At 46.1% G+C, this 64,192-nt stretch overlaps 1 protein-coding gene and 1 long non-coding RNA gene across 3 annotated transcripts; one reads left to right on the top strand and one right to left on the bottom strand.

The window, feature by feature from the left end:
• Window positions 1–16,307: 16,307 nt before the first annotated feature.
• On the top strand, window positions 16,308–53,171 carry EXOC3L4 (exocyst complex component 3 like 4). Of its 2 annotated transcripts, none has more exons than XM_083517428.1 (12): window positions 16,308–17,191; window positions 17,310–17,552; window positions 22,564–23,227; window positions 24,418–24,535; window positions 25,820–25,936; window positions 27,516–27,616; window positions 29,561–29,650; window positions 40,631–40,745; window positions 46,142–46,276; window positions 47,385–47,537; window positions 48,811–48,932; window positions 52,777–53,171. In XM_083517428.1, exons 1-12 carry the CDS (start codon window positions 16,342–16,344, stop codon window positions 52,931–52,933), a joined length of 2,865 nt encoding a protein of 954 aa, XP_083373554.1. In that variant the 5' UTR covers window positions 16,308–16,341; the 3' UTR covers window positions 52,934–53,171. The 2 variants fall into 2 exon arrangements, with proteins under 2 accessions (XP_083373554.1, XP_083373553.1); XM_083517427.1 differs by having other exon boundaries at window positions 25,817–25,936.
• LOC310685896 lies at window positions 40,754–44,865 on the bottom strand. Its single transcript, XR_014515591.1, has 3 exons — window positions 44,218–44,865; window positions 43,421–44,021; window positions 40,754–43,176 (listed from the first exon to the last, which is right to left on the bottom strand). It is a non-coding gene; the product is annotated as an uncharacterized lncRNA (long non-coding RNA).
• Window positions 53,172–64,192: the final 11,021 nt, after the last annotated feature.

The following is a 64,192-nucleotide window of genomic DNA, read 5'->3' as shown; positions in this document are numbered from 1 at the left end:
TTCTAGCGAACCAGAGTAGCGCAAGGAAACAACGTTTACCTTCCCGCTGGAGTGGTACCTATTTATCTACTTGCACTTTGATGTGCTTTCGAACTGCTAGGTTGGCAGGAGCAGGGACCGAGCAATGGGAGCTCACCCAGTCGCAGGGATTCGAACTGCTGACCTTCTGATCGGCAAGCCCTAGACTCTGTGGTTTAGACCACAGCGCCACCCGCGTCCCTAAGAACATAAACAAAGCCTATTCTGATAAGGGATCCCTCTCAGTTTACCATTTAGCGCTTCCAAAGGAAATACATTAAGTCTGGCTTTGGTAAATAAACGCTGATAGGTTGGTACAGACAGGTTCCTAAGATATGAGGATATCTGAAAGTCGTACCCATATTGGATTCCTGCTGCTACCGGGCCACAGATTACATGGGATCAAGATCGCAGGTCGCTATGTGAGATGTCCCAAAGCCTTTGCCTCAGGGATTCAAGGGCTGTATCAAAGCCCAGATGATACAAGAGGGATGGTGGCAGTCCAATCGAGGTGGCTTTTCTGACCATAGTTTTCAGCCATGTGCTAATAAACTCCTTGTTGGTTAAATGTAGGAATAATCCCTTCCCCAGGCCAAATACTGAGATCTTGAGCCACTATCTCAGGGCAGCCCATCATGTTTTGGTGGAGAGTGGGCATTCACCTATTTCCAAAAATAGAATTGAATTTGGGACACAGTTTGGGACCTGTAATGTTGTTGTTTAGTCGTTTAGTCATGTCCGACTCTTTGTGACCCCATGGACCAGAGCATGCCAGGCACTCCTGTCTTCCACTGCCTCTCGCAGTTTGGCCAAACTCATGTTGGTAGCTTTGAGAACACTATCCAACCATCTCGTCCTCTGTCGTCCCCTTCTCCTTGTGCCCTCAATCTTTCCCAACATCAGGGTCTTTTCCAGGGAGTCTTCTCTTCTCATGAGGTGGCCAAAGTATTGGAGCCTCAGCTTTAGGATTTGTCCTTCCAGTGACCACCCAGGGCTGATTTCCTTAAGAATGGGTGTGTTTGATCTTCTTGCAGTCCATGGGACTCTCAAGAGTCTCCTCCAGCACCATAATTCAAAAGCATCCATTCTTCAGCGATCAGCCTTCTTTATGGTCCAGCTCTCACTTCCATACATCACTACTGGGAAAACCATGGCTTTAACTATACGGACCTTTGTTGGCAAGGTGATGTCTCTGCTTTTTAAGATGCTGTCTAGGGACCTGTAATAGGGACCAAAAAAACTTTGCCTAGAACCCATCTAACTTAGGAAATGAACCGTTGTGCCAGATGGTTGAAGTGTAGAGAAGTTGGGAAACCCATTTTGCATTAAAGACCCTTATGGCTGATGGAACATACTCACCTCCCCTTGTAAAAAAGAACAGGGCTGTAGTAAAGGATGTCTGAGATATAGCAGATAAAGTTCCCTGAAAACGCAGTACTATTAAAGAAAGGAAATTGAAAAATAAGAGGGGGGGTGGAATTCTGAATAAATATTCTTTTTTCCAAAAAGAATGCCAGGGGTCTTGTTGAGGGACAATGGACCATAGGAGGGGATCTGCTAACCAGCCTGGCAAACCCAATGCAAAGAAGGATGAGGGGATGTCCTGTTGAGTCGTGATCAGTGCTTGTGAGACTTCCTGCTGCTCAAACCACTGTTAAGTCTGCTTTGATGTGCTGAAGCCAGGTTGCTACAGCCAAAGTGAGGGAATTCATTCCATTGTTAGAGCCTTCCATCATTTTAATTGGTTGGTGCTCAGGCTCAAACTGCTTTAATTCCATGCGCCTCCCGGAATGCCTTTTTGCATAAAGACAAGTGTCTGAAAGCTCATGCTCAACTCTGTCAAGTAAACGGCCTTGGCCCAGTATACCTGAAGGAGCATCTCCACCCCCATCGTTCTGCCCGGACACTGAGGTCCAGCGCCGGGGGCCTTCTGGCAGTTCCCTCATTGCGAGAAGCAAAGCTACAGGGAACCAGGCAGAGGGCCTTCTCGGTAGTGGCGCCCGCCCTGTGGAACGCCCTCCCATCAGATGTCAAAGAGATAAACATCTACCTGACATTCAGAAGACATCTTAAGGCAGCCCTGTACAGGGAAGTTTTTAATGTGTGACATCTTAGTGTACAGTGGTGCCCCGCAAGACGAATGCCTCGCAAGACGGAAAACTCGCTAGACGAAAGAGTTTTCCGTTTTGGAGGTGCTTCGCAAAACGAATTTCCTATGGGCTTGCTTCGCAAGACGACAATGTCTTGCGAGTTCCTGCTGGTTTTTTTTCCTTTCCCCTGTTCTTTTTCTAAGCCGCTAAGCCGCTTATCAGCTGATCCGATCAGCAGATAAGCCGCTAAAAGCCACTAATAGCGCTAATTGCGCTAATCCGCTAATCCTTCAATGGGCTTGCTTCGCAAGACGAAAAAACCGCTAGACGAAGAGAATCACAGAACGGTTTCTTTTCGTCTTGCGAGGCACCACTGTATTTTTGGTCTTTGTGGAAGCTGCCCAGAGTGGCAGAGTACAAATAAATTATTATTATTATTATTATTATTATTATTATTATTATTATTATTTAATGTTGGTCCAGCAAAAATATACAGCTTTGTCGTCTTCTTTCTTACTTCATGGATGGGGATGCTGATGGCGTTTCTGCCCAGGTGGGATGCTGCAAACGCACTCACTTTTCACGCACAGGCCTCAAGGATCCATTCAAAGTAAGACAAGAAGCACACCCTGTATTTTGACTGGGTGGAAGGTAGGTCTGTACCTAGAAATTTGCTAAGAAAATGAGCCAAGTGCACACTGGATTGCAGGGTAGAGCCCTGGGTGGGCGGAAATGGTGTTTTTCTATTTGTTAAGAATAGTCATACCTCGGGTTGAAGTAGCTTCGGGATGAGTATTTTCCGGTTGCGCTCTGCGGCGACTCGGAAGTAACGGAGCGTGTTACTTCCGGGTTTCGCGGCTCGCACATGCGCAGACGCTCAAAATGGCATCACGCACATGTGCGGAAGTGGCAAGTCGCGACCTGCGCACACGCAGACACGGGTTGTGTTCCGCTCAGGATGCGAACGGGGCTCCAGAACAGATCCCGTTCGCATCCAGAGGTACCATTGTACACAATCCTGTGCACCTTTGCTTTGAAGTAAAGTTCTGTTATGTCCAATGGGGCTGCTTCCTTCGTAAGAGTGGTTAGGATGGCAGGCTTACGGTCTTAAACACGTTTTATGAAATACGAATTGACCGAATAAATGTGTGTTTTAAAAATGAAACACATTTATTAAATAAATGGTTTCATCTATACACACACACACACAGCTTTATTGCAGTCCATAGACCCAAAATACACAGTACAACAATAATATATATCAACAGTTATTGAGGTGTAAGATCAGCCTTGCTAGCCAACAGAGGAGCTTTAGCCTGTACATACTGATTTCTGATTTTTACTGCCTCCGAGAGGAATTTTGCTGCAGTCAGTGTAACAGTATCAAACCTATCCTCACGTTGCCCTTCCTGAGCCACTCTGTGAGGGTGGGATCCCAGCCCTTCTTAAATTCAGTTCTCCATATTTCTGCAGCATATTTGTCAATGTAACAAAATCCCCACAAAAGAAGAATTTTTTTGGTGTGAATTTCTCCTAACAAGCACATTTTTTGCACAGAATTTTAACTCCTGGGCACATTTTTGCCAAAGCAACTTCATAATTCCCATAGAAATCAAATTGCAATATTTCTATAGGACTCAAATTGAAGTATTTCCATAGAATCGCAGAATTGTAACACACACACAAACACAACAGCAACAACACTGCTCATTTCATTTACCTTTGCTAAAGAGTGTTTTTAAAAGTCGCGAGAGACCATTGTAGGAAGCACACCAGCGCCCTCTAACATCTTGCAGGGGATTGTTTTAAAAGGGGTTTTGAAATGTGCCATCTCTCAGCTGAGCTTTCAAATTCCAGATGAGAAACCACCAGTGAGCACACTCACTTAGACCATGTCAGACAGCTGCACGTCCCCATTCTGACAGCTCCTTCTGGCCAATTTGTAAAAGCCCATTTGGGCAGCCATTGAGCTGTGGTATGAAATTGTAGCGGGGAGGATGGATAGGTGTGAAGTTGCAGACTCTCCGCTCTAACAAGTTTTGGAGATCTTTCTGGTCATTACCACCTGCCTCTTCTGCTTGTCGTATTCATGCCGCCACAGCCAGTGACTTTGAAACACAAACCTGAGAGAACAAGAAGCCTCTGATTGTGTCCAGGCCGCATAACAGAGATGCTGAGCAGTAGTGAAAACATAGAACTTTGCCGAATGCCTCCATAAGCTAACTCTGAAGATCAAACCATACACAAAAGGTAGAATGCATTTTTCAAGACTTGTTGAGAGTGGAATTTTTTGGCAGATGGGAGGATTTATCTTGTCGGGCTACAAGGCAAAAGAAAAATATCAATATTTTCCTCTGTCACTGTGGCTACGTGTTCAAAAAGCCCAGGGAAATCGCAGATCACGCTAGCAGGTTTCACCAAGCGGATGATGGCGACTTAGCAAGGTTGATTTATTGGGACCATTCAGCATATTGACTCCTATAAATGGGTGTGATACAGTCCAGTTGGCTGCCTGTTAATTGCTTGTCAACACCTTTGGACAATGAAAGAGAAGACCCTAACACACAAAAGAAAAGGTGTGAGATATTGGCCTCCTCAAAGAAAAAAAAAGAAAACGAGGGCCTTTGGGTGAAAGTCACATAGAGGACTGCATGTGATGATAACTGGCGCTTGATAGCTATGGTTTGCTTTGGTCTGGGGTCAATATGGTACAACAAAGGCGGGAAGGGAGAACAGATGGGTTAGAAATGAATTTGCTAGGTGGATCAGAGCCTGGAAAAAAACTTTGCTTGTGACAAAAAGGGAATGATGTGCCTAATTTGCCGTGAACACAAATAGCAATCTGATATTGCAGTGCCCATTGTGACGGACTGGGTATCCAAAACCATAGTGCAAAGAGGAGGCAGAGGCATATCTAGCGGATGGTGAAACCAGTCCCCAGAGGGGTGGAAAAATCACCCCATAAATCCGTCTCTAGTTATCTGTGTAAGGTCTTGAGTTCAGACAAGAGCTCGGATCTGAGCTGTAGGAGAAATGGCAAGGCGGTATGAAGGGGGAGACTATAGAGTGCGTGGCATATATGTTTGTGTGTCGTGCCACTGCTGTCATGGCGAGATCAAACACGGAAGAAGCTTCCTGTCTTTCTCACACTGCGGCACAAAGTGTGTTTTTTCTGGTGCGGGTGGGGGGTGCCAATACAGTTCCTAGCCAAGGCTGGATTGGACCCCAGGTTTGCCTCTGAAAAGAGAAGGCTAGATTCTGGCACTGAAAGCTACTGTTGATGATGGTAGGCCATGGGTCTTTCTGCAGCCAAACAGGAGTGCTCCTTTATCACTGCATCTCTGTGACGCAAGCCTTATGTTATCAGCATCAGCAGTACATTTAGGTAATTTTAGATTCTGCCTCAACAGGAACAGGGAACTGAATCCAAGCAGGCAGACCAGATCCTTATCTCCCCTTCCTTATTTCATAGAAATGGAACCCTGGGCAATCACCCGGAAGCCCTGGAATCCTGCACTGCTTGAAGATTGGGGTGGCATGCAACAATATTTACAAGCTGCCAATTCCTCCTCTCATCCACAGTAAACAAGTGACCTGGCATTGCTTATTTTTGTCTCAAATTTGTTTGTTTCTAGTACAGTGGTAGCAATGACAAACCTAGACAGCATCTTAAAAAGCAGAGACATCACCTTGCCAACAAAGGTCCGTATAGTTAAAGCTGTGGTTTTCCCAGTAGTGATGTGTATGGAAGTGAGAGCTGGACCATAAAGAAGGCTGATCGCTGAAGAATTGATGCTTTTGAATTATGGTGCTGGAGGAGACTCTTGAGAGTCCCATGGACTGCAAGAAGATCAAACCTCTCCATTCTGAAGGAAATCAGCCCTGAGTGCTCACTGGAAGGACAGATCGTGAAGCTGAGGCTCCAATACTTTGGCCACCTCATGAGAAGAGAAGACTCCCTGGAAAAGACCCAGATGTTGGGAAAGATGGAGGGCACAAGGAGAAGGGGACGACAGAGGACGAGATGGTTGGACAGTGTTCTCAAAGCTACCAGCATGAGTTTGACTAAACTGCGGGAGGCAGTGGAAGACAGGAGTGCCTGGCGTGCTCTGGTCCATGGGGTCATGAAGAGTTGGACACGACTAAATGACTAAACAACAACAACAACGACTAAACGACTAAACAACAACAACAAAGTACAGTGGTACCTTGGTTCTTGAACTCAATCCATTCTGGAAGTCCGTTTTGACTTCCAAAACATTCACAAGCCAAGGCGCGGCTTCTGATTGGCTGATTGGCCCCGGAACCAATGGCGACAGTCAAAACTGACATTTGGCTTCCAAAAAATGTTTGCAAACTGAAACACCTTCTTCTGGCTTTGCAGTGTTCAGTAGCCAAGCCGTTCAGGAACCAAGGTACCACTGTACTGCCACTCTTAGAAGATGCAAAATGCAAATACCCCCCCCCCAATTAAACTGTAAACCATGGCCAAGTGCCAATTGTGCTTAACATAATTGCATGCAGTGAGCATCTCGAACACAAATTGTGAATTTTTCCCCACCATGCAACATGATGGAATGGCAGTGATAGGGTTTTAAACACCATCTCCAACTCCTGGAAAGATTCCATCAACACTGTCTCTGAAAAATTTGTATGCATCACTAGGGAAGACAGGCAAACTAATGTCAGCGCACTGGAAGGAGCAAAGATCATGAGCGTCAAAGCAAGGATTCTTCAACATCAACTTTGTTGGACTGTTCATGTGGTTCGGATGCCTGATTATCGTCTTCCAAAGCAACTCAACTCAAAAAATGGAAAGTGTAATGCTGGTGGTCAACAAAGGAGGTTTAAAGAATCTCTCAAGGCAAATCTGAAAAAATGTAGTATAAACACTGGCAACTGGGAAACACTGGCCTGCAACTGGAGAACAGCCTTTCCCAAAGGTGTTATAGGCTTTGAAGAAGCACGAACTCAAGACAAAAGGAGAAATGAGATAAGAGGAAGGCACGTTTGGCAAACCCTCTCCGTGATCAACTCCTGCCCAGAAACTATGTCCCCACTATGGAAGGATGTGAGGATCCAGAATTGGCCTCCAGTGTCACTTAGGGACTCAAGTTTAAGACCACATTCATGGAACACAATCTTACTTGGTTATGAGTGAATGCGAAAGAAGAAGGGTTTTGTTGTTGTTGTTGTTTCTGCTTTTTAAATATGGCATTTAACTGCGTGACAGGTGATTAAAAACACTTGTTTTTAATATTTGAATAAGGTGCCTACCTGTGGAAGTCCTGCTAGTGGCACAGAAGGGTAATGGTGAGCCAGTGGTGTTTGTGGAGGAATAATGAAAGGTAATGCTTGGCTTTTGTCCTTTGTCCATGGAGTTTTCTTGGCAGGGATTCTGGAGTGGCTTGCAGGTTCCTGCTCCAGGTGGATCACGTTTGGTCAAAACTCTCCACTATGACCTGTCCATCTTGGGTGGCGCTGCATAGCTCATAGCTTCTCTGAGTTATTCAAGCCCCTTCGCCACGGCAAGGCAGTGATCCATGAAGGGAACTTTCCAGTAGTGATGTATGGAAGTGAGAGCTGGACCATAAAGAAGGCTGATCGCCGAAGAATTGATGCTTTTGAATTATGGTGCTGGAGGAGACTCTTGAGAGTCCCGTGGACTGCAAGAAGGTCAAACCTATCCATTCTGAAGGAAATCAGCCCTGAGTGCTCACTGGAAGGACAGATCCTGAAGCTGAGGCTCCAATACTTTGGCCACCTCATGAGAAGACTCCCTGGAAAAGCCCCTGATGTTGGGAAAGATGGAGGGCACAAGGAGAAGGGGACGACAGAGGACGAGATGGTTGGACAGTGTTCTCGAAGCTACAAACATGAGTCTGACCAAACTGCAGGAGGCCGTGGAAGACAGGAGTGCCTGGCGTGCTCTGGTCCATGGGGTCACGAAGAGTCGGACATGACTAAATGACTAAACAACAACAACAAATGCTTGGCTTACTAAACTTGTGATGAAAATGTGAGCTGGAAAAAGAAGCCATCTTACTGCTGAGAGTGAATCTGCATCTAGGAGATACACACACACACACACACACACACACACACACACACACCCTCTTCAAAAATGAACTATTTGATCTGGATTCAGGCACAGTCTCTATGGAAACCCTGCAAGGCCATTTCTGAATAACAACATTTCTGGATGAGAGAGATGAACTTAGTAGCACCAGCTGAAAGAGAGAAGGAAGAGTAGAAGATGAAACAGAAGAGGAAAAAGATACGTGGTCAAACTGTAAGTTAACCTGCTGCAGTAACAAAGAAACGTGAAAGGCACAGATATATTCACCTTCATAAGGGCAGTTAAAAGCGGATTGTAGCACATGGAATTGGATGTCTCTCATCTCCTATAGCATCCGCTGGCCCAGCTGTATTATATTTATCTGCGAGAATTTTACGATCCCGCTCTACAGTCCAAAAAAAATGCTCCCAGACCACCTTCCAAACTGCCCACCATCTAAAGAGACACGACACAAAAGGAAAATGAACTGGGAGGGAGAAGGAAATAAGCAAGCATGGGAGCATGTTCTTAGCTAAAAGTTGTTCTTAAGACTGACCCACTGAGATGGAAATGTTTGAAGGGGTGAGGCAGTTCGATTGTGCCAGATTCTGCAACCTGAATCTCTCAAACGATATGCGAACGGTGGGGTCTACAGTTCCCAGGTGTCTTCAGAACGGCCGTATACCAGCTAAAGCATGACGAAACTAATATAATAATGTATATTTACCACCAAGTTTAAAGCACCTGATGCTTGATTTTTTTTTATTTTTATTTTTTTGTGATGTGGCATCCAGCAATACACTAGTAGTACCTGATAGATTGGAAGCAAGGATTGGCACCTCAGCAGTCAAGAGTAGCTTTTGCCTTGCTAAAATGTGTTATCAAACTCTGATACCAGCTCCCTCTTGTCTCTGTGGAAGGTAGAGAGAAGTGTGTGTTTGTGTGTGTGTGTGTACGTGTGTACAAAGGTGAAATTTCAATTAGTTGCTCCACCCTCTCTGATAAGAATTTCTCAGCCACTTCAGTAAATAACTTTTCCTAGGATTATCAGAGGACAATTAGTTTAAATCTGCAGCACAGATATGACCTCATGTGCTACTCTCCTTCAACGGTGGAGAGAACAGCCTTTATTGGCTCCCAGTACGTTTCTGAGCACAGTTCAAAGTGTTGAAGCTGACCTTTAAAGCCCTAAATGGCCTTGGTCCAGTATACCTGAAGGAGCGTCTCCACCCCCATCGTTCAGCCCGGACACTGAGGTCCAGCTCCGAGGGCCTTCTGGCGGTTCCCTCACTGCGAGAAGCCAAGTTACAGTAAACCAGTCAGAGGGCCTTCTCGGTAGTGGCGCCCTCCCTGCAGAACGCCCTCCCACCAGATGTCAAAGAGAAAAACAACTACCAGACTTTTAGAAGACATCTGAAGGCAGCTCTCTTTAGTGAAGCTTTTAATGTTTAACAGACTACTGTATTTTAATACAGTGGTACCTCAGGTTACATACGCTTCAGGTTACAGACTTCGCTGACCCAGAAATAGTACCTCGGGTTAAGAACTTTGCTTCAGGATGAGAACAGAAATCGCACGGTGGCAGCAGGAGGCCCCATTAGCTAAAGTGGTGCTTCAGGTTAAGAACAGTTTCAGGTTAAGAACGGACCTCCAGAATGAATTAAGTACTTAACCTGAGATACCACTGTACTTTGTTGGAAGCCGCCTAGAGTGGCTGTGGAAACCCAGCCAGATGGGCAGGGTATAAATATATTATTATTATTATTATTATTATTATTATTATTATTATTATTATTATTGAAAGCCAAGTCATGAAGTTATGTGTGAGAGGCAGTGTGGCCTAGCGGTTAGAGTGTCAGACTAGGCCCTGGATCCCCACTGGCCCAGGAAGCTCCCTGGATGCTGCCTCTCAGCCTAACCTACCACACAGGGCTGTTGTGAGGATAGAAAAAGGAGGGGGAACCCAGAAGGAAATAAGCCAAGCGAGCATAATCTGCCATGTTTGGTTAACATTTCAGTGTGGATCTTAAATATACATATTTGCTGTCTGGGTGCCAAGCCTTTCTGCGAACTCTGCTGTGTAAATCATTAATCAAACAGAGGTGGAATTCCCCCAAACTGACCTTTGGAACTGTTCTCAGCTTGCCTATTCCATCTTGCAAACAGAAAGTAAAATAAAGGGTAACCGGAGTATTTTTCTTTTTTTACTTCCTTTTGCAGCACACACACACACAAACACAAAACCCAGCTTTGGTAGCGAACGGATTTTGGTTTTAGCCTAAAATACCCCCTCTTCCATCTCTGTTATGCTCTCCGTACAGGGTTCAGTCAAGTTTTGCAAAGCCAAAAGAAGATGAGATCACGCCCTGCCTCTGCGGAGAAGGTGTCTTGACAAGCATTTGTCTGAGGGGAGTGCGAGAAATTGCAGATTTAAGAAAACCAGGTGAGTCATGAAGAGAACTGCATCTGGAGGTCCCTTTTGGGTTCCCCGTCATAGTCTGTGTGTTCTAGGTGGATATGAACCACCGCCCTGCTCCCCCTAGATATTTACAAGATTAAATGGGGGAGAAGGCAGAATTTATGTTTTATCAGTAGAGGACAAGCAACCATCAACACGAAAGACACTTACCATAGATTCTGGCGTATAAGACGACTTTTTAACCCTGGAACAGAGGTTAAAAAGTCGGGGATCGTCTTATATGCCGGGTATTGGCGGCGCGGAGCGGAGCCCTCCCCTCGCTGCTGCTGCTGCAGCGGCTCCGAAGCAGCAGCAGAGGCAGTGGGCAGCTGCCAATTTGGGGGGGTCGTCTAATACGCTCATTAAAGGGACGCAGGTGGGGCTCTGGGTTCAACCACAGAGCCTAGGACTTGCCAATCAGAAGGTCGGCGGTTCGAATGCCCGTAACGGGGTGAGCTCCCGTTGCTCGGTCCCTGCTCCTGCCAACCTAGCAGTTCGAAAGCACGTCAAAGTGCAAGTAGATAAATAGGTACCACTCCTGCAGGAAGGTAAACGGTGTTTCTGTGCACTGCTCTGGTTCGCCAGAAGTGGCTTAGTCATGCTGGCCACATGACCCGGAAGCTGTACGCCGGTTCCCTCAGCCAATAAAGCAAGATGAGCGCCACAACCCCAGAGTCGGTCACGACTGGACCTAATGGTCAGGGGTCCCTTTAGTAATACGCCCAGTCACCTACGGCACAGGAATCTACGGTAAATATTTGGTCTGTTTTAAATGAACTGTTAATAGTGCTATGTAATCTGTGCCAGCCCTGCTGTTAGGCACTGTGATACAACTGCCTCGGGTGGCAGATGGTGGTGGGCAGCAACAGCTACACCTGATCTGTTCCTCTTGAGCTCTTCCAGCCTCTCTTCAGACAGCAAGATTTCTTGGGCCGTTTCAGCAATGTTGTCATTTTTTATATGGCTGTTGTTTTGGGACTGTTTATATTCTCTGTACCACTTTGAACCCGAGTGCATTTGTGGGAAGTGTGGTTTGTTAAGTATGCTGGGAATTGTAGTTCTTTGTGGGATAAACCACAGTTCCCGGGATTCTTTGGGGGAGAGGGGAGGTTTAAAAGTACTGCAGCAGAAGTCTGTGACTGCAACCAAAGGGGTTTCTATGCAAACCTACTATATAGATCCCATTTTTATGGTTTATAATAGCCACATGGAGTTAGCGCAAATGCAATGCTCTCTATCCCTTTACACAGTGCTATTTTTATAGAAAAAGAGGTGCTGGAACTCACCATGAAACCTCCTTTGTTCTATTAGAAGGGCAACAATGGCACCCACGTGAAAGGTACCAGAACTGAGTTCCGCTGAGTTCCAGCTGGAAAAACGCCCTGCCTTTACACTGATTAAAGGTCTGGGAGTCAGCTGTTGGATTATGGCGTCCTCTAATCCTTCCAGCCTCCCACTTCCGCACACAAACTCTCCATGCTGGGCTTTGCTATGGTTGTGTATCCCATGGGCGTGGAAAACCAGAGTTCATGCTAGCCAGGGCTTTAAATGGAAGGCAAAATAAAATAAAAGCACAGGGATTTGTGTTTATGCCGTACATATTTAGAACATGGGCTCACTTGGTGCACAGTGGTCCTCATTCTGCCTGGAGAGAATAAAAGCACCTGATGGATAATCACACGTGGCCTAGATTAGAACATGGGGAGGAGGGATAGCAACATAGGAAGCTGCTTATACTGAGCCAGAGCATTGGTCCATCTAGCTCAAGACTGTGGACACTGATTGGCAGCAGCTCTCCAGGCTTCCAGGCCTTACCTGGAAATTCCAGAAATGCAAGCTTTCCCCACACAAAGCATATAATGCTTGACAGCTAGGGTGTGTGTGTCTTTTTCTGTGTGTGATGGGCTCTCCTACCTTCCCCAAACACCACTCCTATTAAATTGGGAATAGAAACTGAAATGGAGGTGGGTTCCCACAAGGCAAGACCCATTGCTAATGTCAAGAACCTTTATTGAACTAACAGAACTGGACAACAGGGGCAAAGCAACTGCTTATATGCATTTCTGAAGGCCTGGACCACTCCCAACGTCTAAACTTCCAAGCTGCGAATTGCGACTCAAGAGTTTAAGGGCCAATGGTAGAGGCCCAAATCCTGAAATGTTCTCTGATTGGATATCATGTATCTAATCAGAACACAGGGGCTCAGAATCCTTAGTCCAGTCTCAAGACAAACACAGAGCACTGAATGCATAACAGAAACTATCTTGGTCCACTCTGCTGTTTCTTCCACCTCCATAGTTACTCAAATCCCTTTCTTTCAACTGAAAGAAAGAGCTGTAATTTTCTCCTAGTGTCTTTCTCTCTATTTTGTAACTTGGATTGCTGTTTCCTTCGCCTGCCGTGGCTCCTGGGCTTTAGCAGCTATTTAACCAGCAAAATTTGGTGGCAAAGCCCTCCCAGGCGGCCACAAATGGCAGCGATGGGTGGAAAGCTCAACCTGTGCTATTTTTGCCTGTCACACCACACTGAAAGGACATGTCTAGCGTGGGAGGGGGCTGGGGAGCTGCCATCCTATGATGCCATAGAAGTAGGAAAAGTAGGGTGTCGGTAGGACAGCTAGATGCTGTCCTTTCGTTAAAAATAAATAAATCATTAGCTGTACTTTTTCTTCCCCACTCCACCTCCTGAAATTCCTTCCGCAACACATTACAGTGGTGCCTCGCAAGACAAAAAGAATTCGTTCCGCGAGTCTTTTCATCTTGCGATGTTTTTCGTCTTGCGAAGCACGGTCCGTCGCAACTGCGCCTCTTCAAGCGGCTTTTTAAAAAATGCACAAGACGTTTTCATCTTGCGAAGCAAGCCCATAGGGAAATTCGTCTAGCGAAGCAACGCAAAAACGGAAAACCCTTTCGTCTAGCGAGTTTTTCGTCTTGCGAGGCATTCATCTTGCGGGGCACCACTGTATTAAAAGCACAGGAGCTTCATTTCCCCCTTTACACTTGGCCGGCCTACCGAACACGGCCTTACAAAAACGGATTGCACGTTTCAAAACCACAGAGCAGTAACCATGGCGATTGACGTATTTCTGATTTCAGAAAACTTAAGCTATCGAGGGCCCCTTTTAACCGAGACAGAGTGTGCAAACGAGGGTTCGCCTTACAGGTCAGAAACAAGTACCGAATCGACTCCAGAGATCAGGCCAATAAGCGGCGCAGGGAAAAATCAATCCCTGGACTTGCCTTGACCTGCTTGGGATCCTTGGAGGTTTTCCATCTTCAGCTTCACTCAACGGATTGACAGAGAGGAAGGGAGCCCTATTATAGTGTGGAGATTGAATGTCATCTTTTTAGTAGGTCAGGGACATGCCTGGATGTAGCAATGAACACATCTGGCCGGTGGCAGAGTAGCAAAATTCAAAGTGTGGGAGCTCATCATTATAGCCGTTATAACCAGACCTGCAAGGAGACAGTTGGGTTGATTCATTGTTTTTAGGGATGGGGGTTGGAAATTCAATTAAGTTGGCTCTTTAAATGCAAACCTGCCCAATTCGCATTTTTCAAAATGATGTGCAAGCAGACAGGCTTCAAAATTTGCACTTCTCCAAATTTGGAAATGCAGTTCTCCAGCCAAGTAATGTGTCAAAAAAATGCATGTATTAGGGTAAAACATGCAGAAATATGCAAGTATTTGTGAAAATCATAGAAAACTGCACTATATTAGGGGGAAACTGGTTTGCAAAAATGTGTGCATTGGGCAAAATCACATACAAAAATTAGGTTTCTTAGGATAAATTCACACAAAAAATGTTGCTGAATTTTCACAGCAATATTTCAAAAAAGTGCAAATTGCCAAAGAAATGTGGAGAGCCGTAATTTAAGATTAGAAAAATGAGAACTTGAGAAAGCCCAAAGTGACAGATCTGACCATCCCTAGTTGCTGCAAAATGTCCAACAGCAACGGGAGGAAACTATCAATGTGTTTTATGAATGATCTCAGACAGACAGGCTGGGATTTATACGTGCAGGCTTTGTCCAGGGCTTTGAGAATGTCATGGTCTTAGCCTGGGACCAGACAATGTGGCTTATGGGTGGTGTGTGGGCAGGGCCAGAATAAGACCTTTAGGGGCCCTAAGCACTTAAAAGATTTGGGTGCCCCCATTAGGGCTGCTATACATTCAGAGTTTCCCAGACATAGCCTGGATTCATCCATCAAAAACCCAGCTGCATGGCAGCCCATACTGGAAGTGCAGATTTTTTGGTGATTTTCCTAAAAAGAAAAGAAAAGCTCAACAACTTTGCCAAAAAAAGCTTGTGTCCGGATTTTCACTTTTTGAAATAAGGCAACCCTAGTCCCCATATTTATCTAATTCAATATATACACTGTAAAATCATTTCCCACCCCCACCCCCAAAATGAAACAAAACCTACAGTAAGATGGGAAATAATGCTTATTTTTGTATTTATATTTTAGGGTGGAAATTCCCCTACAATTGACTATTTCTGTGCCCCCCCCCTTTCTTGATGCATGTGTTTATTTCGCTTAATGGTTAATTCAATCCTGTGTATGGGTGCTTAAATCTCTTCTGGAATGAAAGGGGCAGGGTGGGTGTGCAACAGCAGCCTCTGCAATTGGCTGGCAGTATGCCTGTATATGCTTCATGGGGGGGCATGTGTCATGTGAGATGTTTCAGCTTCTCCCCAGCCATCTTCTGCCCCTCATTGCCCCACCATCTCTCATCCAGCCTCAGTCCTTGGAAACAATCGCCCAGCCCAAACTTTTTCTCTGTGCTTGCAGAGGCCTCTTTGCATCTAATCTGGAGCTGTTTTTCACTCTAGCAGTCAGCTAGACACCAGCCTCCAAAATGGTTCTTACAATTTTTATGGTCAGGCAATGATACTATTACATTGTGCTGGGCCCTGGGGGTAACCTGTGAAACACGGTCCAGGACCGGTCCAGAATCTGAAGGTTCCACTGGGAGTCAGCCGGACACGGCCAATGACATGAGGCAGGAAACCAGGCATGGACAGATACAGGATCTCAGGCAGGATCTGCCATACAGCAATGTTGCTCCCGCAATCTGGGGCAGGGTCCGATAACCTTTTATCTTTGTCGGGGTAGCGGCTGGTCCTGATCCCCTGGCGACTCACCTCCCTGTCTCGCCCGAAGGCGAGCACTCCTCCTGCGAGTACTCAGGCCTCTCCTTCTCTCAGACCTGAGTCTCTGCAGCTCGGGAGATGTCGGTGGGTTACCAGACCCAGAGGCCACCTCAGCCTCTCCTGACCCAACTGGTAGTGGAGCAGCTGTAAGTGATTGCCCAGCTGGAGGCAACGAGGTAATCCCCACATCTGGAGCCAGGGCAGGCTCAGGCCCCTGACTCGGCCCAGCTGGTGCTTGTTGCAGGGGAACCTATGCAGACTGGGACTCTTCAGGATCAGGCCCCAGGATTGGTTCAGATGATGCCTGAGGCAAAGGATCCAGTGCAGACTGAGTCTCCTCTGGTTCCGAGTTTGAGCCAGAGTCCCAGGCCATCACACCCATATGTAAAGCTGGCCTTACTGATAGTGGATGTCTACTGCACATGTCAGCAATAGTTGTTTCCTGCCTTCCACTTCTGTAACATACTGATTAACTTTCCTGCTTTCTTTCCCCGCCCTGCCCCCGCCCACCTCCCACAGTAAAAAAAGAGAGAGAGAGAAGCAAGGGAGACGAGTGGGGAAATGGAGTTGCCAGCGTCTCCAGAAAAATGCACAGAGAGTGAAATCGGCAGTTGTCTTCCCAAAGATTCTCCGCCCTTGAGTCAGCAAGGAGAAAACGAGCCCAAAAACTTCATCAGGGGTATCAGAGAAGCGCTGAGCTTCAGGGGAAACGCATCAAAATTGGCCAAAGAGAAACTGGCTGAAGCTAAAATGGATGGAGATAAAACAGAAATAAGCGGGAGGATTGGGAAATTGGAGGTGCCATCACAGCCGGAGTCTCCAGGGAAAAGTGCAGAGAGTGAAGGCGCACACTGTCCTCCCGAAGACTGTCCATCCTTGCATAAACAAGGAGAAACCGAGCCAAAAAGCTTCATCAGGGGTATCAGAGAAACACTGAGCACCAGGAAAAGAAAGTCGCAAAGTTTCAAAGAGAAATTAAGTGACACTAACACGGATGGGCAGAGAACAAAAACAAGAGAGGCTGATGGGGAAATGGAGCCGGCGGCAGAACCAAAGTCTCCTTCAAAACACACGGACGGTGAAGAGGCATCGAAATCTGCCGAAGAGAAATCTACTGAAGTCAATGTGGGTGAAGATAAGGCAGAAATAAGAGAGGCGGACAGGGAAATGGAGCTGCCATCAGAGCCAAGATCTCTGGCAAAACATACGGAGGGGAGTAAAGATGGCAAGCGCCTTCCCAAAGAAAAGGAGCCCCAAAACATCAATAAGATAATAAGAATGAGCTTGAGGAAAGGTAGATCAAAATCTCTCAAAGAGAAATCGGTTGAACCTAAACTGGATGAAACTAAAACAGAAATAAGGGAGAAGGAGGAGAAAATGGAACCTTCAGTGAACTACACAGAAGGAGAAGGTGACAATTTGTTGTTGTCAGTTGTTTTTAATGCTGTAACCTGCCTTGGGACCTTAGGGTGAAGGGTGGGAAATCAATCAATCAATCAATCAATCAATCAATCATTGTCTTCCCAAAGGTTATCCGCACCTGAGTCATCAAGGAGAAGACGAGCCAAAGGAATTCAAACCAATTCGGAGCTTGAGCTTGATGGGAAGTGCATCAAAACCTGTCACAGAGCAATCGGCTGAAGAAGTGGACCCCTCCAGGTCCAGCAAGCGTTTTTCATTCTTAAAGAAAAAAAAGACCAGCCTTCTGAAGGAGAGTAAGGAGCCTGAAGAAGAAGAAGAAGAAGACCATGTTCAGAACGATCCACTATCTGGTAAGAAATTGAAGATGCCATTGCTTGATGTTGTTTTTCTGGGTTGTTCTGGATGGCAAGGCTTGAAAACAGGTGTACAGTTCTTTCAGCATATCACAATACAGGGCATGTTTACTACATGCCAAATCAAATATTGAAACTGAGTTGAGTGCTGGTGCCTTTCTTGTAAATTGGGTCAATGACATTTATCAGTTACCCCTACTGCACGAGACTCAATAGGTGTCCATCAGAAGCAGGGACTTTTGGGTGGTGGTGCCATCCTGACCACTGGCTGTGTTGTTTCACGGATCTCAGGGCACTGTACTGTTCAGCCCCCTTTACTTTTTGTTCACATATCAACCTAGGGAGGATGGTTAGATCTGAATGATACTTCTCTGAGAGCTCAGAATCAGCTTTCTGGATGAGCAGGGAACTGAACCCAGGTGTCCCCCAGCTATTATAATTTGTGGGAACGGCAATTAGGAGACTTGCTTTCTTGCTTGTAAGTGCCTCTTGGAAGCTGCTTTTGCCTGCTTTCAGTTTTGCATGAGTCTCTTTTTATCTGCTGGAATGCACTCAGTACTTGTTTCAACTTTGCCTTGAAAGGAAAATTGGTAAATTAATTGGGGTCAGCCACTTTTTCGAAATCTAATCTTCAGTGCCTGCCAGAGCCCAAACTCTCTGTCTGTCAGCGGTATTTTGGTACAAGTCGTTACTAGCCAGCTGCCTTCGCTCACATCACACACAGAGGCACGACACAAATCATTTCTGTGCATCTGAACTACACAACCGCAAAGTGCAGAGCAGGAATTTAACTGGGCCATGATGGGAGCAGTCTCTCATTACCCTGCAGAGTTTTATCAATCTCCGTCTTATCCTTTCTTAGCCATCTTTTTCTGAACACAAAAGCTTTCAGTACAGGGGTGAACACCCCCAGGCCTGGGGGACAAATCCAGCCCTCTGGCCTGCTCCATCTGCCCATTGGACTCTCCTCAGGCCACATACCTGCTCCAGCCCTCCTTCTCACTCCCCATAAGAGTTTCTGTCTCTCTGGAATGTGTTCTTGAACTCTGATAATGACTCTGGTAGGGGACTAAATAGTACAGTCGCCTCCCTTGCATCCTCATTGTGAGCTTTTCCGTCTTGCTGTGACTGTCAGTTTGCATTTTTAGTGCAGAAAGCATTGATCTGATGTGTAGAGATCTTTCCTATTCTTCTTAATTCAAGAGGGTTCTGGAAGCTTCTCTGTGTGAAAGAAACAAGCAGAAGGTTCATGATGTTTGGGTTTGTGATGGCCTGGGATTCGGATTCAGATGCTGAACCTGAGGAATTCCAGCCTGCACAGGATCCCCCGCCTTCAGAACCAGCTGAGCCAGGGCTGGGGCATGAGCCTGAAAGGTCCTCACCTGTGCTGGATCCTCAGGTGCAGGCACCAGTTAAGTCTGCTCTGGCTTCTGAGGTGATGGAGGACCCATTGCCTGCAGGTGCTCCACTCACAGCCCAGTCAGAGGAAGCTGAGGTTGCCTCTGGGTCTGGTAACCCTCCAGCCTCTCCTGAGCTACAGAGGCTCAGGGCAGAGAGACAGAGGGAACTAAGTTCACACAGGAGGAGTGCTTGCCTCCAGGCCAGGAGAGGCGAGCCACCTGTGGATCAGGGCTGCCCTATGCCTCAGGGCATATAAAAGCCAGCCAGCCCCAGTCCCAAGTTGCGGGAGCAATGTTGGTGGTTGTCAGTCCCTGCCTGAACCCTGCCCTGCACCCAGGTTCAACTTTTACGGACTGCCTTCATCTTGCTTCATCTGCCACGGACTGGACTTGGACCTTGCCTCTTGATTAACCCCCGGGACCAGAACAGGGTTATTCCTTCAGAGAAGCTGAGTACAGCTGGTTTAAACTGTTATCTATTCAGTCAAGGCCAGAAGGAACATGGGTTTCACTTTCTCTTTCTCTCTCTTTTCCTTCTGGTGTTCTGTATGTAGTGTTAAGGTTTAGACTTATTATAAGTTATTGTAAGTTTAAGTTAAGTCTGCTGCAACTGGACTTCTTATGGGCAGTGCCAATCCTGAATATTCTGGATTTGTGGCCATTATGTTCATTTGCCTTCAGTAGCAGTAAAGCTCTGCTGGATGAAATATTAATTGCCTCTGGTCTATTTTCTGGGAATCCTGCAATGTGTTTAAGTTTTTACTCTGCTAACTATGCATTAGAGTTCTGCTCTGGACCAATATTGAGTAGAATTCCATGACAGTGACTTCCTCGCAAAGCACTTTGAGGACAAAACTGCTTGCATCCACTGTGATCTTGACTCCACTGTTTACAGCAGATAAATATCATGAGGTATGCAGAGCACTGTCTAAGGCTGGATCTGCACTGATCTTTTAAACATTATTATCATTTTAAAATGTCACAGGCATTCCCTTACCTTTAACACATGGTTTCCCAATTGCCAGCGGCTGTTTAATGCATTCTTAATATTATAGGGAAAACATAATTTGCCCTTATACAGTATGAAAACCATTCTTAAAGCTCCCTTAATGTTATAAACCATGAGTGTAGATCTGCCCTAGTCCTGTAGTGTTGGATGAGTTTCAGTTAGCAAGGCTCAGCGATGTGGAGAAGGTGCTTGGACTGGTTAGGGCAACCACTGGCACTCTTAGCTGATAAAAACTAGCAAGGAGGGGACAGCTGGCTGGGCCAGGGAGGTGATTAAGGATTCCTTGCAGGTGGGTTGGTCCCTGCCTACCTGAATGAGGCAGTGGTAAGACCACTCCTCATGAAACCTCTCTGGATTTGGAAAATATTAGTAATTACCAGCTGGTTGCCAATATCATAACACCGGTCCTGAGAGATCTGCATTGGCTCCCAGTACGTTTCCGAGCATAATTGAAAGTGTTGGTGCTGACCTTTAAAGCCCTAAACGGCCTCGATCCTGTATACCTGAAGGAGCGTCTCCACCCCCATCGTTCAGCCCGGACACTGAGGTCCAGCGCCGAGGGCCTTCTGGCGGTTCCCTCACTGCGAGAAGCTAAGTTACAGGGAACCAGGCAGAGGGCCTTCTCGGTAGTGGCGCTTGCCCTGTGGAAGATGTGAAGGAATTAAGCAGCTATCTTTTATAGATAAGACATCTGAAGGCCGCCCTGTTTAGGGAAGTTTTTAATATTTAATGCTGTATTGTTTTTCACACTCGATTTGGAAGCCTCCCAGAGTGGCTGGAGAAACTCAGCCAGATGGGTGGGGTATAAATAATAAATTGTTGTTGTTGTTGCTGTTGTTGTAATAATAATAATAATAATATCTCACCTTTGGGGGAAGGTTTCTTGAGTGGGTGGTCACAGACCAGATCCAGGCATTCATGGAGGAAACTGATTTTCTAGATCCATTTCAATCTGGGTTTAGGCTCAGTTTTGCCACAGAAGCTGCTTTTGGTTCTCCACAACCTCTCAGCTGCTTCTGATGCCATCAACAATTGTATCCTGAAAAACAACATCTGGAGGTCCACAGGTTTCCTCATGTCTGGAATAGATGGACCTTCAGTGTGACCCAGCAAGTCTCTTCACTTGCACTTATGAACTGGTTAGGATAAAACCAATAAAACTTTTTATTCATAGCAGTAATGTTTTGGGGGTAAAAACAATGTCAGAATAGAAGGAAGGAAATGCAAACTTTTCATTCCAGTAGAACATTTGCCACCTGTCTTTGGGGAAGGAGAACCTGCAAGCCCTTCAGAAGTTCTTGGACATGGTCAATGGCCAGGGAAGATTAGAGCTGTAGTCCTGGAATCCCTGAAGGTCCACAAGTTCCCCACAGCTGCTGTAAAGGATTAAAGCAGTAGTTTTCAACCAGTGTGCTGTGGCACCCTGGGATGCCTGGAATGGTAGTCAGGGATGTCGCAGGCAACACTGGCCTCTGTCCCTCTTTCCTTCCCTCCCTCCTCTGATGCCCTCTCACGTCTCTGCCTCCCAAAGGCTTGTACAGCTGCTTATTGCAGCAGCCCTGCCTGCAAGCTTCACAGGCGAATGGTGCCTCAGGGGGTGCTGGTTGCCAGGAGCTGAGGCAGCCTTGAAGTAAGCAAGCAAGTGGGCAAGGGAGCCCAACCAGCCACTCCACCAGCTCTTCCGGTTGGGAATGGGCAGACAAGTCCCAGGCCCCTGTGCGGTAGTGTGAGGAGGCACCTCTCTTTGAGATGAGGGGGCAGCTCAGAGACCAGGGGTGGCAGCAGCTGCTGCCCAGAGGACTCCTGAGGAGAGGAGAGGAGGCTGAGGGAAGATTCTAGAAGGGAGGATGCCCGAAAAAGGGCAAGAGGCTGCCAGCTTTGCAGGCAAGGGGTGACATAACATGGCTCCTGAGCCCCACAAGGGTGCCGCAGAAAGAATGTAGTTGGTCAAAGGAATTGTGGAGTCGAAAAGGTTGAAAACCTCTGGATAAAAGAACAAGGAGCCAGCCTGGTGTAGTGGTTAAGAGCGGTGGACTCGTAATCTGGTGAACCGGGTTCGCTTCCCTGCTCCTCCACAAGCAGCTGCTGGGTGAGCTTGGGCTAGTCACACTTCTCTGAAGTGTATCAGCCTCGCTCACCTCAGAGTGTTTGTTGTGAGGGAGGAAGGGAAAAGGAGATTGTTAGCTGCTTTGAGACTCCTCAAGGGGAGTGAAAGGCGGGATATCAAGTCCAAACTCCTCCTCTTCTTCTTCTTCTCTTGAGAACACAGAAATAGTTCTATAACTCCTTTTATTCTTGTTCTGTATGAAAGATCCACCTCCTGCTGTGAGACAATAGACAAAGCATCTTGTTTAGGTTTCGTTTTATTCAACAGAGCATGAGTGGGACACCTCTGGCCCTCCAGATGTTTATTGACTCCAGCTCCCATCAGCGCAACCCATTTGGCTAATGGTCAGGGATTTGGGGGGCTGGTGTCCAGCAACAAGTAAGAGGTCACAGGTTCCCCACTACTGTCCCAGAGGAACTATTCCAAATTCTTTCTGAAGAGGAAAACATGCAGTAGATGTGGCTTGCTCTCACGTTCCATTTCTCTCTTTAGTTATGCAGATAAATGAACTTATTAAAAACGGGCAACTTCTAGAAGCCTTCAAAAACATCAAGGGTTTAGAAAGGGAGCTTCTGGCTGAAATAGATGCCAAGAAATATGAAGACAACTCCAAGGGATGCATTGTGAAGGCCAAGGACATTGACTTGCTCTACGACTTGGTTTCTAAGGCCATCCAGCGCATCGTGGAGGAAACCCTGGAGCTTCCCAGGGTAGATGCAAAAGCTTTAAACACTCTTGTGACTCTGATCGCAGAGGAAGAAAAAGCCCATGCTGGGGCGACAAGCATCGCTGCCCCATCCGAGGCTGTGTCCAACCTTGGGTTAGCCAGGAACTGGAGGCAGCTTTGGGAAGACACTGTCAAGCGAAGTGTGGAAATCAGGGTCTCAAAAGTGCCTGTGCCACTGAAGGAGGACAACACCTCTTGGCTGTCGATACACTTAGGATATCTCAAAGAAGTCGTAAGAACAGATTTGTTGACAATCAAACACTGGGTACACAAATGCTATCCACCAGACTACAGTGTGTGCGATGCATACCTGAAGGCTTTCCACAAAGCCCTCTCTTTGCATTTACAAAACATCCTGGAAGAAGATGAGAGCCTGGGATGCAATCAATTCTATGCAGTACTCAACTGGGTCACTAATGTATACCGCAGGTAGGTTTCCCATTAATCACATGATGGTTAGGGAAAGGTAAAGGACCCCTGGATAGTTAAGTCTCAGATATTGTTTGCTCCATGTCACAAGCTATAGGTGCTGCAGTGTTCAGTAAAAAAGGTAAAGGTAAAGGACCCCTGGACAGTTAAGTCCAGTCAAAGGCAGCAATGGGGTTGTGGAGCTCATCTCGCTTTCAGACAGAGGGAGCCGATGTTTGTCCACAGACAGCTTTCCGAGTCATGTGGCCACCATGTCTATACAACTTCTAGCACTACAAGACACTGTGACAGAAACCAGAGTGCACGGAAATGCTGTTTACCTTCCTGCCACCGGTACCTATTTATCTACTTGCACTGGCGTGCTTTTGAACTGCAAGGTTGGCAGGAGCTGGGACAGAGCAATGGGAGCTCACCCCGTCGCGGGGATTCGAACCGCTGAGCTTCCGATCGGCAAGCCCAAGAGGCTCAGTGGTTTAGACCACAGCGCCACCCATGTCCATGTGATTTCCATGTGATCAAGATGCAGCAGGATTGTACCGCTGACCCCTCCCACATGCTTGTGTGGATTCCTTCAGCCTCTCCTTCATATTTTTGTTACCCTGGAATCCAGTAATTACTAGGACACCATTGGAGGCTACAGAGTCACTGGATAATGAAATGAACCTGGTTCCTGGCTCTAGGTCTGATGCTGGTAATCTGCTTTGTGCATCTCTACATTTTGTAAAGTTTAACATTAAAAAAAATACAAAACACTGTATGCTACAAAAAAGTGCACACGAAAAGCATGCAAAATTATTATTATTATTATTATTATTATTATTATTATTATTATTATTATTATTATTATATACTGCCCTTCCAAAGATCCCAGGATAGTTCACAACAGAAAAATACAAAATGAGAATACAGAATGCATAATAAAACAAAAACAAACCAATGACCCTTCTCCGACAAAAACATTTTAAAAGCCATAGATTTTTAAAACGTGTATGTTAGCAAAAATAACACACCAAAATGAATTAGATTAGGGACCACCCCAGCTGCTGCCCTCCTTTCCTTTAAAGCGATGGGAGGGAAAGACTTTGCCAAGACCAGTAAGGTATTTTCTGTAAGCCAGATTCTGTCCACAGGCTTCTGGACGAAGGTCCCAGGTGTAGAAACATCATGGAATGCTGTTTTTGTTTTTGTAGTGAAAATCTCTTAGGATGCCCAGATCTTAAACCAGAAATAAAAACTGAAGCTCTGCCGGATTTGTTAACTTCAGAAGATTTAGACAAACTGAAGAGCAACTACGTTAACTCTGTCCAGGTAACATCTCAATTTCCTTGTATAAATCAAAGGAGAGGGTGGGGAAGTTTGCATCACTGATTGAATCCTTTGAAACCGAACATATGCTGTTTTTATTCCAGACTGTAGCGTTCAGTGCCCCAACTTCCTTTGGAATGAAGTGTTCGCCTTAGAAAATGCATTTATGAATGGGATCCAAAGACCCCTTAAACTTCCACAGGAGCAATGCATTATGTGTTGAATGGAGATTCCTTGTCTACTTCCTGGTTTACATATGGGGATGGGAGTGGGGGGAATTCGATTCAATTATCATTTAAAGGCAAACCTATCCAGTGCTCAGGGATGCGGGTGGCACTGCGGGTTCAACCACAGAGCCTAGGGCTTGCTGATCAGAAGGTCAGCGGTTTGAATCCCCGCAACGGGGTGAGCTCCCATTGTTCGGTCCCAGCTCCTGCCAACCTAGCTGTTCGAAAGCACGTCAAAGTGCAAGTAGATAAATAGGTACCACTCCGGTGGGAAGGTAGACGACATTTCCGTGCGCTGCTCTGATTTGCCAGAAGCGGCTTAGTCATGCTGGCCACATGACCCGGAAGCTGTACGCTGGCTCCCTCGGCCAATAAAGCGAGATGAGCACCGCAACCCCAGAGTCGGTCACGACTGGACCTAATGGTCAGGGGTCCCTTTACCTTTACCTTTAACAGACCCTAGGCCACAACAAAGGCATGCAGTAGGGCATAATCGCCAACATTTCTCCGATGAAAATAGGGATGCGAGGAGCATTGAGAAGTGAGTGTGAGCTCTTTTCATCAAAGCCCCATGACGGGTTCATTTAGTGTGCAGGTTTGACTAATGTACACATTAGCAATTCTCCTAATATAATGAAACTTTTGTACGTTATTTTTACTTTACCCTAATAATATGTATTTTATACACATTACTTGCCTGGAGAACTGCATTGCTAAATTCGGCAAATTCTCAAGGATGGCTGTGTTTTGCGGTTCAACATTTCGTTTGCAAAAGGGAAGATTTGAATGGTTTGTCTTTAAATGCGGACTGAATTGAATTCTCACCCACCCACCCACACTTAGCAGTGGGCCACACGGTTTTGCAAGGCAGTTTGTCTGCCCTTGCTGATTTTTCTCAAGCAGCAGAACTTGACTAGCTTCCAAAGCATCTTTTGGATCCATTTTGAAAACTATTTTACTGGAGAGCTACAAGGAACTGGGATGCGCGTGCATAAAAGAAGTGTCTGCATATATGATTATGTTGATCTGTGTTGTTCCCCTTTATCTAAATATTTAGCAGGAAACCAAGAACTGCTTGGAGAATATTTTGATGCTGGAGACCAAGGAAAAGTGGAAAGGACAGCCAGATGAGCGGAAAAACCCATACGATTCGTTGCTGTCCTACGATATTCAAACGGTATTTGCTGAGATTGTTCATAGCACATGCATGTTCTTTGATTCCAGGGAAATTGAAATATTACCTTCTGGTATGTAGGTGTCGCCTACTGTGCTAATTTATGTTCGTCACGTCCTTGGAGAATGTATTAGCAAAATGTAGTTTTATTACAATTTTTAACACTGCCACCCCTCGCTTCCTAGCTACAAATTAAACCTGCTGTCAATTGTGTCACAGACATAATAGGCAACTGATTTTTAGAGTCTTTTTAGAAGGAAGGAAGGAGTGCAGAGAACAGGGTTGTAACAAAAAGACATTTGGTGTGGAGAAACCACTTGCTACTCGGCCTGCAGCAGCCTCGAAAAAAGAGAAAGAAGGAGAGAGAAATTGGGGGTGGTGTGTGTGAGACCACAGCAGAATGACAACCTCCCACATTTTTAAAGAGAGAGAGAGAAATAAAAGCCCCTGCTAGATTTAGGGATTGGGAGATCAATGAAGCCAGGAGGAACTCCCATTTTTGCAATTTGCAGTGGGCTGAGTCATTTCAGTTAAATAAAATGCAAAAGAAATAATAAACCCATATTGGGAGAAAATTAAATTTAAGGTGAGGTGTTTTGGAGGGAGGGCTTTTTGTTCTGCTGTCATTACTAACGTTTCATGGGATCATTATATGTTTTCAATAATCAAAAAGTATATGGATTAGCAGAAGTGTTGGGAATTTTGTAAGGGGGTGCAGCAATTGCCTGTGTGTCCTGTTTGCTGGCTTCCCTGAGGATCGGCTTTGACCACCTTACAGAAACAGGAAGTTGGATGCAGCAGACCTGATTCAGCAGCAAGGCACGTCTTATGATGTTAGTCTAACAGGCTTCCTCAACCTCAGCCCTCCAGATGTTTTGAGACTATTATTCCCATCATCCCTGACCACTGGCCCTGCTAGCTAGGGTTCATGGGAGTTGTAGGCCAAAAACATCTGGAGGGCCGAGGATGAGGAAGCCTGATGTTAGTTAAGGCACAGCCATCCCTCAGAAATCAGAATAACACAGGCCTGCTGGTAGGGATGGAGCAGAAATGTGATTCCGTTTGCATTTAAAGGCAGCCCTGCTTAATTCACACTTTCTGAAATAAAACGAGATCCTTCAGAAATTGCACTTCTCAAAAGCTACACCCCCCACACTTTTTTAAACCTTTCCCTGACCTTTGAAAAAATGATGAGGTGTTTTACTACCCCAGTTGGTTAAAATTCTGGCAAATAGATTTCCCTAGCCTCACCCAGGTCCTTCTTGTTTCCTCTTTGCAAAATGCAAGCTCTGGCATGTTCTGTGTCTGCCACAGTGGCGTAGCATGGGGGGTGCAAGGGGGGCCGGCCGCACCGGGCGCAACATCTGGGGGTTAGGGTTAGGGGGCGCAAATCCACAGGTTAGGGGGCACAAATCCACGGGTTAGGGGGCGCAAATTACTTGCCTTGCCCCGGGTGCTGACAACCCACGCTACGCCACTGGTCTGCCACACCTGAAAAAATCATTGAGGTGCCCATTGTACTCATCAAACAAAGCCATTGCCTCTCTGCTTTTTGTTACATCCCTTGTCCCCTTTGGTCCAGCTCGCCAAACAACACAGAAAGGTAGCCGGCTGCATTTGCGAAAAAGTGGAAGACGCCGTTCTCAAAGGTATCGTGAAAGAAGTGACAGAATTCCTACCACGGTAATGTTTGCTTGTTTCAAAGTACCAGTGTCTAAACTGGATCACGTTTTATGCTTAATGGTTCTAGCAAATAGGCATGATGGAAAAGCATCAGCTGTTCTGAGGACATAGCTGAGGCTTTAGCTCAAGTGCAGAGGCAAATGCTTCCTCTTCAAATGAATCCAAATTCTGACTCTGACATCGCCAGCAAAAAGAACTTCAGACGGAAGAGCTGGAAAAGAAATCTGGGGCCTGTTTGACCATCTCTGCAAATCACAATGTCCTCATCACCAACTCCTAGTCAAATGCATATTGCTTCTCTAAGCATGAAGGACCCATTTTAGCTGACCTGGCTAAACACAATTGATAAAACTATCATCCAATAACTCCTCTGACTTTTATTTTATTTTTGTATATAATTTTTATTAAATTTTCTAAATTACATTTCAAAATATTCATTTAAACAACCTTAAACCAATGACTTTCCTTCTTCTCTTTCTGTGGTTCATTTTGCATAACATACCGTATTTTTTGCTCCATAACACTCTTTTTTCCTCCTAGAAAGTAAGGGGAAATGTCTGTGCGTGTTATGGAGGGAATGCCTACGGGTGGCGGGGGGATCTGCTGCAGTTGTGAGCAGAGGATCCATGGTTCCCCTTCCTTCCCTCCTCCGTGGCTCGCTTTGCTCGCTTTGAAACAGCAAAGCGGGAGAAGAGCCACTGAGTGGGGAGAAGAAAGGGACAGAGAGCCTGGTTACAAAGCATGGATCCACATAGATCCTCAGGATTTTTGCACTGGGTCACCCCAAATTCACCATCAGATCACATAGCATGTCCATGGCTACAGCTTGCACCAAAAAAATCACGCACCCACTGTTGCCTGGGGCCGCAGTGGTGCAAAAACGTGGTTACAAAGCATGGATCCACATGGATCCTCAGGATTTTTGCATTGGGCTACCCCAAACTCACTGTCAGATCACATGTCTGTGGCCACAGCATGAACCACAATAATCATACATCCACTGTTTCATTTAGAATATTTTTTTTCTTCTTTTCCTCCTCTAAAAACTATGTGCGTGTTATAGTCGGGTGCGTGTTATAGAGTGAAAAATACGGTACATCCCTGCATATTTTACATACACTAAACCATTCAGTAGTCCATCAAAACTTATTTACACTGTTGGATTTATCTTAATGCTACCAGTGTTTTTAAATGAACCCAATTTTCACCCGTATATTCAGTAAACATTTTCCAGTCTTCTTTATACGTGTGTTCTTCTTGTTCTCTTATTCTATATGTTAAATCTGCAAGCTGCACATATTCCATCAGTTTAAGTTGCCATTCTTCTTTGGTTGGGAAGATCTCACTTGTTTTTCATTTTGGGGCTAACAAAACACGGGCCGCAGTAGCGGCATACATAAATAGGCTTTTATAACAGTTGGGAATTATCCCCAATGAAAAGGACTCTGGGGGGGGGGGTTTGAAAGGTACTTTTAAATGGGTTCTTTTTTTCAAATAATTATAATTTCCCAGTCCTCTTTTACCACATATGATAAAATGTACCTTAAACATCATTACATCTCCAGCACTTATGTGATTCGGACTTATACATTTTAGCAAATCTACTTGACATTAAATACCATCTGTAAATCATTTTCAAAGATGCTGTTCACGTGCTGTGATCTTCAAATCTCTCTCCCAAAGTTTTTCCCAGCTCCTCTGACTTTTAAAAAACCCACATTAGACAGTGGAGTTTGTTGTAAAGGAAGCCAAGCTGTGAATCCCCCAGCCAGTAGGTTATTCCTTAACCCCATGGCTCTTGGACTAGACAGACAGGATTTCTGCTAATCCTCAAATGCAGGATTCCTCTAACAGGAAAGGATGCTGAAGTCTGTGGTGTTTATGCTTGCTCTGTGTTTATCGCTGGTTAGTGGCCAATTTTAATTAGCCACAATTTTATTACAGCTTTGGGAAAGCATTTTTGGACCAAGCGAAAGATCACCCCCAGTTTCTGATGTTCATGATGGCCTACCTTAACAGCTTCCAGGACTTGAGGTAAACCTGGTTTTTTTTCCCTCACCCTGTGTTTGAAGAGGAGATGTTGGACCAGATCTTAGGATTTAGCACAGAAGGCAAATTGATTGTGTCCTTTTGGACAACAGAACGTCCAGGGATCGTTTTGCAATGAAAATACAATTCCTCAGTCTCCGCACATTGTGCTGGGTGGAAGTACCAGTATCAGGGGAACTTATCTAACAAAGGTAAATTAAGGTGTGACGCAAGTTCCCTATGCCCATTTTACTGCCTTACAATTTCTTTTTAGAAAGCAGCCCTGCACAAAAATTACTAGTGCACCCCCAAAAAGATGAACCTGCCCACTAAGAGGCCAGTAACCCCCTTTTCCATTCTGGTTATGGAGATAGGAAATTAGACACACACACACACACACACACACACACACACACACACACCGCTTTCATACCCTCCAACATTTATCCAATGAAAATAGGGGCATTTATTATTATTATTATTATTATTATTATTATTATTATACCACCCATCTGACTGGGTTGCCCCAGCCACCAACATACAGTATATAAAAACATAATAAAACACTAAACATTAAAAAACTTCCCAATACACGCATGCCTTCAGGTGTCTTCTAAAGGTTGAATACAGTGGTACCTCAGGTTAAGAACTTACTTCGTTCTAGAGGTCTGTTCTTAACCTGAAACTGTTCTTAACCTGAGGTACCACTTTAGCTAATGGGGCCTCCCGCTGCCGCTGCACTGCTGGAGCACGATTTCTGTTCTCATCCTGAAGCAAAGTTCTTAACCCGAGGTAATATTTCTGGGTTAGTGGAGTCTGTAACCTGAAGCGTATGTAACCTGAAGAGTATGTAACCCAAGGTACCACTGTAGTTACTTATCTTCTTGGCTCAGGGGTCGTATAACTCCATAACCTCCAACATCTCTCCAGTGAAAATAGGGATGTCCTAAGGAAAAGTGGGAAATTCCCAGATCAAATCAGAAACTGGGACGGCTTCTGTAAATCCAGGACTGTCCCTTAAAAATGGGGACACTTGGAGGTGCATTCGCCCATAGTCACCATGGAAATCAATGCAATAAAAATTAACATGCAATCGGAAAGACAAGAGAGACAAAAACTTGTTATCATCTTACAGCCATTCAAAGTCTATTTAAACACAAAATATAACTAAAAGCATTTAAAAAAATATATCAGTAGCCCATTTCACATATATAGTATGTTTTTAGATTTTATTTTATGCACTAGCATTATTCTGCCTCTAGGTGGCAGGGCACCTCCAGTAATTAGCAAGACAGTAGAAGGGGCTGGAAATAAATTCAGCTTGTTACTGTCATATTTTTTTATCCACAGAAGAAACCCAAGCAGGCAATTAAAAGAAAAACAAGAAATTATTGTGTAAACGTAAATATACATTTTTTTGTTTTGAAGGATTAGTACACCCAGCAATGTGTGGGATGCATTTTTTTCTCCAAACAACAAACAAAAACAATTGCAATGACTAGGGATGAGCAAATCTGTCAGTGTTGATTGTACTTAGTTTCTTGTTTTTCCCGCCTTCAATTCACCACATTTCTGCACCAGTTGGCAATTTTAAAAAGAAGCTGCTTGTGAAAATTCATCTGCATTTTAGTGTACATTTATCCTAGTATTGTTGTTGTTGTTGTTTAGTCGTTTAGTCGCGTCCGACTCTTCGTGACCCCATGGACCAGAGCACGCCAGGCACTCCTGTCTTCCACTGCCTCCCGCAGTTTGGTCAAACTCATGCTGGTAGCTTCGAGAACACTGTCCAACCATCTTGTCCTCTGTCGTCTCTTTCTCCTTGTGCCCTCAACCTTTCCCAACATCAGGGTCTTTTCCAGGGAGTCTTCTCTTCTCATGAGGTGGCCAAAGTATTGGAGTCTCAGCTTCAGGATCTGACCTTCCAGTGAGCACTCAGGGCTGATTTCCTTCAGAATGGAGAGGTTTGATCTTGCAGTCCATGGGACTCTCAAGAGTCTCCTCCAGCACCATAATTCAAAAGCATCAATTCTTCGGCAATCAGCCTTCTTTCTGGTCCAGCTCTCACTTCCATACATCACTACTGGGAAAACCATAGCTTTAACTATACAGACCTTTGTTGGCAAGGTGATGTCTCTGCTTTTTAAGATGCTGTCCAGGTTTGTCATTGCTTTTCTCCCAAGAAGCAGGCGTCTTTTAATTTCGTGGCTGCTGTTACCATCTGCAGTGATCATGGAGCCCAAGAAAGTAAAATCTCTCACTGCCTCCATTTCTTCCCCTTCTGTTTGCCAGGAGGTGATGGGACCAGTGGCCATGATCACACATCATCAACTAGTATACACATTACTGCAAACAATTTCCTCCAATATGTAGACATGTTTGTGCATACTTTTTGTTGTTGCTGCTGCTGTATGGCATTGCAAAATTCAGAGAAGTGCCGATTTATAGGATAACTGTGTATTGCGTTGGAAAGTATGAATTGGGTAGGTTTGCGTTAAAATGTGAAGCGAATGAATTTCACTCCTTCATCCCTAGTTTGGGTTTCCTTTGGAATGAGCTACAGCAGAGACTTTGGTGTCTTTATGATATACAGTTTATTTACACGTATATGCGACCTGAGCCTACGATAAAGATGCTGACAGCATTAACACCCCAAGACAACTTTGCTTCCCCCATAGCTGCAGCCTTGGATTCAAACTGAAATCAAGCGTCGCATTCCCCCTTCTAGCTCATGTCACTCAACTCCCCATTCTGGCCTTTTCTCTTTCTAATAACCAGCCGGTCGAGGGAGGAGCCCCACCCCTTCGTCATCTGGCACAGATCCATTTCCTTTGTTGCATTAATGGCGCACAAACCTCTAGGCTATCACCTCACCAGGAATTTGAATCCTTCCTCATAGAGCCAGTGTGGTGTAGTGGTTAAGAGTGGTAGACTCGTAATCTGGTGAACCAGGTTCGCATCTCTGCTCCTCCACCTGCAGCTGCTGGGTGACCTTGGGCTAGTCACACTTCTCTGAAGTCTCTCAGCCCCACTCACCTCACAGAGTGTTTGTTGTGGGGGAGGAAGGAAAAGGAGATTGTTAGCAGCTTGGAGACTCCTTAGGGTAGTGATAAAGCAGGATATCAAATCCAAACTCCTCCTCTTCTCATGGTTTAACACTTGGATCCCCAATAATGCTAATAATAATTATTATTTATACCCTCCCATCTGGCTGGGTTTCCCCAGCAACTGTGGGCGGCTTACAGCACATAAAAGCATTAGACATTAAGAAAATTTCTGATACAAGGTTGCCTTCAGATGTCTTCTAAAAGCTAGGTAGTTGTTCATTTCCTTGACATCTGGTGGAAGGGCATTCCACAGGGCAGGCGCCACTACCAAGAAGGCCCTCGCCGCTGGACCTCAGTGGCTGAACAATGGGGGTTGAGACGCTCCTTCAGGTATACTGGGCCATGGCTGTTTAGGGCTTTAAAGGTCAGCACCAACACTTTGAATTGTGCTTGGAACGTACTGGGAGCCAATGTAAGTCTTTCAGGACCAGTGTTATATGGTCTTGGCAGCCACAAATCCGCTCCACCCCATGTTTGCATTAAGCTGCGATTCAAAACATAGAAAGCTGTTTTACACCCATTTGGACCATTGGTCCATGTAGCTCAGTACACCGGGGCACCGGGAGAAGCGATCTCCCCACCGCCCCTTGCTTCAAAAGAGGTCCGGGGACAGCGGGAAGCGCTTCCCGCTGCCCCCGGACCTCTTTTGAAGCAAGGGGCTGCGGGGAGATCGCTTCTCCCGGTGCTCCGAAGCCGGGTGGGGGGGAGGGAACACCTGCCCCCACCGCCCGGCTTCGGAACGCTGCTCCGAAGCGGGGCGGGGGGCGGGAAGACCTGCCCCAGCCGCCCCACTTCGGAACGCTGCTCCGAAGCGGGGCGGGGGGGGCGGGAAGACCTGCCCCAGCCGCCCCGCTTCGGAACGCTGCTCCGAAGCGGGCGGGGGGCGGGAAGACCTGCCCCAGCCGCCCTGCTTCGGAACGCTGCTCCGAAGCGGGGCGGGGGGGCGGGAAGACCTGCCCCAGCCGCCCCGCTTCGGAACGCTGCTCCGAAGCGGGGCGGGGGGGCAGGTCTTCCCGCCCCCCGCCCGCTTCGGAGCAGCGCCCCCGCCCGCTTCGGAGCTGCTCCGAAGCGGGGCGGGGGGGCGGGAAGACCTGCCCCAGCCGCCCCGCTTCGGAACGCTGCTCCGAAGCGGGGCGGGGGGCGGGAGGACCTGCCCCAGCCGCCCCGCTTCGGAACGCTGCTCCGATGCGGGGCGGGGGGGCGGGAAGACCTGCCCCAGCCGCCCCGCTTCGGAACGCTGCTCCGAAGCGGGGCGGGGGGGCGGGAAGACCTGCCCCAGCCGCCCCGCTTCGGAACGCTGCTCCGAAGCGGGGCGGGGGGGGGGAGACCTGCCCCAGCCGCCCCTCTTCGGAACGCTGCTCCGAAGCGGGGCAGGGGGGCGGGAACACCTTCTGAAGGCGGGCGGGGGGCGAAAATCTTTGTCCCCCCTGCCTGCCTTCCCAGGGGCTTTTAAATCGCCCCGGACAGCGGAGAAGTCCTCCGCTGTCCCGGGGCGATTTTAAAATGCCGCCCGCCAGCATTTTAAGATCGCCCGGACAGCGGAGAAGTCCTCCACTGTCCCGGGGTTTTTTAAGATGCTGGGGGTGGGAAGAAAAGCCCTTGTCCCCCCCCCCCCAGCCTTCAGAAGAGGTCCGGGGACAGACTGTCCCCGGACCTGGTCTGAAGGCGGTTTCCCTAGGAACGCATTAATTGATTTTCAATGCATTCCTATGGGAAACTGTGCATCGCAAGACGAAAAACTCGCAAGACGAAGAGACTTGCGGAACGAATTAATTTCGTCTTGCGAGGCACCACTGTACTCCTATTGATGCAGCCCAGAATTGCATTGGCTTTTTTAGCTGCCGCGTCACACTGTTGGCTCATGTCAAGGTTCACCAGTTCCTAGATTGTGTGCTGTGTTACACATGTTTGTTTGTTTTTTACAATAATATTTATTAATTTTCATAGATGAACATAACAAAAAGGAAAAAAATAAAAAAAATAAAAAGTACATAAAAAGGAAAAATAATTCAATTAGTTAATTAAAATCCATTTTCATAAATATATTGCTTGACTTCCTCTAATCTCTTCCATCTGAATTTCCTCGTAATTAAAGGTAGCAGTTTCCAATATCATTATTTCATAAAACAATATTACAGTCATATTCCAATTTCCTAACTTTTCTTATAGTACATTTTCTTATTTATATATTTAAATCTAATTTAATCCTATGCCTGATTAGTTCTTTCAAGTGGTTACATATCTTTAATATTACAATATTTATTCAAATAGTTGTAAATTTCTTCCAGTCTTCTTGGTATTCCTCTTCTTTCTGGTCTTGGATTCTCCCGGTGTTACACATCTTAACCACAGTACACCACCTTCTCAATCACTTTCTTGATTAGATTAGAGACAAATTGACGGACTGATTTCAATATCACCAGATGAATGATATTTTTAACAAAGATAAAATAAAACATGGCTTTAATAAGAGTAAATCAAACATAGAATTAATATTAATAGAAGGAAAGGCAAATTATTAACCAGGGTCTACAATTATCTACAATTAAATACAGAAGAGGAAATCAAAGTGGTTAATGATGAAATGGGCAATAGATGTGGGTCACAACATCCAGTTTGAGGCATGGTCTAAACTCTGGAACAAGGGCATAAAATTTACGGCATGCACTGTATTAAAGGAAAACATCAGGAAGGTGATGTATCGATGGTATCTCACCCCGACCAAGTTGGCAAAAATGTACAGGATTAGAAGTGAAAGATGCTGGAAATGTTTAGATAAGGATGGCGATTTTTACCACATGTGTAAAAAAACAAAGGTGTTTGGGGACAGTACAGTGGTGCCTCGCAAGACGAAATTAATTCGTTCCGCAATTCTCTTCGTCTTGCGGTTTTTTCGTCTTGCGATGCACGGTTTCCCATAGGAATGCATTGAAAATCAATTAATGCGTTCCTAGGGAAACCGCCTTCAGACCAGGTCCGGGGACAGTCTGTCCCCGGACCTCTTCTGAAGGCTGGGGGGGGGGACAAGGGCTTTTCTTCCCACCCCCAGCATTTTAAAAAACCCCGGGACAGCGGAGGACTTCTCCGCTGTCCGGGCGATCTTAAAATGCTGGCGGGCGGCATTTTAAAATCGCCCCGGGACAGCGGAGGACTCCTCCGCTGTCTGGGGCGATTTAAAAGCCCCTGGGAAGGCAGGCAGGGGGGACAAAGACTTTCGCCCCCCCCGCCCGCCTTCAGAAGGTGTCCCCCCCCACCCTGCTTCGGGGCAGCGTTCCGAAGCGGGGTGGCTGGGGCAGGTGTTCCTGCCCCCCCGCCCGGCTTCGCAGCACCGCTCCGAAGATCGGCGGTGGGGGCAGGTGTTCCCTCCCCCCCACCCTGCTTCGGGGCAGCGTTCCGAAGCGGGGTGGCTGGGGCAGGTGTTCCTGCCCCCCGCCCGGCTTCGCAGCACCGCTCCGAAGCTCGGCGGTGGGGGCAGGTGTTCCCTCCCCCCCACCCTGCTTCGGGGCAGCGTTCCGAAGCGGGGTGGCTGGGGCAGGTGTTCCTGCCCCCCGCCCGGCTTCGCAGCACCGCTCCGAAGCTCGGCGGTGGGGGCAGGTGTTCCCTCCCCCCCACCCTGCTTCGGGGCAGCGTTCCGAAGCGGGGTGGCTGGGGCAGGTGTTCCTGCCCCCCGCCCGGCTTCGCAGCACCGCTCCGAAGCTCGGCGGTGGGGGCAGGTGTTCCCTCCCCCCCACCCTGCTTCGGGGCAGCGTTCCGAAGCGGGGTGGCTGGGGCAGGTGTTCCTGCCCCCCGCCCGGCTTCGCAGCACCGCTCCGAAGCTCGGCGGTGGGGGCAGGTGTTCCCTCCCCCCCACCCTGCTTCGGGGCAGCGTTCCGAAGCGGGGTGGCTGGGGCAGGTGTTCCTGCCCCCCGCCCGGCTTCGCAGCACCGCTCCGAAGCTCGGCAGTGGGGGCAGGTGTAACCGGGACCTCTTTTGAAGCAAGCGGCTGCGGAGAGAAGCGATCTCCCTGCAGCCGCTTGCTTCAAAAGCTTTTGAAGCAAGCGGCTGCAGGGAGATCGCTTCTCTCCGCAGCCGCTTGCTTCAAAAGAGGTCCCGGACCTGTTTTGAAGCAAGCAGCTGCAAGGAGATCGCTTCTCTCCGCAGCCGCTTGCTTCAAAAGAGGTCCCGGACCTGTTTTGAAGCAAGCGGCTGCAGGGAGATCGCTTCTCTCCGCAGCCGCTTGCTTCAAAAGAGGTCCCGGACCTGTTTTGAAGCAAGCAGCTGCAAGGAGATCGCTTCTCTCCGCAGCCGCTTGCTTCAAAAGAGGTCCCGGACCTGTTTTGAAGCAAGCGGCTGCAGGGAGATCGCTTCTCTCCGCAGCCGCTTGCTTCAAAAGAGGTCCCGGACCTGTTTTGAAGCAAGCGGCTGCAAGGAGATCGCTTCTCTCCGCAGCCGCTTGCTTCAAAAGAGGTCCCGGACCTGTTTTGAAGCAAGCAGCTGCAAGGAGATCGCTTCTCTCCGCAGCCGCTTGCTTCAAAAGAGGTCCGGGACCTCTTTTGAAGCAAGCGGCTGCGGGGAGAAGCGCAGCAGCTTGCTTCAAAAGAGGTCGGGGCAGCGGAAAGCGCTTCCCGCTGCCCCCGGACCTCTTTTGAAGCAAGCAGCTGCGGGGAGAAGCGATCTCCCTGCAGCCGCTTGCTTCAAAAGATGTCTGGGAGATCGCTTCTCCGAAGCGGGGTGGGGGGGAGGGAACACCTGCCCCCACCGCCGAGCTTCGGAGCGGTGCTGCGAAGCCGGGCGGGGGGCAGGAACACCTGCCCCAGCCACCCCGCTTCGGAACGCTGCCCCGAAGCAGGGTGGGGGGGAGGGAACACCTGCCCCCACCGCCGAGCTTCGGAGTGGTGCTGCGAAGCCGGGCGGGGGGGCAGGAACACCTGCCCCAGCCACCCCGCTTCGGAACGCTGCCCCGAAGCAGGGTGGGGGGGAGGGAACACCTGCCCCCACCGCCGAGCTTCGGAGCGGTGCTGCGAAGCCGGGCGGGGGGCAGGAACACCTGCCCCAGCCACCCCGCTTCGGAACGCTGCCCCGAAGCAGGGTGGGGGGGAGGGAACACCTGCCCCCACCGCCGAGCTTCGGAGCGGTGCTGCGAAGCCGGGCGGGGGGCAGGAACACCTGCCCCAGCCACCCCGCTTCGGAACGCTGCCCCGAAGCAGGGTGGGGGGGAGGGAACACCTGTCCCCACCGCCGAGCTTCGGAGCGGTGCTGCGAAGCCGGGCGGGGGGCAGGAACACCTGCCCCAGCCACCCCGCTTCGGAACACTGCCCCGAAGCAGGGTGGGGGGGAGGGAACACCTGCCCCCACCGCCGAGCTTCGGAGCGGTGCTGCGAAGCCGGGCGGGGGACGGGAACACCTGCCCCAGCCACCCCGCTTCTCTCCGCAGCCGCTTGCTTCAAAAGAGATCGGGGGCAGCTTTTGAAGCAAGCGGCTGCAGGGAGATCGCTTCTCTCCGCAGCCGCTTGCTTCAAAAGAGGTCCGGGGGCAGCGGGAAGCGCTGCCCCCGGACCTCTTTTGAAGCAAGGGGCGGTGGGGAGAAGCGATCTCCCCGCCGCCCCTTGCTTCAAAAGAGAAGACCCGCTGTCCCCGGGGCAAGCTTCGTTTTGCGAAGCAAGCCCATAGGGAACTTCGTCTTGCGAGGCAACTCGAAAACGAAAAAACCTTTCGTTTTGCGAGTTTTTCGTCTCGCGAGGCGTTCGTCTTGCGGGGTACCACTGTATATACAATGAACTTAGAAAAAATGTTTAGAGATACCGTACCTTCCCTAAAAGGCCGGAGGCATTTATTTTAAGAATGGTTGGGGATGAGATGCCTGTTACACATCTTAAGCACAGTACGCCCCCTTCTCACTCACTTTCCTGAATCCATCCACTGCTTGACGGACCCCAGAGCACAAATATCTCATGCAGCACTGGTTTTTCCTCCTTTCAGCCAGCAGGTGAACAGTGTCACCATCCTGGGATTCCCTGATGGATCCCACCCTGTGGCTGACAGCTTGGGGGGGGGGGATTCCAGAAGCGTATCCATCACTCAGGAAGCAAAACACAGACCCGCTCCTAAGCCAGCTGGCAAAGGGGGATGCGGAGCTAGGCCTTCTCATACCCTCCAACATTTCTCCCATGAAAATCATAATCATTCTACTATTTATAACCCCACACATCTTACTGGGTTGCCCCAGCCACTCTGGGCAGCTTCCAACATATCTAAAAACAGAATAAAACATTACATTTTTCTTTTTTAAAAAAAACAAAACAAAAAACGAAACCTTCCCTATACAGGATTGCCTTCAGATGGCTGGGGGGGTCGGATCATTCTATACCATCCAACATTTCTCCAATGAAAAGAGGGACATCCTAAGGAAAAGTGGGGCATTCCAGGATCAAATCAGAAACTAGGATGGCTTCTCTAAATCAGGGGCGTCCCTGGAAAATAGGGACACTTAAGAGTGTCGGTGTTATGTACTGAGTTGAATAGGATCCAAAATGCAGCAGCCTGATTGGTCCTAAAACAATGCAGCTGTATGATTGGTCTGCAGGAGCCACCCAATCCAGCTCCAGGTGGAAGTGAATTCGCAACCTGATTGGCCTACAGGTGAATCCCAGAATTAGCCAATCACGTGGGGCCCATTGTGTAAATAATGTATATAAAGCAGACACTTTGGGAGGACTTGCATTCCTCACTACTATGAGCTGAATAAAGAGCATGAAATCCACACTGGACTCCGAGTATATTTCACATTTGCAAGAAATATAGAAACACAGGCTTTGTGGAACTCCTCAAGGGATATCTCTGCACACCCTAGTTCCTGACCTGGAGGGAGGGGGAATCCATCTTGGAAGAAAGGTGGGGTAGAAATTTGAAAAGCCCAGCCAGCACATTTGGTGAAAAGACTTCTATATAGGATCTAAAAATACACAGATGTATTAAAATGTAATCAATTTGTTAACTGATTAATCGGTTCAAAGCCAAAACCTTTAATTGGTGCACGACTCCTCGTTTGATTCTTCTCTGTATCATTACTTTGAGTTCATTCTTACTGGTATTCAGCGATCAAGCTGGCAAGTTGCCATCTAGCATGCAATTTAATTTCAGGCTTTTAATTTCACCTTCGCTTCCCTTCCTAGCGATGGGAAATTAAGGCTTCTAATTAAGACAGAGGTTGGCAAAAATCAATTTGGATCTTTGGGAAATGCCATTTATTTTGAAGTTGTTAAAAGAGCGAGGCGTTTAATCAGGATAACCAGCGGGAAAATAAGCGGCCGAAAGAAAACCTTAAATTTCAACATTGTTCTATTTGGCCTTCTTTGATCTTCGTCAGAAATCAGAGTGAAATTATTTAGCTGTGGGTTCCTAGACTGTTTGCTCTACACTAAATAGCAAGTAATGTGGGTGGTGCTGTGGTCTAAACCACAGAGCCTGGGGCTTGCCAATCAGAAGGTTGGCGGTTTGAATCCCCGCAACGGGGTGAGCTCCTGTTGCTCGGTCCCTGCTCCTGCCAACCTAGCAGTTCGAAAGCACGTCAAAAGTGCAAGTAGATAAATAGGTACCACTCTGGTGGGAAGGTAAACGGCATTTCCGTGCGCTGCTCTGGTTCGCCAGAAGCAGCTTAGTCATGCTGGCCACATGACCCAGAAGCTGTACGTCGGCTCCCTCGGCCAATAAAGCGAGATGAGCACCGCAACCCCAGAGTCGGCCACGACTGGACCTAACGGTCAGGGGTCCCTTTACCCTTTACCTTTAATGCTTCATGCCTGTTGTAATCGGAGAAAGGGGGTTGCTCTTTAAGAGATAAAGGAGTGTTGGCTTTGTAAATTACACCTTAATGAACATTGACTTGTTGGCCTTTTCACTGCAGGATGAACTTGCAAACGACTTTTCACATCAACTGCGAAGAACTGGAGAAGACCCTAGCTGGTCTGATGCTGAGATACGGGAAATGCTTTTTAAATAAATTAAAGCTGGAAACACAGGTAAGAGGACTATTTGCAATTCAAGAAGACTGCGCTAGAACCCAGCTGCTGAGATTCCAAGCCGCAGCAGTTCTTGTTGATTTCCTCCATGAGATGCCATCACCGAGCCAGGGTGTGTGCATGGGCAGATTGACACACCATGCTTCCCCCAGAGAACCCTGGAAACTGCGATTTGTTAAGGGTTCTTTGAATCATGGCTCTGTAGCGAGGAGACCGCTGCTCCCAGGATTCTGAAATGAGAAAAGGGACTTACCATCATTGAATTGCCGTTATGAACTGATGAAATTTTATTTTATTATGAATCAGGCCTCTTTGAATGAGGTCAGGCCTCTTCGAAAAGCGGATGGGGGAGTATATCTTCCGAGCAGTTTAACTGACAGCCTTGCACGTGTCCTTGGAACAACCCAAACCACATCTTCTTTCATGTGGTAGGAATGGGAGCAATTCTAAGAAGTCGGATAACTTAATTTCTCACCATCGCTGCTTTCACTTTCGAGCAAAGCCAAGGTTGCAAACAACAGCGATGTTTTTGGCAACTGTAAAGCCCCTTGCAAGGCAGAATTATTGTGAAAGGCAGACATCATCCTCACTTACAAGCTGCTCTTGCCGTCTGCACAGGGGCTGGTGTGCCAGCATAGCTAACAGTCAGTGGCAGTGACAGACAATAAGTACCACTGGTCAGTGGCCGATCACCTGCTTTCATAGAATCACAGAACTGTGGAGTTGGAAGGGAGCCCAGGGGTCATCTAGTCCAACCCCCGGCAATGCAGGGATCTCAGCTATGGCATCCACGACAGATGGCCATCCAACCTCTGCTTAAGAACCTCCAAGGAAAGAGTCCATCACCTTCCGAGGGAGACTGTTCCACTGTTGAACATCACTTATTGTCAGAAAGTTCTTCCTGATGTTTAGTTGGAATCTCCTTTCTTGTAACTTGAAGCCATGGGTTCGAGTCCTACCCTCCAGAACAGGAGAAAACAAGCTCTCTCCATCTTCCTTGTGACAGCCCTTCGGATATTTGAAGATGGCCATCCTATCTTCTCTCAGTCTCCTCTTTCCATTCAAAACGTCCAAAATTGAATCCCCGTTATCTCCAGGCAAGGATGAGAATGTTGCCTGTTTGCAACAGTGGAGTGAGTTAGTGTAGACAATATTTAGTCTGGCTTGCTGTAAGGCAGCTCCCTATGGACATTCCCCCAGTCCCTCAGCCACCTCAGGCAAGGTGGGGAATGGGCATGAGTTCTAAATGTAGGTCTGGCAGGGTGGAGGGGTCTCTTAACAACTCCCAGCACCCTTAAGAAACTCCATTTCCCAGGATTCTTTGGGTGAAGCCGTGACTGTTGAGATTTGTGGATGTAAACAAAGCCCTACTGCTGCAGGGATTTTTCACATTTCCAGGACAGAGGCTTTAAACATACAGTGGTACCTCAGGTTAAGTACTTAATTCGTTCCAGAGGTCTGTATTTAACCTTAAACTGTTCTTAAGCTGAAGCACCACTTTAGCTAATGGAGCCTCCTGCTGCTGCTGCCACGCCGCCGGAGCACAATTTCTGTTCTTATCCTGAAGCAAATTTCTTAACCTGAAGCACTATTTCTGCATTAGCGGAGTGTGTAACCTGAAGTGTATGTAACCTGAAGCGTATGTAACCTGAGGTACAACTGTATACTGCGGACGTTACCATAGCATCAGAGACCGACAACAGTTCAGGAGGATTTTGCCCTGAGATGTTGTGATTACTTTCCTGGCGAATGTGGATCCAAAAAAATACAATAATTCAAGGCATGCTTTTTCTACCCCAGAGCATCTCTAAAACATGGACCAGATGATGCTCGGTCATTCCGTATGCATCAGCACCTCCTTGTCTTCGCAACAGAAATAGACTTGTGCTACTTTTTTTAAAAGCAGAGGCTCCTGGGCAGAGCATCAAGAAAAGCTGCTCAAAGTGATTTAGCACAGCTCGTTGACCCGCTCCTCTCTCCCACTTTACTTTCCCTCTGATTTACATTTTAATTGGTTCCTGCCTCTTTAATACAGTTGCCAGCTGGTGGAAAAGGCTTATATTTATCTAGGGGAATACAGTTTAGGGATCTGAAGAAGCCCAGAACTCATGGAGGCATTCCAACTGCCCATAATCCCTTAATTAGGTGGAGCATCTACGGTAAATGCACACAGGCCACCCTTGACAATTACCAAAGCGATCTGCGGCGCTTCCTGTTTTCCTCCTCCCACATGCCTGAACTGTCTCTAAGATCTTGCATCACACCCTGGATTTGAAGCACTGCATTGACATGCAGCCAAGGCACAGGGACCAGACCCTAACTACATATGGGACACACAGGGGTTTATTGGAAACACCTTTGGGGGATAACCAGGCAGAGGAGAAAGGGAGCAAGGAGGAAAGTGCTTAACCCTTCCCCTACCGCATCTCCACTTGAAAGAAGAAGAAGAAGAGTTTGGATTTGATATCCCGCCTTTCACTCCCCTTCAGGAGTCTCAAAGCGGCTAACATTCTCCTTTCCCTTCCTCCCCCACAACAAACACTCTGTGAGGTGAGTGGGGCTGAGAGACTTCACAGAAGTGTGACTGGCCCAAGGTCACCCAGCAGCTGCATGTGGAGGAGCGGAGACACGAACCCGGTTTCCCAGATTACGTGACTACTGCTCTTAACCACTACACCACACTGGCTCTCCCCGCTGCACAGTTTCAAACAAGAGAATTCTGAGGGCAAAGATGGGAAAGGGTGAAGCACCCCTCGCCGTCGGCTCCAAATAAAGTGGACGCTCAGGTTGCGAACGTTATCCTTTTAGGATGCACGTTTGCAACCCACAGCGGCGCGTCTGCGCACTCGCAGGTTGCAATCCGGCGCTTCTGTGCATGCACAAAGCGTGATTTAGCACTTCTGCGCATGTGCGACTTCCAAAACCCAGAAGTAACCGGTACTTCTGGGTTTCGACGGTCTGTAACCCGAAAAAAACGCAACCTAAAGCATCTGTAACCTGAGGTGTGACTGTAATTCCTACCCAAATGTGCTTTTCCTTAAAATTGTTGTGCTTCTGTTACATGTGTTCATGCACTGCGTTCAAGGGATTCATAAATCCTAGTTCTTCAGCTCCACCACTGAGCTGAAGCCCTTCCCCTGGATATCGACTCATGTTTTTTCCTGGAAGCTGATTATAACATATGCATCGTTTTGCATCTAAGAGTAACGTGGTCCTGCACTTTGAATCTAGGGTGGGGGAAAGTTCCCGGTATCAAAAACCTGGGAAACTGTTTACCTGGCTCAAAATAAAAAATTCCTTCCAGTAGCACCTTAAAGACCAACTAAGTTAGTTCTTGGTATGAGCTTTCGTGTGCATGCACACGAAAGCTCATACCAAGAACTAACTTAGTTGGTCTTTAAGGTGCTACTGGAAGGAATTTTTTATTTTGACTATGGCAGACCAACACGGCTACCTATCTACTACTGTTTACCTGGCTGTCAACAATCTCTTTTTAAAGTAGGAATGATAATTAGATTTTTACACTGACATAGAAAATAAACTATTCTCCTACCGTGAAACTTAATAGCCAATACATACTGCCTTATCTTTGGGTTTAGTTCTATTCCAGTAGGGCAGGGATGGGGCTGTTGTGGTCCTCCAGAGGATGCTATGCTCCAGCTCCCATCAGCACCAGCCAGCATGACCAATGGTCAGAGTATGGGATGATGGGAATTGAACAGCTTGTGGAAGGTCACTGGTTCCCCACCCCTGCAATAGACAGTTGCAAGAACATGTCCCCCAAATGATCTTCCCACATTTCTTGGGCATCCTGAGCTTTTATAGTGTGTGAACATGGTCCTCAGTATCGTATGTTAAAGTCTCCATGCCCAGACGTCCATTGTGAGGGGCTATATTTATTTCCCAAACTTTGCATGCATAGTTCCCAGTATGTTTCCCAGTAGATTCCAGTAGTTTTGTTTTCATGCCCACCTAGGAAAGAAGTGTTACCAGATAGATCAATGGTGTTTTAACCAGGTTATTCTTAAATGCACTTGCATATCAGCAAAACATCGACACAGAAACAGGAGGGCTTGTCTGAAATATTCGTGGAATCATGTGCCAAGTACTTAAAGCTGGTTTAAAATCAAGATCAAGGGAAGTAATAGATAAAGGGAAGTAATAGTGCCACTGTATTCTGCTCTGGTCAGACCTCACCTGGAGTACTGTGTCCAGTTCTGGGCACCACAATTCAAGAAGGACACTGACAAACTGGAACGTGTCCAGAGGAGGGCAACCAAAATGGTCAAAGGCCTGGAAACGATGCCTTATGAGGAACGGCTAAGGGAGCTGGGCATGTTTAGCCTGGAGAAGAGGAGGTTAAGGGGTGATATGATAGCCATGTTCAAATATATAAAAGGATGTCACATAGAGGAGGGAGAAAGGTTGTTTTCTGCTGCTCCAGAGAAGCGGACACGGAGCAATGGATCCAAACTACAAGAAAGAAGATTCCACCTAAACATTAGGAAGAACTTCCTGACAGTAAGAGCTGTTCGACAGTGGAATTTGCTGCCAAGGAGTGTGGTGGGGTCTCCTTTTTTGGAGGTCTTTAAGCAGAGGCTTGACAACCATATGTCAGGAGTGCTCTGATGGTGTTTCCTGCTTGGCAGGGGGTTGGACTCGATGGCCCTTGTGGTCTCTTCCAACTCTATGATTCTATGAAAAGCTATGGGAAAAGACCAAAGGACCATGACCAAGATTTTGAAGAATGAGAACCCAAGGAGCCACAGAACAACCTTAGGCTCCAATCCTTTAAGGCCAGCTGTAAGGAACCAGAGGTGCTTTTAGGGTGGCATGATTGGTGTGGCCATCTTAGGCACCATGCTGCAGGGGGCATCAGAGCAATGAAGTAGAACAGAGCCCGAGAGGCGGGGGCGCCGGATTTTAGCATTGCGCAGGGCACCACTGAAATTTGAGAGCCTGGTGTCTGCCACTGGAGGAATTTGGCCATACCAAATGGCGCTGATGGAAGTTGATGTCCAACAACATCTGGAGGTCCGTAGGTCCCCCACCTATGCAAGAGTTTCTTCTGGGTTAGGCAGGCCAAGGATTGCCATATTCATTTCACGTTTCTCAAACTGCACTCCCCTCGTGGCAAATGGCAAAATGCTTTTGAAATGAAGGAGGCTTTCCCATGCAGTTTGTGAGGAGACCTGAGATGAGAGGCATATGCGCCACTCAAAGGGGTGGGGGATGTCCCAAAACTCTTCTGAGTGCCCTCCAAACCCCTGGGTAGGCTCTGGGCCATAAGGACTTGAGTAGGCCACACCTTAGAATCAAAAGAGATGCTTTAGTAATACCCATGACTGACGTGTGTGTGTGTGTGTGTGTGTGTGTGTGTGTGTGTGTTTTACCAGCCAATGTTCAAGAAAATTCTAAGCCAGGCCTGGGTCGTAAGTGGCGGAACTTTCGATTCGTTCATCATTAAAATATTGTCCATCATTGAGGAGTCTTCGGAACATCTAAAGCATCTAAAGGAACCCATCTGCAAGGTAATAGTAATAATTAATAATTCAGTAATGATTTTTTTAAAAAAAGTTTGTTTGTTTATTAAATTTATATTCATCACAGTTAACAGAATAAAATACAAGATAAAAACACAAGTAAGTAATTAAAACAAAAACCTTCCTAACCTGTCTTTCACGCAATGTACACATGGCATAGCGTATATAGAGATGTTTTGAACTATTGTCAGCCCTCATACTGGCTGGGCCTCGTGGATGTTGTAGTCCCAGGGTGAACATCCTGCGCCCCTCCAGATGTTTCCGGACTACAACTCCCATCAGCCCCAGTCAGCATAGCCAGTGGTCAGGGATGATGGGAGTTGTAGTCCAATGCATTTGGAGGGGCATCCAGTTAGATTTCATTTATAGAGACCCTGAGGACTGGGCTGAAGCCTGACAAAATCTATTTCTTACGTCCATAGGATAACAACAGATTTCAAAAATGTAATAAGCAACATATATATATACCCATATATACCCAAATATATAACGACCCAACTTATTTTAGTGATAGTAAGTTGTTTTTAACTGTTTTTAACATTAGGTTTAATTGTTGCAAACCTAGGACCTGAGGGTGGAGAGAGAGTAGATGATGATGATGATGATGTTTCTCTTTTTCTTTTTCTCTCTCTTATCTACCTCTCACCATGTTTAGTGCGCATCTAATTATGTACTTTTTGACCTTTCAATAAAGATGTTAAGGAAAATTATTATTATTATTATTATTATTATTATTATTATTTTATTTTATTTTATTTTATTTTGCAATTTTAGTATTGTTGTTTTGCTTTGTATTGTTGTGTATTATTTTTGTTTTGCTTTGGTTGTAAATTGATTAGGGACATTATTAGTGGGATGCAACAGACAGAATTAATAAGCCTAAAGGTAACCATTGCAATACTTTGCAGTGACACGAAGAAAACTTGATCCTACAGGTGGCTGTGCACTGAAAAACTCATCCAACGGGTTTCTTTTGGGTTCTCTGAATCTTTCCCAGTCCTTGTGGATTGGCACGGCAATAAGCCCCTGGCTGTGCTCTTGTGCTTTGGCCAACCCACTATTGGGTTGTTAATTTTATCGTTCTTGTTGTACGCAGGATTTTCTCAACGAGGTTCACAAGGATGTGGTCAAAGAGTACATCACGCAAACTCTCAAGCCAAGAGGCAGAATGAGGAAAACGAAACGAGACGAGGTCAGCAAAATAATGTCTCAGGATGCCACAGCTATTAACAACACAATGCAGCATCTGGTAAGGAATTTCTGGCATTTGTATCTACCGTATTTTTTGCTCTATAAGACTCACTTTTTCCCTCCTAAAAAGTAAGGGGAAATGTGCGTGCATCTTATGGAGCAAATGCGGGCTACACAGCTATCCCAGAAGCCAGAACAGCAGGAGGGATTGCTGCTTTCACTGCGCAGCAATCCCTCTTGCTGTTCTGGCTTCTGAGATTCAGAATATTTTTTTTCTTGTTTTCCTCCTCCAAAAACTAGGTGCGTCTTGTGGTCTGGTGCGTCTTATAGAGTGAAAAATAAAGTACATCGTAGCAGTGGATTGATGTGAGAGTACCTGAGGTTATTTAAATGCAAGTGAGCCAATGAAATCTCAAGATCTGTAACCTTTAAAGTTGTTTCTTTCCTAAAATGTGTTAACAAGATTCATTTTAAGAGTAGTAGGGTTAAAGGTAGAACATTAGAAGCTGTCTTAAGTGGAGTTCCATCAGCACTGACTACATCAGCCTTTTCCAACCAGGTGTTTAGGAATACAGGACTGTTGGGATTTACAGCCCAAAACATCTGGAATTGTTCAGAACCACAATATTAGAAGCTCTTTCAGATCAAGAAAAGTACCATCAAGACCAGGCATAGGCAAACTCTGGGCCATCCAGATGTTTCAGTCTACAATCCCCATCATCCATAGCTAACAGGACCAGTGGTCAGGGGTGATGGAAATTGTAGTCCCAAACATCTGGAGGGCCAGATTTTGCCTATGCCTGATCAAGGCCAAGAGGATGTCCGTGTGGTAAGAGTCAAAAAAAGGTTATTAGAGGCAAGACATCTTCCTTTAGAACAGGATATCCTAAACTTGGGTCTCCAGCTGTTTTTGGACTACAATTCCCAACACCCCTGACCACTGGTCCTGCTAGCTAGGGATGATGGGAGTTGTAGTCCAAAAACAGGTGGAGCCCAAAGTTTGGGAAACCCTCCTTTAGAAAATGTAAGTCTTGTTGAAATGTGGAGAACAAAAAGGGACACAAACTTTGGCAAAATAAATGCAAGCAGACTATAAAAGATGATGGAAAAAAACCAAATTGAGGAGTACGCTGCTAAAAATATAAAGACCAACAACAACAAAAAGTATTTAAATACATTAGTAGTAGGAGACCAGCTAGGAGTGTGATCAAACCTTTGGGTGACAAAATGTTATCAGAGATACATTGCTTTTTCGAAACCTGAATGCTTCCATCTTAACTGCGGGTCATTTGGTGGTGGGGGAATAACCAGGTATTCTAACATATTTCCAGGGTTCAACTTCTGACTGGCTCGCTCCTGCCATAGAATACATTGCTAGAACAATTGGCGAGGAAGAAAAACCCAGAATCAAGGACCACATTAACTGTTTATACCAGGATTATCCAGACATCAGGTATGCCAACCCATTCCGAATAGCTGTAACTCGCAGGTTTGATTATTACGATCTCTCTCGTTCTCTAGGTGGGGCTTTTCTGTGCTGCTTGTGGGTGCAAAGTAGAGTGCAAAGTGACTCCTAGGGAGCGATCATATGTATGTTACATCCCCCCACCCCACTGCCGTATTAGTAGCTGAATCGGGGGGGGGGGCACTCCCGCTTTTTCAGTTTTATTGCAATTAGGGATGGGCGAACCTGCCAGTTTGGGGTTCTCTCAAATTGGGACAATGAGAAACTGAGAGAGACCTAAACTGGCAGACTCGCCCATCCTTGGGCCTTATAGATGCCCCCCCCCCATTTCCTTCTTTGTGGGGGAACATTGCTGCTTTGATTCACTGGTTTGTTTTCAGATATATTTTACTCAGAGTAAAGGTAAAGGGACCCCTGACCATTAGGTCCAGTCGCGGACGACTCTGGGGTTGTGGTGCTCATCTCGCTTTATTGGCCGAGAGAGCTGGCATACAGATTCCGGGTCATGTGGCCAGCATGACTAAGCCGCTTCTGGCGAACCAAAGCAGCACATGGAAACGCCGTTTACTTTCCTGCCGGAGTGGTACCTATTTATCTACTTGCACTTCGACATGCTTTCGAACTGCTAGGTTGGCAGGAGCGGGGACAGAGCAACGGGAGCTCACCCCGTCGCGGGGATTCGAACTGCCAACCTTCTGATCGGCAAGTCCTAGGCTCTGTGATTTAACCCACAGCACCACCTGCGACCCTTCCTTTACTCAGAGTAGACCCTCTGAAATTAAAGACCATCGCCAACTTAGGTCCTTCAATTTCAGCAGGTTTATGCTAAGTGTAAATAAATAAATACATTTTTGTTTATACCCCGCCCTCCCCAGCCAGCTAAAACCAAATATTAATTACAATAAAACATAATAGAGAAAAGAAACAACAACAACAAACAGTTAATTAAAATACGGCTTAAAATACAGCTTAAAATGCAGCCTCATTTTAGTAGTAGCCCATAAATCAAGACCATAAAGGGAGGAAACACCAGATATTCACCCAAGCCAGCTATCCATGCTGGTCCTACATGGGCCAGCAAAAAAGCCAAGGGAAAATTTATATACTAAATCCCATATAAGAGGTCAGAGTGAGTCTAAGCGAAGGCTAGGAGGAACAGCTCTGTCTTGCAGGCCCCGCGGAAAGATGTCAAATCCCATAGGGCCCTAGTCTCTTGTGACAGAGCATTCCACCATGTCGGGGCCAATGCTGAAAAGGCCCTGGCCCTAGTTGAAACCAATCTAACCTCCTTGAGGCTTGGGACCTCCAAAGTGTTGTTATTTATGGACCTTAAGGTCCTCTGCTGGGCATACCAGGAGAGGCAGTCCCATAGGTACGAGGGTCCTAGGCCGCATAGGGCTTTAAAGATCAAAACCAGTAACCCATTCTATTCTGCTGCTTTCTTTCATTTCCCCCTGAATTTTGCTTTAAATTTATCAGGTGCAGTTGGAGGCCCCTTCAGTGCATTCTGTACAGGGTGAGCCCATCTTATCCCTTCTATAACACCATGTGGGCATTTTTTGGGAGAAGAGGCAAGCAAGATGATCAGAGTTGGCCAAATATCTTTGTGCCTGAGACAATTAAATGACTGGCCCCACCCCCAAAAAAACCCACACTTAAAGTCATATTGTACCCACAACTGGTCAAGTTGTGTTTGCGCTTAAGGCAAAAACTGCCCCAACTACCTCTCCACCTCTCTGGCAGCAAAACAATAAGAAATTAAAATTACTAACCATTTGCTGCCCTTTCATGACAGCTATCATCATCTTCCCACTTTGCCTAATGATAGGGCCGGCCCCGGAGAAGAGGCTGCACCAAGTCATTGCCAGCCAGCTTTGCTTGTTTACAGGGAGGGTTAAAGAGAATTGGCTAGGATTCAACTAATGAATCCCATCACTGGAAGCACTGTGTAAGGACTTCTGCTTGCGCAAGAGGGTTGCCTGCATCTCCTCCCCACAAAACAAACAATCAGAAGTGTGTGGCATCGAATTCTTCCCATTTTCTCTTATTCCATGTTCCTCTTTCCTCAATCTACAGCAGAAGGAGACACTAATTTTACTTTTTTTATAAAAAAAAAGATGTTTAAATAAACATTCCTAACCAGCTTTTTTTTTAACAGAAACTTAGCACAGCTGCCAACCCTAACTGGCTATTATTGCAACAACAATGAAATAACCATTGCCATAAAAAAGCGCAAACAACTATTTGCCAGAGAAGACGTGCCTCCTTTCTGTATGCCCTGGGAAGTTCCAGGGCCGTTCCTCTTTACAGGGTCTGCTTCCTCATGATAAGAAAGAATTCTGCAGAGGATGGGGTAGGGGGAAAACTCAGTTAAGTTTGAAGCAGAACACATATGAGAACCAAATACGATAATCGAACCAAAGCACAGGCATCCTTCAAAAATCAGCATTTCTCTTAAATATCCAGTGCTGTTCTCCAGCCAAGTAACACACTGCAATAAAGTGTAAACGAGTGTAAAGTATGCATAAAAATGCATAATATACAAAAATGAGTTACTGTATTTTTCCATGTATAAGACTACGTTTCCCCCCTAAAAATAATGTCAAAAATACACGGGGCCATCTCCCCCAATTTTCTTAAATCCGAGTCCCCCAAAACAGGGGGCGTCTTATACATGAGGGCATCCTATAGACGGGAAAATATGGTAATATTGGTGGGAAATTCGCACGAAAATGCTGGTGGATTTTCACAAGGTTCTTTTTAAAAGACACACAAAACAATCACTAATTGTTGTGGAAAGGTGAATTTAAGACTAGAAAAATAAGAAACTTCAAGCACTGAAAGGAATACGGTAGATTTAGTTCCGTCTCCGCCAACCTGCCACCCTTCTAATGCCGGGAGCTAAAACTAACTTCAGCCCCAGTCAGCACAGCTGGTGGTTCTTGTAATCCAAAATGGCCATGTTGGCTGGGAGTGGTGGGAGTTGCTATCCAAAACATTTGGAGAGCACCTGGTTGGTGAAGACTGGCATATGGTGTCTTTATAATATCTGTTTCTTTGCAAATATACAAGCCGAACATAATGGAAGCAACTGAATTCCTAGAACAGGCAGCACAACCACTAACTGATAATATAACATCACACAGATATAGGTGCTTTCTAAGGTATGGCAATCCTAGGTAGATTAGGACATTCAGAGTCACTCTCCACCTTGGCTAAATGCCCCCCCCCCAAGACCCTCCTATGTCAGTGGGCCAGGTGGCAAAAACAGGCTATAGCACTCTGAATCAGCACTGGGCAGCTAGAAGCTGCCATTTTAATTTCCCACAATGCCTCCCTCCATGTAACATTTCTCCAGGTGCATTGTGGGGGTGTTAAAGTGGAAACTCCCCAACTTAGCCACTTTCTACAAGAAAGGACTTTGCAGAATTCTCTCCCCTCCCACCCCACCACCCCAGACATGGGGAAATGACTTTGTAATTTAAGCCCTTATGGTCTTTTACCTACAATTGACCAGATTACAGTTTATTGGTTGACAACAGCATTTTAGAAACTCCAGGCCTCTATGATCATTTGGGTCTCAATGTTTGCCAATGAATGATGGGAGCTGATCTTTTTATTGCCTCGTTTTGCTTTTGTTTTACATGCAGTGGCGTAGTGTGGGTTGTCAGCACCCAGGGCAAGGCAAGTAATTTGCGCCCCTAACCCTAACCCCCAGATGTTGCGCCCGGTGCGGCTGGCCCCCCCTGCACCCCCCCACGCTATGCCACTGTTTACATGTATATTTCCCCCATTTGTTTCTTGGAGAATTCACCTTCATTGCATTTTGCAGAAAGGAGCACGTTGTCGCTGTTCTTGCTCTTCGAGGATTGAGTCGAAATAAGAGGCGAGCGATAGCTGACCACATGAAGCAGCCGTCAGAAGAGTTGGGATGCAGGACGCTCTTTGCTGAAATAGAAGTCCCAAGAACCACCCAGTGCTTTTTTTAAAATCTGCAGAAATGAAATGTTGAGCTATGCTTGTTTCCATGTATTTATGAACATACAAGCACTTGAACAGAGTCAGGCCATTTGTCAATCTCTCTGCGGCTCTCCACATCTTGCTCCTTAATGATCCTTTTAGCAGAAGATGCCTAGGATGAGTCTCAGAAGATTATATACTTGCTAAAAATGGACACTACTTAAAAATGGAAAGTGTAATGCTAGTGGTCAACAAAAGAGGTCTAAAGAATCTCTCAAGGCAAATCTAAAAAAAATGCAGTAGAATCATAGAGTTGGAAGAGACCACAAGGGCCATCGAGTCCAACCCCCTGCCAAGCAGGAAACACCATCAGAGCACTCCTGACATATGGTTGTCAAGCCTCTGCTTAAAGACCTCCAAAGAAGGAGACTCCACCACACTCCTTGGCAGCAAATTCCACTGTCGAACAGCTCTTACTGTCAGGAAGTTCTTCCTAATGTTTAGGTGGAATCTTCTTTCTTGTAGTTTGGATCCATTGCTCCGTGTCCGCTGAAACACTGACAACTGGAAAACACTGGCCTGTGAGCTCTCCAATTGGAGAACAGCCTTTACCAAAGGTGTCATGGACTTTGAAGATGCTCAAACTCAGGATGAAAGGGTGAAACGTGCTAAGAGGAAAGCACGTTTGGCAAACCCTCACCATGATCAATTCCTGCCCGGAAACCAATGTCCTCACTGCGGAAGGACATATGGCTCCAGAATTGGCCTCCACAGTCACAGACTCACTGTTAAGACTGTGTTCATGGAAGACAATCTTACTCAACTACAAGTGATCTCCAATAAAGAAGAAGAAGAAGACAACTTCTGAGCTATAGTCTCTCTCCAATTTAATAATGAGAAGGTCTTCTCTCCTTACTGTATTTATAGAGGTGTTTGCCTGTCCTCTCTCAGGTGTGGGAAACCTCCAGCCCACAAGTCAACTTCTTCCCCGCAGGGGTCCCAGCTTAGCACACCAGATCATTCCCTGCAAACCACAGCTGCCTACCCTACACCTGATGCCCTATTTGGGGCAGGTGGGTGTGGTTTCAAAGGCACAACTGGGAGGTTAAACTGAGCTTCCTATTACTCCTTTGCTAGAGAAAAGCACATTCCCAGCGCCCAACCGATAATTCTTAATTTTAGAAGGGTTTTTAGAAAAACGGGATTGCCTTCAAATATGCCCATCAATCATGTCAGGTGACTGAAAGATGGGTGACCTTACCCATCTCTCAGATTTGATCCATGGAATACTCTCCCCAGGGAAGTTTACCTGGCACCTTCATTAGGCACCTTTCGGAGTCTGGTGAAAACTAACTTCCTGTATCTATTTAAATGTGTTTGAGGGAGGCGGGGGGGGGGGGGATTGGTTTGTTTTGGTCTTGTTCATGTTTATATTCTGTAGTTTGTGCTTTTATCTTGTATTTTTATTTATGCTGTGAACTGCCCTGAGATATATGAATGAAGGGAGTACAAATTTAATTAATTAATTAAAGGAGGAGACACGATATGGGGAACTCGACTAAAAGCATAGCCCCGCTCCCAAGAAACCATGGCCGCACCCGACACGTGAATAGAATTAATATGACCCTGACATTCCCCAAAAGAAAACAAAGAAGATCTGTTGGCGACCAGCTGTCACATGTCAAACACCACAACAGACCTTCCCATCACTTGATTTTCCTCCTGATACCATACTTTTCAGAAGAGGAAGTTCAGCCAGTTTTTCTGAATAGTCCAGTCAAGTGATACGAATCTTACCTCTCACCTCAGAGCGAATGTAAAGCAGGCCTAATAACATCAGCTTTCAAATGTATTTCATAGAATCATAGAGTTGGAAGAGACCACAAGGGCCATCGAGTCCAACCCCCTGCCAAGCAGGAAACACCATCAGAGCACTCCTGACATATGGTTGTCAAGCCTCTGCTTAAAGACCTCCAAAGGAGGAGACTCCACCACACTCCTTGGCAGCAAATTCCATTTGTTTTGTTTTGTTTTTGTTTTCCCCCCTCCTTTCTTTTTTCCTCCCCCCCTTCCCCTCCCCTTTTTCTTCTTCCTTTTCTCTTTTCTTTTTTTGTGCCTCCTTTCTTGGTCTTTCTCTTTTTGATGCGTTAAGAAGGAGATAAAGAGATAAAAGGGTAACATCAAAAGTGATGTTGTGTAATTTTTCTATTACTATTTATATATTAAAATTGGTGAATTGTAATGAATTGATGTAACAATTACTGTGGTTTTTTTCCTTTGTTATTGTTGAATTCTAAATAAAGTATTATTCTTCTCTTTAAATAATAACAACAACAACAACATCAGCATTCACATCTTTTGCCCTAGCCCAGCCCCACTGCTGAGCCTTCACCTTAGAAAACATGTCTGCCTCAAGGAGCTTCCATTTTAATATCCCACAATGCCTTGGAGGCTGGTTTCTGTTTAAAATGGAAACTGCTAGGGCTGCCACTAAGTTAAGTCAGAAAGGGCAGAGGGGAATCACCAAACATCACTGGTTTGGTGAGTCGGTCCCTATTTAAATATCTCATTTGTGCTTTCTGAAACAATACAAAAAAATGAAACATAGCCATGCTTCAAAATTCGCACTTCTACAAATTGTGCAATGCAGTTCTCCAGTAGATTTCAGATCAGCTTTCCACAGCTTTTCCCAAGAGTTCATTTCTATATTATGTCCAAGAACTTTTAGCCCATTGTATCATCACTGATTTAACCATTTCATCTTTCATCTCCCATTCTAATAACAATTTATACATTTCTGAAACCGGTTTTTCTGTTCCTTAGAGCAGAATCTTTTCAAAGTCAGAACTTCAATCTACAGTATAAAACCTTTTAATAGATCCTTTTAGAAAAATACTCATTAATTTGATAATATTGAAACCAGTCCAATACGAATTCTGCTTTTCAAGCCATGGGACCACAGACATAAAAAAACCCCAAACAGCAGTGGCGTAGCGTGGGGGGTGCAGGGGGGGCCGGCCGCACTGGGTGCAACATCTGGGGGTTAGGGTTAGGGGGCGCAAATCCACGGGTTAGGGGGCGCAAATTACTTGTCTTGCCCCGGGTGCTGACAACCCACGCTACGCCACTGCCAGCCAGAATAACACATCTCAGCAGAGTGAGAAAAACGAGTTAAGGGAGTTCCTTTGGTCTTTCATAATAAATACAAAAATTCATGCAATGCTGGAAATATATATTTATAGGGAAGTAGCAAGGCTTTCCTCACCCCTCACATGGGAAAGCGAAACTAGCCAAATTATTCCCCAGCACAGTTATTCAAGATAACAGGAGCCCTGTCATCTGTTATAACTGATTAACCTATGAAGAGTGAATCAAGCCACGCAAGCAATTTGGGGTGGGCTGTGATGCTCTGATAGTTGCTGGAATTCAATTCCCATCATCCCTGGTCATGCTGGCTGGGGCTGATAGGAGTTCAACAATGTTTGGCAGGAACCAGGTTGAGAAAGGCTGCTCAATGAAATAACCCATTTGGTTTGAAGAGCTCCCGGTTTGACTAATCCAGGCATGGCCAAACTTGGCCCTCCAGCTGTTTTAGGACTACAGTTCCCATCATCCCTGACCACTGGTCCTGTTAGCTAGGGATGGTGGGAGTTGTAGTCCCAAAACAGCTGAAGGGCCAAGTTTGGCCATGCCCGGACTAATCCCTGGGAAAGCTAAATTCATGGGTTTTCCCCCGTGATGATGTGAAGCAGGGACAGGCCAGGATGAAGCACTGCCACTTATTTCACAGCGGAGACAATGATGTCATCTCCAGGGAAGCTATGTGCCAATCTTCTGGGTGCTGAATAAATAAGCTTTCTTTTTTTCCTAAGAGAGAAATCTGTCAAATAAACAAATGAGAGGATGAAGTAGGTGACCTGAGCATGAATGGCTAAGGATTTCATTTTGGAAATATTGCCAACCAAAATGTGACAAAACAAGTGAGCAGGGAGATTCTTTTGCAGGCTGGATGTTAAATAAAAGGACTGGTGGTGAGAGAGAGAAAAGTTTGCTTGTTATTGATGTCTGCACTGGTCAACGTTTTATTTGTGTTTTACAGTTTTAGAAGGGTTGCCATGAAAAGCAGCTGCATTTCATAATTCCCCGCCAGACCACTGAGCTTTTTCAGTAATCCCATACTCTTAAAACCAGCAAACCGTAATGGATTGTAGCTATCCGAAAAAGCCATGCACAAGAGTAGACCCACTGAAACCAATGGACTTAACAAAATAAAGTCCTTCCAGTAGCACCTTCGAGACCAGCTAAGTTTGTTACTGGTATGAGCTTTCATGTGCATGCACACTTCTTCAGATACCACACGAAAGCTCATACCAGTAACAAACTTAGTTGGTCTTGAAGGTGTTACTGGAAGGATTTTTTTTATTTTGTTTCGACTATGGCAGACCGACATGGCTACCTACCTGTAACAATGGACTTAAGTTAGTAAGGGCCATTGATTAACTCTGAGTATGACTTAATTAAATTCATCACAAGGCAAACAACAAACAAGCAATTGTCTTTTAGTTTTCTGGAGCTGTGCAAGAAAATGTTCAGATTTTTTAAACAATCTCCTTTAAAGGTCCTCTAATTTGCACTTGGGGAATAATTCTTTTGGAGCTTGATTGAGTGCACTAAGAACATACATGCAAACGGTTACTAATGGACAGTGTGTTCTCAGAGGAAAGTGGCCTTGCCCTTCCGATAGACGTAATAAAGTTAGCACAGTGATAAATGTACATTAGACTGCTAGAGCAAGGAAAACAGCCCCCCATCGTTGCTCATGTTCTTGAGTAAGTCCAATTTCCCCTCCATTGTTGTTAATGTTTGTTTGGGCGGTTTTGATCACAATCTAATCAAATAATGCCATCCTCTCCAATATTTCAAGTGTTATTTCATAAGGAGGAATTGGGGTGGAAAAGAAATAAAGTACTTTTTATTTAATAACTAAATCTCCAAAATGGAGGAGAATATGCCCTTTTCCCCCTAACCACTGCTAATGTTGCAAACTAACATTAGCATGCCCCTCCCCCATGAAATGAAGACACAGGACACGTTGTTTAAGTTTAATGGGCATAAAAAGGCCACAACTTTATTGATTAGAGAATTGAAGGTATTGGCTTTAGGCATTGGCTCCTATCAACTACCCGGCATGGTGACCAGGAAGGGTTAACACAAACCGTGGGGGTCCTGTTGAAGTATGCCAACTAGGATCCCACGGGTGTCACCGCTCGGGGGCGTGCCAGAGGCCCTTACCTTCCTAGGTTTCGGACAAGACAACGCCCCCTGGAGTCCTCTACCGGACTACCCCTTTCTTTGGGGGAAGGTGATGGCGTTCCTTCCCCCCCACCATTCTCATACCACTTGCCAGGAGTAAAGAGGGCGGTCCCTGGGCGTGCCTGGCCTTAAATACACAAGACCACACCTCCCCGGCCCGCCGATTGGCGGACCGAGTGGAGAGCACGCCCAGGGATTCCCCAGTTCTCGCGGGGGCGAAGCCCAGCCCCCGCGTGTGCGGGAGGAGGGGCCAGACCGCAACCCCCTCTCCTCCCCAAGGGTCGGAAATGGCTTTACAAAACAACAGCACTTGTATTTTTTGCATTCAAGCCAGTTGCTAGAGAAGCAAGGAGCCAGGCAGGATTTTTCCTCCTTTTGGCTTAGGAATGTAGGAAGTTGCCTTATGCTGAGTTAGACCATTTGTCCATCTAGTTCAGCATTGTCTACACTGAGTGGAAGTGGCTCTCCAGCATTTCACAGGGACATGGTGGTTCATGTGAGATCACCATTGAACTCAGATCTTGTTTGTGGGGCTTCCTGGTGACCGGAGTGATATTGAACTAAACCAGACTAAATGGCCAAGTGCTAAGAAAACCCCGTGTGATCACATTTGATTTCAAAAAAGGGAACTTCCCCCAAATGAGGGAATTGGTAAAAAAGGAAGTTGAAAGGCAAGGTCAAAAACACAATAACTGGAAAGAAGGAAAGGTACCATGAGAGCCAAGAGGATGCCAATGTGATTAACAAGCAAAGAAGCTATTGGAGGCAAGAAGGCTTCCTGCCAAATGAAGAGAACAAAAAGGGAAACAACCTTGGCAACTACAAAAAGTGAAGGCAGCAAGGGTTGCTAAAAAGAATTTGAGGAGCACATTGCTGACACCTTAAGACCAATAACAAGAAACGAATTAAATACCTTCGTAGCAGGAGACCATCTAGGCAGTTGGACTCTTGGATGACAAGGGAGTCAAAGATGTGCTAAAGGAGGATAATGAGATTGCAGAGAAGCTGAATGAATGCTTTGCATGTGTCTTCCACTTTGGAAGATATGGGGCAGATCCCAGTGCCTGAATTAATTTTTGCAGGAGGAATTGAGTCTGAGGAACCAAGGCAGATAGTGGTGAAAAGAAATGAAGTTCTAAGGCCTAATTGACAAAATAGAAACTGGCAAATCTCCAGTCCTGATGACAGCCACCCAAAAGTTATCAAATAACTCAAATGTGAAATTGCTGATTCTCTAACAAAAATGTGTATTTTGTCCCTCAGATCAGCCTCCATAGCTGAGGGCAATATAATATTATATAGCCAATATAATACCATTTTTTAAAAAAAGGGGGGGGGATCCAGGGGAGATACTGAAAATTACAGGCCTGTTAGGCTAATATCTGTTTCTGGAGAACAGGTGGGAAGTATTGTTAAGGATAAACTAACCAAGCACATAGAAGACATTTCTAATGGGCCAGCTTCGAAAATTTGCACTTCTGTGAATTTTGCAAAGCAGTTCTCCAGCCAAGTAATGTGTACAAAAAAGCAAAATGCAAAAAAGCAAAATGTAAAATGTAAAATGTATGTTAATATGCATACATCAGAGAAAATAAATCTGTTATTTTGGGGGGAATGGCATTGCAAAGAGGTGTATATTAGTCAAATGTGTAAAAACATAAAAATATCACAAACTGGTATGCCAAGTTGAAAAAACAGACCTATCCCTAACTGCAGTCTGCAAAAGCTTACACTTTGATTAATGTGTTAGGTGCCACAAGACACTTCGTTGTATTTGCAGCAGGAAACTAACATGACTACTCTTCTCCAAATTAATTTACACAGGAATTCCAGCTTTTATATATCGAGCTTTGGTTGTGTTAGTTGTAAACTTCTGTTGAGTTTTGTCTTGAAAGATTTACATTGGCTCCCAGCCCCTTTCTGAGCACAATTCGAAGTGTTGGTGCTGACCTTTAAAGCCCTAAATGGCCTTGGTCCAGTATACCTGAAGAAGCATCTCCACCCCCATCGTTCAGCCCGGACACTGAGGTCCAGCACCGAGGGCCTTCTGGTGGTTCCCTCGCTGCGAGAGGCCAAGTTACAGGAAACCAGGCAGAGGGCCTCCTCGGTAGTGGTGCCTGCCCTGTGGAATGCCCTCCCATCAGATGTCAAGGAAATAAACTATCTGACTTTTAAAAGACGTCTGAAGGCAGCCCTGCTTAGGGAAGTTTTTAATGTTTGATGTTTTATTGTGTTTTTAATATCCTGTTGGGAGCCGCCCAGAGTGGCTGGGGAGGCCCAGCCAGATGGGTGGAGTATAAATAATAAATTAATAATAATAATATGCTTACAGGCTTCTTGATTAGGTTGGGTTTACAAACAAATTTAAAATTTACAACCAAATGATGAAAAAAACACCCAATAAAAATGACATAAAACATTATTAAAAACAGATTGAACAGTACAATCTCACACCACTGATTCTTCCAAAATGCCTGGAAAACAAGGAAGTCGTTGCCTGGTGCTGAAATGATGATAAGGTTGGCACGAGGTGGGCTTCCCTGGGGAAAGCATTCCACAGATAAGGAGCTAACATAGAAAAGGCTTGTTTTCTCGTTGACACCCTTCAGACTTCCCTCAGAGGTGCATGCAGATAAGGGCCTCAGAAGATGATCTTGGGGCCTGGACAATTCATGTGGGGAAAGGTGGTCCTTTAAGTATTGGGGTCCTGGACTGCTGTAAAGATTACCAAGTTATTATACATTAACTTTGAAATGAGGTATATAAATGAGCATACAGTGGTACCTCGGGTTAAGTACTTAATTCGTTCCGGAGGTCCATTCTTAACCTGAAGCTGTTCTTAACCTGAAGCACCACTTTAACTAATGGGGCCTCCTGCTGCCGCTGCACCGCCGCTGCATGATTTCTGTTCTCATCCTGAAGCAAAGTTCTTAACCCGAGGTACTATTTCTGGGTTAGCAGAGTCTGTAACCTGAAGCGGATGTAACCCAAGGTACCACTGTATTGTTAAACGATCATTATCCATTGCAGTGAGGGGACGCGGGTGGCGCTGTGGGTTAAACCACAGAACCTAGGACTTGCCGATCAGAAGGTCGGTGGTTTGAATCCCCATGAAGGGGCGTTTCCGTTCGTTGCTCTGGTTCGCCAGAAGCGGCTTAGTCATGCTGGCCACATAACCTGGAAGCTGTGCGCCGGCTCCCTCGGCCAGTAAAGCGAGATGAGCACCGCAACCCCAGAGTCGGTCACGACTGGACCTAATGGTCTGGGGTCCCTTTACCTTTACCTATCCTTTGCAGCAACAAGCTTTATAAACAATAACCGCCAGGGCTTTTAATAACAAGTGATAAATTGCCTACGTTGCTCAGCAGAATGTGGGTTCAGGACTGAACATTACACAAGGGGTATTCCAGAGAGCCCTTAAGTGAGCAACTGCAAATGATGCAATCATTTCTAGGCCTCTGCTAAACTGACCACTCTGCATTGCTGTGCTGCTCTGTGAAGCAACTGACAAAAATCCCCCACTGTGTTGCAATTTCCACTTTGGCACAAGCATGAGCTAACCTCCAAAGAATGGGAATCAATGGATATCTAAAGATGCTTTGTTCCTAGAGAAGGGAGCAGAGCTGGGCAGGGAGAGTGAGTTGCTTGCTCTGGAAAGTGAAGAATTCTGAAACTCTCGATTTCCTCAGTCTGAAATTGTCAATATTTTAGTTACCTATGAGGCTCAGAGGTGCTTCACAATTAATTCTCATAATGTCAGGGTCTCGACAAGGCATGCCTTGTTTCCCATCAGTAGGAAATATTCACTTCTGCTTTAACTCGCAAGCATATTGCAGAAGTCATATGAGCACCTGTTTCCTGTCTTGCAAATGAAAAATGGATAGTTATTTTCATACAAAAAAATGAACTGGGGGAGGGGGGGTGAAGCGGTCCTTCTCATCACCGCATACTCTGTCACTCAAATTTGTAGTCTCCTCTGAGGCTCAATTTTTTAAAAATAAAACCAATAAACAATAATTAAATAACAGAACAGCAGCCTTACTGGGATGGTAAACCAATCTTTGCTATATTTGGTAAGCCAAGAATGACCATTGGTTTGACACCATGGCTTGTTTGGAGTTAAATAAGCCACAATCCACAAACTGGGATGACTGGATATTATACAATGTGTATTCAGGATAAGGAGGGAGGAGAAAATTCCATTTTATTTGCATTTTGATCCAATTTTATTTGCATTCTCACTTCTCAAACCAATATGTGAAATGAAACACAGCTGCCCTTCAAAATCCACTCTTCTCTGAATTTTAAAATGCAGTTCTTCAACCGGTGCACAGAAAAACACATATTGGGGGTAAACATACATACAAAAATGCATTAGAGGAAATTGCTTACAAAAGTGGACATGTGCATGCACAAATGTGAAAATTGCAATAAAATGCTGGTGAAATTTCATGAGGATTTTTTTAAATTAAAAAGACCACAAATTCTGCAGAAATGTAAGGTAATAAAAACCCAAGAAGTGACTACTGGATCAGGCCCATGGCTCACCTTAGTCCAGCATGCTGTTCTTACAGAGGCCAACCACATACCATAGCCATTGACATGCCCTTCTCTGTTGCTTTAATCATGCAATAAAGTTCACCAAATAGCAGTGATGTATCTAACACAGCCATTTCATTAAATGTCAGTCTAGTTGAGAAATTAAGAGACTACGTATCTTGGCTGGCTGGCTGGCTGGCTTTCATGGAATAAGGAGAAATACATGATAGATAGATGATAGATAGATAGATAGATAGATAGATAGATAGATAGATAGATAGATAGATAGATAGATGATAGATAATTTATTACGCTCGGAGACCAGCTTATAAAGCACACTTGCGGGTACAATCCCAGAAAGAAAGCAAACAGTTAAAACAATGTACAACAATAAATTTAAAATTTATAAATGCGATAAACATGTAGACACTTTAAACTTTAAGATAAGCTACTGCAGAGAGATGACCCAGAGTCACCCATGGAACCGAGTTTGGTCTACGCCTACAGATCTGTACACAGAATCTGGTGACCATCTGGGTCGTCTTATGATCTTTGCCTAACAGGAAAAGGTCATATTTTTGCTTTTCTGGGAGGTCAGCGAGCCTCACCAGCAGGGTCTCACTACGTGCCTCTTCATAAAAGGGACATCTAAAGAACAAGTGATCTGGGCTTCCTATCTCCCCCAATGAACAAGCGCAAAGTCTCTGAGCATATGGGACTTTTTTCAAAGCTCCTTCCAGGACCGGTGAGGGCAGAGCCAAGCTTCTGGCGAGTGTAAAGGCCCTTTTAGCATTTTTGGCTACGAGAAAGAAGAGATATGCTGCCAGTGCGGCTATATATCTCTTGATTTCTCCAATTTTATAGCCGGGGCACCTTGAGCAGTCCTGTTGTCTCCCAGTGTCTATGATTCTTTGCCTGACTGTAGCTTACATGCATGTACAATCATACCTTGGGATAAATACGCTTCAGGATAAGTATTTTCGGGTTACGCTCCGCAGCGACACGGAAGTAACGTAGCGCTTTACTTCCGGGTTTCGCCACTTGCGCATGTGCAGACGCTCAAAATGACATCATGCGCATGCGCGGAAGCGGCGACCCACACATGCGCAGATGTGCAGACGCGTCTTATGCTCTGTTCAGGATGCAAACAGGGCTCCGGAACGGATCCCGTTCTCATCCTAAGGTACCACTGTATTCATACTCCTTGATATCTCAGTCAGTAGAGCATAAGACTCTTAATCTCAGAGTCATGCATTCGAATCCTGAATTGAGCAGAAGAGTCTTGAATTGCAGGGGGTTGGACTAGATGACCCTTGTTCTCCCTCCCAACTCTTAAGTTTAAAAACACATGCCCCAATACTGATCCTTAGGGGACTCCACTCTCTACATCTCTCCATCCAGAGGACTGTGCAATTATTCCTATATATGAGAATAGA

The sequence above is a fragment of the Podarcis liolepis genome (assembly GCF_965112155.1).
Source record: "Podarcis liolepis genome assembly, chromosome: 1".
NCBI classification, from domain to species: domain Eukaryota; kingdom Metazoa; phylum Chordata; class Lepidosauria; order Squamata; family Lacertidae; genus Podarcis; species Podarcis liolepis.
This window is presented reverse-complemented; position numbering and strand designations above follow the sequence as displayed.

What these genes read in the sequence shown, in the direction of transcription:
- EXOC3L4 (XM_083517427.1), top strand. Translation starts at nt 16,342, where the DNA reads ATGGAGTTGCCAGCGTCTCCAGAAAAATGCACAGAGAGTGAAATCGGC. An exon ending in GAACTACACAGAAGGAGAAG is followed by an intron (nt 17,192 to 17,309) that starts GTGACAATTTGT and finishes GTCTTCCCAAAG; the next exon opens with GTTATCCGCACCTGAGTCAT. An exon ending in TGTCCTACGATATTCAAACG is followed by an intron (nt 25,937 to 27,515) that starts GTATTTGCTGAG and finishes CCTTTGGTCCAG; the next exon opens with CTCGCCAAACAACACAGAAA.